The 60,948-nt window shown below is 49.6% G+C and overlaps 1 protein-coding gene across 1 annotated transcript; it reads left to right on the forward strand.

The window, feature by feature from the left end:
• The first annotated feature begins 52,396 nt into the window (after positions 1-52,396).
• Positions 52,397-55,728, forward strand: LOC144948356 (uncharacterized). Its single transcript, XM_078877784.1, has 5 exons — positions 52,397-52,601; positions 53,025-53,188; positions 53,792-53,929; positions 54,195-54,360; positions 55,469-55,728. Exons 1-5 carry the CDS (start codon positions 52,397-52,399, stop codon positions 55,726-55,728), a joined length of 933 nt encoding a protein of 310 aa, XP_078733910.1.
• Positions 55,729-60,948: the final 5,220 nt, after the last annotated feature.

A 60,948-nucleotide genomic window follows, 5' to 3' on the forward strand; every position in this document is an offset into this window, starting at 1 on the left:
CTCAGACTCAACACAAAGACCCGCTTGTCGGAGTGCAGTTTTTCTTAGCCAAGGCCCTAGGGGACTTTCGGGTGGCAGATGCCCCTCTGTATAGGCTGCGTTTGAATGCAAGCTGGCCATGATAGGAGTCATAGGGGGCTGAGCCCTGTTGGAGCCACGCGCCGCCTGTGTGTGTGTATGTTTTTGCAGATTAAAATATGTATTTTACACGAACATTGTCTATGTGTGTTGGACCGGGGGTGTGTGTGCGCGTGTGTGCGCGTGGTCACAACAAGCGGAGCGCCGGGCGGCTAAAACACAGCGAGTTGGCACAGTGGGGGGGGGCACAGGTGGTGCATCGGCCCAGTCGTCTCGGTCATTTGACCCCACGGCACCTGCTGGGTCTGTCCCGTGACCTCCTTCCCAGCGAGCGTTCGACCACTTCACGTGGCCTGAAAGTGCACCTAGCCTGGCACAAGCGCCGTGGTAACGTCACTGTCGCGAATGGCGGTCGTTGTTGTTGTGAGCGTGGGGAGCGGTAGCCCAGTGGTTCAGCGCAACTGCCCTCCGAACCCGGCGTTTGGAGTTAGATTCCCGCCCAGCGCCACCAATACAATTTGTGATTATCTGGGCCTCTCCTCCCCAAGGTCGATGAGTAGTAGTAAACATCGTCACTCGGGAGGCAAGGCGGCCGGGCACGGTGTTGGTCACCCAACCCGCTCGCGTGCCCGTGCCAGCATTCAACAGTTCTGCTGAGGCTATTCGTGTGAAAGACGCCACTGGGGCAAGTTTGGAGGCAGTCGCCCTCCAACAACAGCGGAGGGCATAGTGCAATGGTTGCTTGTGTGTTCTAAACGGCAAGCGGTTGGTGCCGATGAAACCACCGTTCGTGGCCCTCAATAGACGCTCGCAAACTCTCCCGTGATTGATGAGAGAAGGCGCGCCGTGTGGTCGTAACCACGTCGCGGTTTAGAAATTCGCCCACCCGCTCTTCCGGTCACATTTTGTCCCATCAGATTAAAAACAAAAACTGAGAGAGAGAGAGGGCTGCGTGAGTTTCTGATTCGCGGTGCCAAGTTTGACGTGGACGTTGTGCTCGCCCAGAGGTTTCGCGGTTCGATTTCCTGCCGTGTGTCATCACGGTAAAAGTCAGAATAATAATGAGCGTGATGATAAAGGGGTTGCGGGTTGGGGAAACAATATTAACACTTTCTTGCTGTGCAAATGCATTCGTCCTCCGGATTTTATTTTTTCTGATTAAACAAATCAAGTGGCACTTTTGGCCACGTGACAACTTGAATTTTGATCTTTTTTTTAATTCATTTCAGCAGGAAGTGTTCGACTCTATTCTCCAAATCAACACAATTATTGTGATGCTAATTATTATTAGTATTCTAATATAATTGCGGTATAATGTGGATTCATATAGTGTCTGAATACGACCGCAAATGCCATTTATATGGCGACTGATTGTGTTGTTCGTCTATGGGTCTCTTTTTGAGTCGATGGGTCTCTTTATGAGTCGATGGGTATCTATGTGAGCCTATGAGCCTCGGTGTGAGTCTATGGGTATCTATATGAGTCTGACTCTATGGGTCTGCGTGCGAGTCTACGTGTCTTGAGTGTTAGTCCATGGTTCTGACTGCGAATCGATGGGTCTCTGAGTGAGTGCGTAGGCTGTCAACACGTTGCAACCACCACCTCTGGCCACGAGTCCCAGGTGTTCCTTCCCACACATGCGGCTGTGAAACCGCATCTCTCTCTACACACAAAGATCACCCGTATAGCCTTAACTCACTGTAGGAGGCAAGTGCTGTAGCGAGCACCTATGAAGAGCCCGTCTGAACGCCATGTAAATGACCGTGAGCGGGAATCGAACCCGGGTCGCCGAATTCGTAACCGCTGCACTACCGCTCTTTATCTCCACGTGTACACACGTGCAAGACAAAGACAAAGATCCCCCGTATAGCCTTAGCAGACTGTTGGGGAAAGTGCTGTGAGCTATGAAGGCCGACACGGCACACGAGGGGGTGGGTGGCCAACACCATGCCCGACCGCCTTTGTTTCCCCAGTAGCGATGTTTTTACACACCGCATTAGGTACTCATTTTGAGGATGAGTCGACCTAGGAGAGGCCCAGGATCGGTTAAAATAATCATCACTGGTGTTAGCCGTGAGCGGGAATCAAACTCGGGTCGCGCCGGGTTCGTAGCGCGGCGCGCTAACCACTACACTACCGCTCCACACACGTGCGCACACACACACACAATCACATACGTCCACACACGTGCACATCCACACACGTGCACACACACATCCACACACGTGCACACACACGTGCACACACACATCCACACACGTGCACACACACATACACATCCACACACGTGCACACACATCCACACGTGCGCACACACATCCACACGTGCGCACACACATCCACACACGTGCACACACATACACATCCACACACGTGCACACACGTGCACACACACACGTGCACACACACACATCCACACGTGCGCACACACATCCACACACGTGCACACACACACACACATCCACACACGTGCACACACACACACATCCACACACGTGCACACACGTGCACACACACACGTGCACACACACATCCACACGTGCGCACACACATCCACACACGTGCACACACACACACACATCCACACACGTGCACACACACACACACATCCACACACGTGTACACACACATCCACACATGACTGGCTGATGCACCACCTTTGCCCCCTACTGTGCCAACTTGCTGTGCTTTAGCCATCCGGCGCTCCGCTCGTTGTTGTGAGCGTCGCTCCTCCGCCCTCCGTTGTTGTTAGAGGGCGACTGCCTCCAACTGCCCAGTAGCGTCCCTCACGAGCCTCCTCCACTGAGGCCGATCTTGACAGCGCTGATACCAGTCATCGGCAAGTCTACTCAGCTCCACGTCCTCCTGTACCACATCACTCCATCTCTTCTCTAGCCTGTGCCGCGCCCGTTTAGCCCCCTCGATCCGGCCGAACTAAAGCTGTTTGGGCACGCGGTGATTGGGCATGCGGGCAACATGACCCAGCCAACGCAGCCTTGCACCACAAAGACAAATATCCCCCGTATAGCCTTAACAGACTGTTGGGCAAGTGCTGTTAGCGAGCACCACACACACAAATCTACACACATGCACGCACACAGACATACAAATACAAAGATTGCGCCCCCGTATAGCCTTAACGAGCTGTTGGGGCAAGTGCTGTAAGGATGCCTGTCAACCCCTGGTCAGTGCCCTACCTGATTACAGACCAATTCAGACCTCATTGGTCACCCCGTGCCTCTTATAAATCTCAACGTTCATCCTACAAAGTCCCATCACAAGGGAGAAACACAGACAAATAAGACAAAAGCACACGTGTTTTTTCATTGCCCCTACTGAAACGGCTGAACGCCGTATGGGGGCCGTCCATAAATGACGTCATGCGATTTTGGACGATTTTTACCCCCCCCTCGTCACACGGCGTCACAAAAAGTCAGACCCCCCTTCAAATATGACGTCACAAAGCTCTGCCCCCCCCCACAATAAAACATGCTTCAAATCGCTTTAAACGATTGTCATTGTAGTGCGTATTTAATGTGGCGCTGCACTCTGATGTTGTAGGAGGAAACATTTATTAAAAAGTCTATTTCATTAAGCAGAACGTGTTGTCTACATTTATTTAAAGTTGCGCATTTTTACGTGACGCCACATTTCTCAAACAACCCCCCCCCACCTCGTCACACATCGTCACAAATGTCTGACCCCCCCCCCTAGGCGCGTGACGTCATTTATGGACGGCCCCATGGACCTGAAAGCTCAGTGTACCCCGTACAAGAATAACGGTGATAACCCGTACGGACTTGGCAGCGATGCGTGTTGCAAGCAACGTGTTAAGGCCGGCAGAGCAGAACGAAGTGGTGGCGTGACTGGCAGGCAGCCGGGAAGCGTGGCCGGGGGGGTGGGTGGGTTGGGGGGTTTGTGGCCGGCTCTGTGGGGGGGGTGGGGGGGGCACAGATTTACGGTTGTGATTTGATAGAAGCTCGCAGATAAGGGGAGAGTTGCTGCCCGTGATATTGAGGCCGGGATTTGGAGCGAGAGAAATGGCCTCGCTCGCTCGCACGCGGGCACGGCCCTTGCGGGCAACACGCGATCGCTGCCGGGAAACGGTACGCACACGTGGTTCCACACATAACACGCACACACACGTGGTTCCACACATAACACGCACACACACGTGGTTCCACACATAACACGCACACACACGTGGTTCCACACATAACACGCACACACACGTGGTTCCACACATAACACGCACACACGCACGTACGTACGTGTGCGCACACGCGTGTGTGAGTGCGTGGCTCTCGTACAATGACTTCGACGGCGCGTGCATTGTGCGCGCGTTGTGCGCGTGGCTCCAAACACGCGGTGGTGCATGCGCACGGCGTGTTTGGAGCTCTTTCCCACATCGCGGAGCGAACCGTGCTAATCGGAGGATACGGGGAGGACAACAAACTAAACACACTGCTGTACGCACATGTTGCGCGTACAACGCGCATCATTGTACACGTGGGAGTCGCGTGTACCATGCATGCGGTGCACGTGAAGTCACTCACTCGGAGGCAGGGCTCGTAAGGCGCCTTCTTGAATTCTACACGTCGTCAGAGGAACTACAGACGCTCCACGTGGCTACGCGCTAGTGGGCAGGCTGTCTCGCCACGCCGCGTCTCAAGGTGGTCAGCGACGAAAGCGACGAACAGCGACACGGCGAGGGAGGGGGATCCACTTCCAGCAACAGCCCCGAGCTCGCGCCCCGGGCCCCCCCTTTTATCCTCCCGCCCGGGGTGGCCACGCCCTCTTTCTGGAACCTACTAGCAGGTTCCCGGTGCTTCCAGATGGACCCCTTCCCAGAGGTCGCAAACGGGTTTTGATTCCTTACCCGTACCCGTACCCGGCTGCACCAGGGTCGCAAATGGGTACCCGTACCCGTACCCGGCTGGGTACGGGTAGCCGGGTATCGGGTAGGGTACGGGTATCGGGTACCCGGTTGCGACCTCTGCCCCTTCCTGAGCTTCTCCTGAGATCTCCTCGCCCCCGGACGTACTCCCTCTGCTGACGTGTGTACTGCCCCCTGCTGTCAGTACCACTTTCCCGTCAACAGCCACCCCACGTGCACACGTGTGGGGGGTGAAGGGGCAAGTCGTTGCGTCGTGGCCCACGTCTCGAGGTTACGGCGAATCGGGGCGACAGCCCTGGGCCCCGCGCTTTGGGGGGCGGGGGGGGGTGGCGCCGGCGGGGGTTCCACAACAGTGTGGTTCCACCCACCCCCTCCCCCACTATAGTCGGCCCTGGCTACGGGTCGACAATCGGTACCGCTACGACCAGGAAATGAAGACTCGACCAGGTTGTACTTTGTTACTTCGCTGGATGCCGCGGGGATGCGTGCCAGGTGATCGGCCCGACACGCAACCGCAAAGCGACACGGCGCCGATGATAGGGACAGGTCGCGATAAATTGCTGTCCCCTTACTTTTTGTGAACTGCCCAAAAGGCTCCACGACCAGCAGCAGCAGGAGCAGCAGCAGCAGCAGGAGCAGCAGCAGCAGTAGCAGCAGTAGCAGCAGCAGGAGCAGCAGCAGCAGCAGGAGCAGCAGCAGCAGTAGCAGCAGCAGTAGCAGCAGTAGCAGCAGCAGTAGCAGCAGGAGCAGCAGTAGCAGCAGTAGCAGCAGCAGGAGCAGCAGCAGTAGCAGCAGGAGCAGCAGCAGTAGCAGCAGCAGCAGTAGCAGCAGCAGCAGCAGGAGCAGCAGCAGCAGTAGCAGCAGCAGTAGCAGCAGGAGCAGCAGCAGCAGTAGCAGCAGGAGTAACAACAGCAACATCAGCAGCAGGAGCAGCAGCAGCAGGAGCAGCAGCAACAGCAGCAACAGTAGCAACAGCAACAACAGCAACAGCAGGAGCAGCAGCAGCAGCACCGGCAGCCCCCCCCCTGCCCCCCCGGGTGTGGGGGTGGGGTTTCGTTTACGCGGCTCCTCGTTAAAGTCCCATTTGCTCTGTTTGCCAACTCGCGTTCATGGCCCCATTACTTTGGTGGCACGCGTCACGCGATTTGGAAGGAGACACGGGGCCGAGGCGTGACAAGTGGCGTCTGTGTGTGAGATCCACCTTCCCCCCCCTCCACCCTTGTCAGCAGGTGTCACATGACGGTGCGTGCGAGGTAATTAAGCGGTGGCGATGACGGGCCTCCAAATCGGATAGCCACGGGGCGACTCTTGAGGGACACGATTGCTGTTTGGTTGTGTCCAACCTCGTGGCTAATAAAACTGTCGGCGTCTTTGTTGCTGTTCCTGTGATGATGATGGTGGTGGTGGTGGTGATGACGTTGCTTGTTTTATCCAGGGAGGCCTCGCTGAGTCTCGTGGAACTTTTTCAGGAGGAGCCTGCCGAGTTTGGGGAGCTAGGAGATGTTAACTACCTCGCCTGGTATACAGGAGGTCGTAGGTTAGATCCCGACACTGACGCCTGCTGTATATTTGGAGTTTGCGGTGTCTCTCTCTCTCATCATCATCACGGTGGCTAGGAGATGTTAACTACCTCGCCTGGTATACAGGAGGTCGTGGGTTCGATCCCGACCCTGGCGCCTGCTGTATATTTGGAGTTTGCGTGTCTCTCTCTCGCTCCCCGCGGTCTCGTGGATTTTTCTCCGGCTCCTTCGGTTTTCCCTCCACATTTAGAATCGACATCACGCGTTCAGAGCATTTGGCTGCAATACATTTCCACGTGATGCTGATGATGATGATGATAATAAGCCCACTTCGTTGTGAGCTATCATTCGTGATAGCCAGGTCGCTTCTGAAAAAGAGATATTTGTGGCTCAGTCAAGGGGGGGGGGGGGCAGTGGGGGGGCCTCACCTGATTAAAATAAAAATCGATTTCGCGAAGGACGGAGATGATTATACATTTTCCACGACGCGAGTACACTATGACAATACATCCATTGTCATGTATGTGAACACATTAACCGCACCCCCCCCCCACGGGATCTTTAACCGACCACCGTGAGTAGAGCAGACGGGCCTATACATCGGCAGTGTTAATCAGGGCGGCCGCTCGATCCGAACCGCAGATCTCTGCCAACGGGCAGCCTGGCGGACGCGCGCCTCCCGCCAGGTGACGTCACCCGCCACGTGGCCGACGCTCCGAGACGGGGGCCTCGTTCGACAGAAGGCAATCGTGGCGTCCGCTGATCGCAAAACACCACCGGCAGTCGTACGCGCAACCGTGCTCAATCCACTGCTACACGAACGCTGTTCTTCTCGAGGAGCATCAACCATGGCGAGTGAACTCCGCTCGTTCACGCGGCTAGCGGCGGCCTTTTGGCTCGGCCCGGCGAAAGGAGGCGGAGGTCACTGCACGTTCGCATCTCGCGACACTTCTGCGGCCGTCTGGAACGCTCTTCCTTCCGATGTCAGGAAGGCACTGGGAGCTTTGCGCCTTTAAATCATCTCTATTGGCAAGCGCGTTTCTTTCGGACTGCTTGTTGTTGTGCTTTAGTTTGCTGACCTTTGCCCCCGCACCTCCCATTAGCACGCTTGCCTACGTACGGTGGGAAAGAAGTTGAAAGTGCATACGAACATAACAAAGACTAGTTCCTGCACTTGGACTCGTTCCTTTCGGGGGAGGACGTCTCCATCTCGGGCGTGTTCCTCCTTTGACTGCCACTCCGTAGCGAGTCTCGACCACAGGACCATCACCCTACCCATTGACGCGACGCCTCGGTGCTTGGCAATGCTATCGACGTCGATGACCTGCGGGTGTTTGTCGAATCCACGTGGTTCCTCCTCTGTCTTGTCTCTCAGCGTTAATTCCCAGCACGCATGCATCTATCTCCCCGTAGCTACTCTGCACACTATCTGGCTGCAGTAATTCAATTGCCTTTCCCAGTGTCCGTGTCTCTTGATTCCTACCAAATGGCTGGGGTAATGTACACTTGATTTAAACAACCAAAAACCTGCTACTCTAGGCACATGACAATACTTAAAATCACGAAGTTCTGTATTGATGCCGAGGGCAGTTATTCAAGGCAGACGCGCATCGAAGCGATTAAGTAAAGGATGGAGTTCTCATAATTGTCGACCAACACAACACGACTTAGACTGATGGCCTTAATCTAAGTTGTCTTGTGGTTGTTGTTGTTGTTTGACTTGCATCCCACTGGGATTTTTGCACACAGTGTTGGTGTACGGTGCTTTTTCTGCAATATTTTGCTGTCTTTTCTTGGATTTTCTGTTTGCACTTAGTCACTTTAAGATGTTTTCTTGTTTTTGTTTTTTGTTTGTTGCGGTTGCACCCAATTCAAGAGCCGAATGGCTCACAGGGCTGTACCCAATACATGAACTTGAACTTGACTTGGCTCTCCTTGGTAGCCTCTATAATCTGGACGCTGCTTTTACTGACCAAACTCCAAATCAAGACGAGCGGACCCGTTCAGCACTCCGACCCTCTCAGCGTGCACCAGACCCCAGACTCACCGATGAGCCCCGATAATTACGAAGACCGATCCATGCAGGGTGCTTTAAAAATGTTTTCACACTCACGTATCGTTTTTGGTGGTAAAACAACGGACAATACACTGTTAATGCCTTCAAAAAGCCAAATAGTCTCCACATTGTCAACACGCACGTCTGGAATCTTCTGCAGGTGGTCTCCAGAGCCCTGGAGGCAGCACATTGGTCGTGGGTATCGTTGCAAATTCTCAGAAGCGTTCACATTTTTTTTGAAGCACTACTGCACAACACTCCTGGTTTGGCGATGTTTCACTACTGCAAAGATCGCGAACAGTTCTAGATTTGAAGCTTTCGTGACTGCAAGGATTCATACTCTTAGGTTTTTTCGGTAAAGTCACGTAGGTAAAACAATCAATAAAATAAAATTAATGAAAACAACTAAATAAAATCACGACGTTTCGGAGGCAACACAAGCTTCCTTCATCAGGTGTAAAAAAGGCACAGCAAAATAACTGAAAGCTTCAAATCTAAAATTCTAGATTTGAAGCTTTCGTGACTGCAAGGATTCATATTCTTAGGTTTCTTCGGTAAAGTCACGTATGTAAAACAATCAATAAAATAAAATAAATGAAAACAACTAAATTAAATCACGACGTTTCGGAGGCAACACAAGCTTCCTTCATCTGGTGTAAAAAAGGCACAGCAAAATAACTGTGAAAGCTTCAAATCTAAAATTCTAGATTTGACGCTTTCGTGACTGCAAGGATTCATACTCTGAGGTTTTTTCGGTAAAGTCACGTAGGTAAAAAAATAAAATTAAAAGTTAATAAAAGTAATAATGGAAATAAAGCAAAATAATAAATCACGACGTTTCGGAGGCAACACAAGTCTCCGTCATCAGGTGGGACCGTCACAGTTGAAATTACTGCATCAAGTGAGGAAAATTCCAAAAGACCAGCCCTTAAGTACAACGATCGCGAAGAGCCCAAGCAGCCCACCCCTCGCCCCCAGGCGCTGGACTGCTGATGAGCGCCGACTGAATGAAGGCCGACCGGGTGTGTAACGGCTGATTGAGCAAGTGTGGTTTCGGCTGAGAGTGGATGAGGCTTTGCGGTTCAGCTCTTAAAGAGGCTCTGGGTGGGCGGGGCGGGGTTGAATCGTCAGCGATAAACCTCGACACAATTGCGAAAACATCAAGAGCCATTTTGCTATCGCTGCAGCCACCAAAAGTCTCGTTCAGATTTTTGTTGTTGTTGTTGTTTGTGAAGTCGTTTTGGTTGTGCCGTGGAACGGCGCAACTGCCGTCCCGGCTCCTCGTGCTGGGGTTACAAACGGGTTCCACTTCTCAATGTGCACGCATCGGCAGATTTTTGTTTCTCTCTCTTTTTTTTTCCTACAACGGATATGACTTGCGGTGGGAAACACACGAGTGTGAGTGAGTGTGCGTGCGAGCCCGTGGGTTAGTGCGTGTGACGGGGAGCGGTGGGTGTAGTGGTTAGCGCGCTGCGCTGCAAAACCGGTGACCCAAGTTCGATTCTCACCCACTGCCAACCACACCAGTGACGATTATTTGAATCGGTCCTGGGTCCTCCCCTAGGTCGACTCAGCCTGGAATTACTACCCGGTGTGGTGTGTAAACCACACCGCCACTGGGGAGACAAAGGCGGCCGGGCGTGGTGTTGGTCACCCACCCCCTTGTGTGCCGTGCCGGCCTTCATAGGTGCTACTCGCTCACAGCACTTGCCCCAACAGTCTGTTCAGGCTATACGGGGGATCTTTGTTCTTTGTGCGTGTGAGCCGAGAATGCGTGCGTGTGACGGGGAGCGGTGGGTGTAGTGGTTAGCGCGCTGCGCTACAAACCCGGTGACTGAGTTCGATTCCCGCTCACGGCTAACAACACCAGTGACGATTATTTTAATTGGTCTTGGGCCCTCCCGTAGGTTGACTCAGCCTCAAGTGAGTAGCTGGTGCGGTGTAAAAAAAAAAATCGCCACTGGGGAGACAAAGGCGGTCGTGCGTGGTGTTCGCTAACAGCACTTGCCCCAACACTCTGTTCAGGCTACACGGGGGATCTTTGTCTTTGTTGTGTGTACGCGTGGTCTGTGTGGTCTTTGTATTGATGTCTACACAGTGTGTCGTACAACTCTGATGTACGCGTGTTGCGTTGTGGAATATATAAATATATATTCATATATATTTATATATATGAATATATATTTATATATGAATATATATAAATATATATTCATATATATATGTATATTCGTATTTATATAAATATTCTCATAGAAATGTACTATAATCACCCAGGAATGTCGGTCCTTAACGATCGTGACGTCACTCCACATCGACCAGCTCCCCTCATTAATAATCATGAGCAGGTGACGTCCTCCAAATGGACACCCCCCACCCCTCATTCATAATTAGCGGGTGACGTCACTCCACATGGGGGGGGGCGAGGCGCCTCCTCCCCCCTCCAACTTACAGCCCTCACTACAAAGCCAGAACCCTCACGTCACGTGATCTCCGTAACGCTGTTGAGACATCGAAGTAAAAAGGACGTCGTGATGAACAAGGGATTATAACCTTTAAATGAAATAGGTTTGTGTCACCGCGCCCTTATAAATTGCACACGAATTGATGCAGTGAATGTATCACGTCGCGGTCTGATTTTCGCTCGCAAGTTTCAGATTTGGACACCAACAGTACGAAATGTACGGGGTTTGATCTGAAAAGATGACGTCACTGGTGTCACAGACGTGACGTCACGTCCGATCTTTGTGCTCGAAGCGGTGCCACGTGGCGTCGAGCGACGTCACGTTCGTTCGCAAAGCAAGACCCCACGTGGGTAAAAAATAAAATGAAATAAATGAAAACAACTCATTTCGATTTAAAGCTTTCGTGACTGCAGGGATTCATCTTCTTGGTTCTTTCGGTAAAATCACGTAGACCTGTTCTTCACCTGAGGACGGCTGCTTGCGTTGTGTCCGAAACGTCGTGAGAATTATTTTATTATGTTTTATTTGTATTATTTTATTATTTCCCTTCTACGTGACTTTACCGAAAGAACCAAGAAGATGAAAACAACTCAATTTGGACATTGTGACGTCAACTGAAAATAAAAAAAAATACATTACAAAATTATGTCCTAACAGAATCGAAAATCCGATAAAAAAAAATGTATATGTGTGAGATGCATCCATTGTGTACATGCGTATGTGATTTTCGGACATGGACAGCCTTGTGTTTTTGTACGACCACGTACTGTATGCATTGGCCGTAATTACCATGACTTTGGTTAATCCACTGTTGGATGGAGGCCTCACCACGCCGTGTCAGGGCCATGGTGGGTGGTTTGACCCTACTTCACCTTTCTGGTCAGTGCTGGCTGAGGGGTGATTGTGGGTGGAGGTGGGGAGCTGGGTTTGGCCCCAGGACCGCTTCAGATACCAATCACCACTGATGTTATCCGCGAACTCGGGGTCATCGGATCACGGAGAACGGTGCGCTAACCGCTGCGCCACCACTCCTGCCCATATGTACACGCTCGTGTGTTCTGAATTGTGCGTACACATGTTGAATGGTGTGATGTGTGTGTGTGTACGTACAACATGGGGCGATAAAGGCAGCCGAACGTAGTGTCGTGTTTGCCTTCATAGGTGGTTTTCCTCGCAAACAGCACTTGCCCCAAACAGTCTGCTACGCAACTGTGTTGGGAATGCATCTTAATGTTCCACCACGTTGTGAACGATGCAAATTGGAATGATGCTTTGCGACGGTCTCCCAGGTCTTTTTTGAGTTGTACGCCTTTTGGCGTCATCTGGTCCAACACCAATGGAGACTAGGCTCTAAGGAAAGCTGTCTCGGGTGTGGACCAATCAACTTCAAGGACAGTGCATATCATTATCATCATCAGAGTTGTTTCTTTTTGTTTGCATTTTGACTGCTTGTGTTGTGGTTATTGCAAACATGATGCCTTGTATAAAGGTGTCAGTTTTAGTACCAGTTTAAAGGGTAAAAACCTACTACTATGTCTCCCAGGTTGTTCACCTGGGGTGGCACGCACCCCCTGGGCGAGCAAGATGCTCCCTCTGGGGGTGCGAGGCACGGGCAGGTTTTTTGAAGAAAGGCAAATCACAAATTTAAGCTCGGGCACGTAAGTGCAACTTTTACTTTGTTTCATCAAACCCAACGTATTTATTAAGAAATATTTTTAACGATTGATAACCAAAGCCGCGCAAGGCTGCTGCCGAAAGGTTAGCGACCACGGGGGTAGTGAGTTGACCCGTTGGACGTAGTGTAGAGTGGAATGCCGCTGACACACACGTCTAGAAAACGAATACGTACATGCACACAAGCAGCGCAAAGACAAATGCCGCCGTTTAGCGCGTGGCACACGAGGGGGTGGGTCGGCCAGCATCACGCCCGGCCGCCTTTGTCTCCCCGGTGGCGATGTTTACTGCACAGCGCGCCAGGAACTCATTTGAGGCTGAGTCACCCTCGGGGAGGTCCAGAAACCGGTTCAGATAATCGTCGCCGGTGGTGGCCGCGAGCGGGAATCGAACTCGGGGGGGGGGACGCCGCGTTCGTAGCGCGGCGCTAACCGCTGCGCCACCGCTCCCCCCACACACACACAGAGATCCAGAGCAGATCACAAAAAGGTTCATTATAAAAATCCGGAGAATAACCGCGCCTGCAATATGCTGTACGCGTGTGAGCTGCGCGGAGCACTGCGTTAGCACGAATATTTCCTTCCGCGCTGAACGCACGCAAACTCAGAAGGAAGCAAGTGACCGCACTCGCCTTTTAAAAACTGCCTTGGAGCATAAAACAGATGCGATAACCACACGCGCACACGTTATTTTTTGTTTCGTCTTAAACAGGCGCAGAAATGTTAAAACTGGACTCGCATTACGAGCCGTGCAGACTTCGGAGGGCAAGGGAGAGAGAGAGAAGTTCGTGCTGGAAATCACATTTTGTGGAGACAGATGAAGCGAGACGAACCTACGTGGATTAGAGATACGTTGTTTCATTGCTTTTATGGCTTTATTTTGGTGATTTTTTTAAAAAAATTCGGTTTGGCCATGTTTGTTTGTTGTAGTACAGAGTTAGACTGATGGCCTTAATCTAAGTTGTCTTGTGGTTGTTGTTGTTTGACTTACATCCCACTGGGATTTTTGCACACAGTGTTGGTGTACGGTGCTTTTTCTGCAATATTTTGCTGTCTTTTCTTGGATTTTCTGCTTGCACATAGTCACTTTAAGATGTTTTCTTGTTCATGTTTTTTGTTTGTTTGTTGCGGTTGCACCCGATTCAAGAGCCGAATGGCTCACAGGGCTATACCTAATAAATGAAACTTGAAACTTGTTGCAGTGCCCTTTTGTACTCATAATAAAGGTTTTTGGGGTTAGAACGCGTCAGTATAAATGTGTCGTAACCCTCCACCACCCGACACAGCCAGGAAGGGATTTGTCACGGAAACAAAACGCGACAATGAGTTTACTACTTCAGCCCACCGGTGTGTTAGAGAGTCAATCCACAAAGGCGGAAGCCATGGAGTCAACATTGGGGAGGGCCAAATCTTCCAGCGTGTCTAGGGGTCCCAACCCAGAAAAAATATCTACATTTGAAAACTAATTTCCTGCCTAAAATATTAAAACATTCACTAACACGTGGGATGGACTGTTTCTTTATTTTTTACAATAATTGTCTAATAGTGTATTGTACCACATTGTTCTGTTTTAACTTTTTTACCATTTCTTGTTTCATTGTATGTAATGGCAGAGATTAGGGATTATATAAAGTACAACCATAACCACAATCATATAAATAGAAATCTATGCATTGATTATATATGAAGACAAGTCCAGATATTGTGGCCAAGGTTTAGCAAATTGTTGTTTTTATTTACATAGCACAGCAATTATTTTTTATAGCAATATATTGGGGGGGGGGGGGGGGACATTTTGAGCATATTTGGATGTGTCCCCCCCCCCCAATATATATTATAATTACGGCCTTGAAATCCACAACATTTACCATTTGAGTAGCACGACGTTTCGCTGGTAATTACATCCAGCATCATCGGGCGATTTGTGGAGCAATCCACCTGCGTTTATACGTACGCGATCTAACCCAAAAACCTTTTTATTATGAATAATACTGGTCGCTAAAGTCTACGTTTTAAACTCTCTTTGTACTATACTCTTTGGTTTCGTTCGGTAAAGTCACGTAGATAGAAAATTACGTGATCTATTAATACTGGTAGGAACCACCTGGTTCCACCAGGCCCACAGGGGATTATTGTGTCCGTCCGTCGTGCAGGGAGGGGCTGGGTGGGGAGGGAGGGGCCGGGTGGGGTGGGGAGGGTGGGGAGGGGCTGGGTGGGGAGGGTAGGGAGGGGCTGGGTGGGGAGGGTGGGGCTGGGTGGGGAGGGGAGGGGAGGGTGGGGAGGGGCTAGGTGGGGAGGGTGGGGCTGGGTGGGGAGGGGAGGGGAGGGTGGGGAGGGGTGGGGCTGGGTGGGGGGTGGGAGGGGTGGGAGGGGTGGGGCTGGGTGGGGAGGGGCTGGTCACCCCGTGGTGCCCTTAATAAACTCAACGTTTAACCTACTCACGCCGGCTTGTGCCCGCCCTCACAGTCGGCCATATTTGCGGAATACACCACGCCGCCGTTGACCCTGGCTATTGACCGAGCAACCCAACGTTCCTACCAGCTCCCTCCGCAGCAGGGATGTGTTACGTTTCTAACTACGTGACTTTACCGAAAGAACCAAAGAGCATGGATTCCTGCAGTCACGACAGCTTCACATCAAGATTGTCTCTGTCCTGTTCGCCTTTTGGCGTTCTCTGGTGTGACACTGGTGAAACTTGGCCAATCGGTTTCAAAGACAATGCCATACACATGATCTGAGTATGTTTTTTTTTACATGTTCACCGCAATCACCGCGTGTGGTTAATGGAGACTTGATCCCTTGCAAAAAGATATCTATTTGGTCTTCGAACCTCTTAACATATCCTCCTGTTTTATTGACAGAACGGGTAAAACCTATTTTGACTTCGAACTTTCGTCACTGCAGGAATTCATATTCTTGGTTTTTTCGGTAAAGTCAAGTAGATAGAAAATTAAAATAAAATAAAAAAATAAAATAAATTCAAATTAAAAATAAAAGCAAAAAACCACGACGTTTCGATCGCAACACAAGCCACCAAATGATACTGCTTATAAGCTAAATTTCGATTTAAAGTTTTCGTGACTGCAGGGATTCATATTCTTGGTTCTTTCGGTAAAGTCACGTAGAAGGGAAACAATGAAATAATAAAAATAAAAATACAAAAAATATAATTTTCTTATTTTATTATTTCCCTTCTACGTGACTTTACCGAAAGAACCAAGAATAATATGGTTAAACCTATTCCCATTTTTTTCATACGTTGATGCTGCCAAAAAACAAGTCCCTTGAAGTTGCTGCTCACCCCGAGCTAAGCACGCTCTGATCGTGCATTGTATTTGTACTGGTCACTTTTTGGCGTTTTCTGGCTTGGCCCTGACAAGACTAGGACATGAAGAAGGCATGTCTCTGATGTAGGCAAATCAGTTTAAAAGCCGACGCCAACACGATCAGGGTATATTCGCATGTTCACCACCGCGTGTGGTTCAGGCAGACTTGATCCCTTGCTAAAAGTATCCATTTTTATTTATTTTCTTAGGTGTTTTCGGTAAAGTCACGTAAGTAAAACATTTAAATTAATAAAAGTAAAATTAAAATAAAATAAAAATCACGACGTTTCGGAGGCAACACAAGCTTCCGTCTTCAGGTGGAACCGCCACAGCACGATAGCTGTATCAAGTGAGAGAAATTCCAAAAAACAGTATTTGTTTATATATTGGTTGAGGGTGGGAGGAGCCAAGGTAGGCCCTGGATATTATTTTGTGTGAGGTTCGGTGCGGCTGAAGCACGATGTTAGGAATGAGCCGTTGTTGTGTAAACTACTCCGGATGATGTAAAGGTGCGTGTAAAAGGGACTGAGCCTTTTTGTTATGTAGAGATGATGCGGCTGAAATCGCTGCCAGGAAATTAGTCTTTGTTGTGTAGAATGGTTGACTGAGCCTTCAAATCTAAAATCCATTTTTATTGTTCACGGATTAGAGACTCAGCACCCTCCCCCCTCCCACCACCACCCTACCCCAATGTGTGTGCTTGACTGTCAAGAGAAAACTCGCGGTTTTCTTGGGCCGGAACACTGCTCGTGGCTTGTAAAGGAACGATAGCCCATGGCGGTCAGAGACGAAACGACCAGCCGGTCAAAGGAAGGAAAGACGCCTTAGAGAGACAGAGAGAGAGACAGAGAGCAGAGGTCGCAAACGGGTTTTGATTCCTTACCCGTACCCGTACCCGGCCGCACCAGGGTCGCAAATGGGTACCCGTTCCCTACCCGTACCCTACCCGAAATGAGTGACAAACGGTTACTCACCAGTGACTCACGGCCTACCCGTACCCGGCCGCAACAGGGTCGCAAACGGCTACCCGTACACCCGTACCCGGCCGGGTACGGGTAGCCGGGTATCGGGTAGGGTACGGGTATCGGGTACCCGGTTGCGACCTCTGACAGAGAGAGGGGCGAGGGGGCACATCCACTGCGGAGACAAAGCAATGAAATCGACCTCGTACGCGCTGCCAATTGACGGATCCGTTGCGCCGCGGGACACCGTGGGAGAATGGCGACAGCCTCAGAGTCAGAACGTACACTTGTACTGCAGGAGGAATCCGATAAGCTATGAAGCTCTTCCCCCCCCCCGACAGATGTCCAGCAGGGGCAGGTCAGAAGGTTACAACAACAACAACAACACGGCAGGAGTACACAGCAGAGGAAAGGTAAATAAATCACTTAAAATATATATATACAAATAAAACTAAACATGTTTTGTACTTACTCTTAGGTTTTTTCGGTAAAGTCACGTAAGTAAAAATAAATAATAAAAATAATATAAATAAAAATATAAACTAAATATATAAATAAAATAATTGTGAATTATTATTTTATTCCAATTATTTCACAATACTTTTATTTATATTATTATTTCTATTGTTTTTATTATTTATTTTTAACCTACGTGACTTTACCGAAAAAGCTAAGAGTATGAATCCTTGCAGTCACGAAAGCTTCAAATCTAGGATGTTTTGTACTTACCAAGTAAAGCCCACTGAGCGATTTGCGGGAAGGGGGGCGGAGTGAGGGCGGCTTCATCCAGCAGTGGATATATCATGGATGGTGATCGATATATCATGGATGGTGATCGATATATCATGGATGATGATCGATCCACTGCTGACGGGCATTAACGTCCAGCCAGCAGCGAATAGCGCATGGCTGATGACGTTCATGGTGATGATGATGATGAACTTTAAAGTCTACCATCAGCTACCAATCTTCCGGATCAATGTTGACCCACAGCAGTGAAGCCCCGGATTGGTTTTGACCTCTCTGAGCCTCATCAGCAACGGGTGGCCTGTGTGTGTGTTTGTTATGGGCCAACGGGAGCCTTCCACCTTCAGGATGGGGTCCCGGGAATTAGGGCCACTTAACTCGGATCCCAATAGGTGGATGGACTTAACCACATTTATTTGCGTGATGGTGATGATGATGAGAATAATGATGATTTAAACTTCGTAACGCGAAAGGAGGAAACCGCAGGCGAACGGGAAGGCAGCAGCGGCAGCCAACGCGGCGAGCTAGCGACACCGAGAATTGCCCAAGCTTTGCGATCCCCGATCTATCAACGGTGTCTTCAACGCTTACACTTGTAGGGGGAAGGCGGAGCGCACACCCGCAAGAACAACCCACGTGCAGCGAGGGGGAAACGCTCTATCCCACGCAGATAGGAGCGCGTGGGTTCGATCGTGGGTTCGATCACAACCCTGACGCCTGCTGTATATTTGGAGTTTGCGTGTTCCCCCCTTCCCCCCCCCGTGGATTTTCCTCCGGGTCCTCCCGTTGTTCCCCCATCCACATTTAGAACTGGGCGTTTCGAGTATTGGGCCGCTGTGAATCACCACGCGATGATAAGCCACTTCGTGGAGCGATCATTTGTGGCCAGGTCACTTCTACAATAAGAGCCACATTGCTGAAGTGGGGCCTTAACGTGGCAAAATAAAACAAACAAAAAATGACGCACAGTTTAGTTTAACCACAAAAAATAAACAAAGTCGGGCCCACGTGTTGCTGTTACTGCCTCCTAGTGGCGAGCCAGGATCACGGCACCTCAACGACGCACACTCGAAAGGGGAGTTTCATAACACGCGTGCGTGGGGTGGTCCACCAACCCCCACTGCTCGATTGCAGGCCACGCGGCATCGCCACCACCGCACGTTAAGGTTTAAAATCATGAACAAATGACACAACCTGTGATAAAGTCACGGCCTTTGTCCGATATTAGGAAACACTGGTCAACACACTTTTTCTGGTATAAGGTATTCCAACGGTTGTAAGGTAATTTGGGGTGCTGATTCCAAACCTGGCATCAGTTTTTGTCTATCACATCAGGTTTTTGAGATATAAAATATTGCATTTTCAATAAAAACTGCAGAACAAAAATATTAAATAAATGTGGATATCTACATAAAATGATATTATAAACACACTATCCTAAAAATACAGCACCATATTTTAACACTAAAGCAGTCACTGACTCGCAACAACTTGCAATCATAAGTGACAGAGTTAATTTCGGGTAAAATCAATGAAAATGGGGTATGCCGATAGCATAAAAATGAGATGTGATAGAGCAAATCTGAGATCAGTTTTGGAATCAGCACCCTGAAATTAGTCTAAAACAGCTGCAAAAGTCCAGGCCATATGTTTTGTTGTTGACCAGTGTAATCTGCAGTGAAAACTCATTTTTTTAACAGTTTTCGTGCGTGTTTAGTTTCGTTGTTCTTCCGCCGCGGTTAGCTATGTACGGTGCAACAGAAGTTCAACATGAGTACGTACAATCCACTGCTGGATGGAAAGAATATTCACCATACCGGTCACTGCAGTTTGGTGAAACGTGATCCCAGAACCGGTTCAGACATCGTGCGCCAGTGATGCTGTAGGCATGGCCAGGAGTCGAACTCGGGTGAACACGTCCAGAGGGCAATGTGCTGCTAACCACTGCGCCACCGCTCCACGCCACGAACACAGCACTGTACAGTGCTCTAAGGAAGCGGTAACACGAACTTAACTTCATTTCTGAAGTAACAATTTGAATATTCCTGGTTCTTTCGGGAAAGTCACGGAGAAGGGAAATAATAAAATAATAAAAATATTAAACAATACAATTCTCACGACGTTTCGACTGCAACACAAGCAACCATCATCATTAGGTGTGAAATCCACAGCAAGAAAATCCACAGCAAGAACATTTCTTGCTGTGGATTTCACACCTGATGATGGTTGCTTGTGTTGCAGTCGAAACGTCGTGAGCATTTTATTGTTTTATATATTTTTATTTTTTTATTTTCCTTCTACGTGACTTTACCGAAAGAACCAACAATATGAATCCCTGCAGTCACGAAAGCTTTAAATCAGCAATTTAAATGTTTACTGCTGTAAAATACAATCATTGTATAATGATCACATTGACCAGCGTGGTGAAGTATGGTCAAACAACCGCCTGCCCATCCTATGAGCGAAACAGTCCGGGGGGATAGGTCTTTATCCAGCAGCTTACAAAGACAAAGATCCTCCGCGTAGCCTTAACATACTGTAGGGGCAAGTGCTGTTAGCGAGTAGCACCTATGCATACAGGCACGCACATGGGGGTGATGATGACCAGCATCACAGCCGGCCGCCTTTGTCTCCCCAGTGGCGACGTTTACACATCGTATCAGGACACTAATTTGAGGCTGAGTCGACCTAGGGGAGGCCCAGAACCGGTTCAGATCATCGCCACTGGCGTTAGTGGCCATGAGCGGGAATCAAACTCGGGTCGCTGTGTTTGCAGCGCACTGCCACCCACGGCTTTACTTAACACACACACACACGCAAGCACATCTACAGTATTAAACATTTCACAATTTTCACTGGCACTCCACGCGAAATATATATTTATACAAACACATTGGCAAAAATGTCGATTTAAAGCTTTCGTGACTGCAGGGATTCATATTCTTGGTTCTTTCGGTAAAGTCACGTAGAAGGGAAGTAATACAATTATAAAAATAAAACAATAAAATTCTCACGTTTCGACTGCAACACAAGCAATCGTCATCAGGTGTGAAATCCACAGCAAGAAAATTTATTTCTGTCGATTTCAAACCTGATGATGATTGCTTGTGTTGCAGTCGAAACGTCGTGAGCATTTTATTGTTTTATATTTTTATTATTTTATTATTTCCCTTCTACGTGACTTTACCGAAAGAACCAAGAATACATTCGCAAAAAGCTGCAAATATAAACACGCACGCGCCTGTACATGTTGCGTTCGCGCATAATATATGTCGTGAACGAAATGAGCTTTTCAGTATTTTCCTCTTGAATTAGACGTGTGTTGTAAATACGTAAAGCAGCAGCAGCAGCAGCAATAACAAGAAAAAAAAAACTCCGTTCCAGTAATCTGGCGTCCTCATCTGATATCTCAACATCTGTGCAGCGCTCGGCTGTGAAATCAAGGCTGCGCACTTGCGTGCAAACGTCTGTGAAGGGAAAATTAAGCCGCAAAACACCAAGCTCTTTGCCACCACCATCACCATCACCACCACCCACAACCACCGCCACCCACCCACGCACCCACGCACCCACGCGTCATCGGTTCCTTCAAGAAACGCCACCAAAAAAGTCCCAAAAAAATACAAAATCTCGAATTCTCGACTACAAAAAGATGAAAACCTCTCCAGCGGTTCTGTTGACGAAACGTAAAACTGGACGTGGCGTGCCGAGACAAGTTTGGAAATATCAACCAAGTCCCCCGTGGAAATGCGTTGTCGTTGTTGTTTGTGTGTTTGCTTTAAAATCATCAAACAACGTAAGGAACAGAAGCCCTGGCCCAGGTCGCAACCGAAGACGGGAAGGATTTCGACACTCAAACTCCCATCAGCAGCAGCAGCAGCCTTTGCCCAAGTGAATGAACAAATACTCAATAATGGACAACGATCAACTGTCCAGCGGTGGAAATTCCACATTCTCATGTCGTGGATTTGTACTCCCATATATATACACGTATAAAATAAATACAAAACATAGCTGGCTTCCCACAAAGTGCCACTCGGTCCACAACACCACAGCACGCCACAAATACGACGGGCTGAATTAACCGCGCGTAAAACATAATTGGGCAAGGTGGAGTGGCGGTGCAGCGGTCAACGCCCTCGCTCAGGTCTGGCTACCCCTACGGTGAATGTGACTCGCGAGCTCTATCCGAATCCCTGGCTGGTGAAGCTGTCCCATGTTGACACCAAAAAAAATTAACCCGTAAAAACAAAGTTTTTCACTATAAATCCTTTATATGCGCGGCGGCTAGAGTCCTCTCGTCCTCTGGCTTGAGATGGCTGCCACCTATGGGTCAGATGATTGCCTGCCACCATTAAGCAATTGGTAATTAAATAAATAAAACATTTTCCTAAAAAGTGTAAAATTTTGGATTTTTTTTCACGAAAATAAATTGTCACGCACAACGAGTCTGTGTGCAAAATGTCAGCTCGATTGGATCACGGGAAGTGGGTTAAAAAACGACCGAAAGATTTGCACGGTCGTAAGCGCGCAAGCAAGCAAGCAAGTGAACTTAATATTAAGGATTTAAAAACTTCCGAAAGATTTGCACGGTCGTAAGCGCGCAAGCAAGCAAGCAAGTGAACTTAATATAAAGGATTTAAAAAATGGGTGCTTCTATTTGTTGGTTAGTCACGGAAAGCATCTCTGCAACTTTTGTTAGAAAATATGGCGGGGTGTGTGTGTGTGTGTCCTTGTTGTAGCCGGTAAACGTCGCGTTGACGTCGGCTCAACGTTCGCAACATCATCGCCAACGTTGGCTCAACGTTCGGCGCAACGTTGGCGATGTTTACCGCTTTCCTTCATCTCTGGCGTAAATAATGCGTCCCGAATTCACACGCTCTTGCTAAAACATGCAGAAGCAAGCACGCTCTGATAACGGATAAACGCATTGTAACCGTGAATCCGTATATTATCTAAGCCCGATTGTTTGCATGTTTTGCCACGAGCATGTGTGGCTATCCATAATAGAGGGTTTATTTTATTTGGGGGGGGGGAGGTGGTTAGATCGTGTAGATATGAATGTGTCGTTAAAACCCGCCACCAAATGCGTGGTTAATGCAGACTTGAAGCCTTGCAGTAGGTATCTATTTGACGCTGTCTCCCCTACAGACCTGGTCTTCATCTGAGGACGGCTGCATGCGTTGTGGCCGAAACGTCGTGAGAATTATTTTATTATGTTTTATTTTTATTATTTCATTATTTCCCTTCTACGTGACTTTACCGAAAGAACCAAGAAGATGAATCCCTGCAGTCACGAAAGATTTAAATCGAAATTTAAAATCTATTTGGTGTTTGAACATCTTACCACCTCCTGTTTAATCGCTGGGAAGGATCTTGTTTTGTTTCACTATTTTGATAGTGGCATCAAAAAAACATCTCCCGTTAGCAATTGTGTTGACAGCCGTGAGTTTTACGATCAGGGAGATGGACGCAGATGAAATAACAGTTGGCCTGAGGTTGAAACGTGGGCACTGATGTGTTGTATGTTGAACTTCTTTCGCACTGTACCTAGCCAAACCGCACAGTAGCAAACTAAACACAACAAAGAGACAGGGAGCAGCACGGGAGCGGGCGATGCATGCTGGGAAAGACACTGAGAGAGAGAGGAAAACAACAACAACAACCACCAAAGGATGGCTAAGGAATAAAAAAACCGCTTCGAATCATAAAACCACGTGGCAACAAAAGCGAGTTGGCTCGACGTCCACGTAGCCTCGGTCGATGTCCGACGAGCGAGACCGGTGCCAGAATAATGCCCAAAGTGGGAGTGGAGATTGGGGGGGGGGGGTACGCAGCGGGAAGGGACAGCAGGTCGGAGAAATACGACAAACAGCTGCGGAAATGGGAACGGACGAACGCAAGCGGAGCGTCTTAGAGATGCCTCCGTCCACGCAGTGGATAGAACGCAGCTCTGGATGAGCATCAACGATGATGATGATGTATGGGACGCGCTCTGATTCGCACTCACCGCAACTGACGGGTGGGCTGTATTCCGAATCGAACTCGGGTAGGGGGAGACACGGAATCACCCAGTGCGTTGCGGGTGTCTTGCGTTAGCGAATTTGTTTTGACTTCGCGACAAAATTGCGCGTGTTCTGTTACGATTATGATTATTGCTCGAGGTTGATTCACATCCTTGTGATGATGTCGGGCGGATAAGAGCTGGAAACAGCGCGAGTGAGTGTGATGTTCTGGTTAAATTTAGGGTCCTTAATCACTGCCCCAAAGTCCAGACATTTCCTATCGACTCTGGGTTCCATTGGAACTTGGAAAAGGGTGTTGACGAACAGCTGCACGTGGCCGAGATGTCTGTTGTGTTCGTGCATATGTTATAGTGTTTCTCTGTGTGTGTCGGTGTGTCTGTGTGTTAGTGCGTCTGTGGCTGTGTGAGTGTCTCTCTGTGTGTCGGTGTATCTGTGTGTCAGTGTGTCTGTGTGTAAGTGCGTCTGTGTCTGTGTGAGTGTCTCTCTGTCGGTCAGTGTGTCTGTGTGTTAGTGCGTCTGTTATAGTGTTTCTCTGTGTGTGTCGGTGTGTCTGTGTGTCTGTGTGTTAGTGCGTCTGTGTCTGTTAGTGTGTATCTCTGTGTGTGTGTCAATGTGTCTGTGTGTTAGTGTGTCTGTGTGTGTCGGTGTGTCTGTGTATGTTAGAATGGCTCTCTGTGTGAGTGTATCTCTGTGTGTCTGTGTGTCTGTGTGTTAGTGCGTCTGTGTCTGCTAGAGTGTCTGTGTGTGTGTCAGTGTGTCTGTGTGTCAGTGTGTCTGTGTGTCTGCGTGTTAGTGCGTCTGTGTCTGTTAGTGTGTCTGTGTGTCTGTGTGTTAGTGTGTCTGTGTGTTAGTGCGTCTGTGTGTTAGTGCGTCTGTGTGTCTGTGTGTTAGTGTGTCTGTGTGTTAGTGTGTCTGTGTGTTAGTGTGTCTGTGTGTTAGTGTGTCTGTGTATTAGTGCGTCTGTGTCTGTCAGAGTGTCTGTGTGTGTCAGTGTGTCTGTGTGTGTTAGTGTGTATCTCTCTGTGTGTGTCAGTGTGTCTGTGTGAGTGTCTCTCTGTGTGTCAGTGTTTCTGTGTGTTAGTGCGTCTGTGTCTGTGTGAGTGTCTCTCTGTGTGTCGGTGTGTCTGTGTGTTAGTGTGTCTGTGTGTTAGTGTGTCTGTGTGTTAGTGTGTCTGTGTGTTAGTGTGTCTGTGTGTTAGTGTGTCTGTGTGTTAGTGTGTCTGTGTGTTAGTGTGTCTGTGTGTTAGTGCGTCTGTGTCTGTTAGAGTGTATCTCTCTGTGTGTTAGTGTGTCTGTGTGTCTGTGTGAGTGTCTCTCTGTGTGTCGGTGTGTCTGTGTGGTAGTGCGTCTGTGTGTCAGTGTGTCAGTGTGTCTGTGTCTGTTAGAGTGTCTGTGTGAGTGTCTCTCTCTGTGTCTGTGTGTCTGTGTGTTAGTGCGTCTGTGTGTCTGTGTGTTAGTTTGTCTGTGTGTTAGTGTGTCTGTGTTAGTGCGTCTGTGTCTGTTAGAGTATATCTCTCTGTGTGTTAGTGTGTCTGTGTGTCTGTGTGAGTGTCTCTGTGTGTGTGTCAGTGTGTCTGTGTGTCTGTGTGTCAGTGTGTTTGTCTTTTTAAATCCTTTATATTAAGTTCGCTTGCTTGCTTGCTTGCGTGCTTGCATGCTTGCGTGCTTGCTTGCTTACGACCGTGTAAATCTTTCGGTCGTTTTTTAACCCACTTCCCGTGATCCAATCGAGTTGACATTTTCCACACAGACTCGTTGTGCGTGACAATTAATGTTCGTGAAATTTTTTTTCTCCAAAATTTTACACTTTATAGGACAAAAATATTATATTTAATTACCAATTGCTTAATGGTGCAATGCAATCATCTGACCCATAGGTGGCAGCCATCTCAAGCCAGAGGACGAGAGGACTCTAGCCGCCACGCATATAAAGGATGTATAGTGAAAAACTTTGTTTTTACGGGTTTACTTATTAAATCCTTTATATTAAGTTCGCTTGCTTGCTTGCGTGCTTGCTTGCTTAAGACCGTGCAAATTTTTCGGTCGTTTTTTAACCCACTTCCCGTGATCCAATCGAGCTGACATTTTGCACACAGACTCGTTGTGCGAGACAATTAATCTTCTTGAAAAATGTTTTCAAAAATTTTACACTTTTAGGCAAAACATTTTTTTTTTACATTTATTCAAATAAAACTCATTCATGGCTTTGGCTGAACGTCACAGTGTAAGAGCCCAGAGCGTAACCCCTCCACAGGCCGTGGCGGAGTAGCGCAGTTGGTAGCGCCCTCGCTTCCCATGCCTAAGGTCGCGGGATCGATCCCCGCGTCCTCCACAGGCGAATATATTTTAAAATCCTTTATATTAAGTTTGCTTGCTTGCTTAGGACCGTGCAAATCTTTCGCTCGTTTTTTAACCCACTTCCCGTGATCCAATCGAGCTGACATTTTCCACACAGACTCGTTGTGCGTGACAATTTATTTTCGTGAAAAAAAAATTCCAAAATTTTACACTGTTTAGGGAAAATAAATTAAATATTTAATTACCAATTGCTTAATACTGGCAGACAATCATCTGACCCATAGGTGGCAGCCATCTCAAGCCAGAGGACGAGAAGACTCTAGCCGCCACGCATATAAAGGATTTATAGTGAAAAACTTTGTTTTTACGGGTTTACTTGTTTGCGTCTGTGTGGGAGCCGGTAGTGTAGCGGATCGATTCCCGGTCACGATCACCAGCACCAGTGACGATATCTGAACCGGTCCTGGGCCTCCCCTAAGGCAACTCGGCCTCAAATGAGTACCTGGTGCGGTGTGTAAACATCGCCACTGGGGAGACAAAGGCGGTCGGGCGTGGTGTTGGCCAACCACCCGCTCGCGTGCTGTTCCGGCCTTCGTAGGTTCTCGCTAACAGCACTTGCCCCAACGGTCTCTTAAGCCTACACGGGGGATCTTTGCCTTCGCCAGTGGGTGAGGAGTAGTGGCGCAGTGGTTAGCGCACCGCTCCACGAGCCCAAGGGCACATCCCGAGTTGGATTCCTGGCCACGGTCGACATCGGTGAGGGGCGACTGATCCACTGTACCTCGTCCGTGTTACGAGCCCCGATGTTTCAAACATGAAACACGCGGCCCGGCTTCGTGTCGTGTCGATATTTACCGGTGCTACTCGCCAACAACACTTGCCCCAGCAGTGGTCTTGAAAGTCTAGACGGGGGGGGCGGGGGGGCATTCTTTGTCTTCGTAGGAAGGCAGGTGGCGCCGGGTATTATTATCCATTGGTCACAATGGCAATGGATAATAAATTGTGATATTAATAATGAATTTCTGGAGACTCTCCTCCTATTCAATAGAGCACGCCATTTGTACAGCAAATATTAAGAAGCTATTGTTATTAAGTGTCGGGTTCGCGTGTAACATGGCTGAGGGTCCACACAGCTGCCGTAAAGTACAAATAATTAACAAATAATAAATAATGGACAGCGATCAACTTTCCAGCGATGGAAATTCCACGTTCTCGCGTCGCGAGTTTGTACTCCCATATCTACGTATCAAATAAAAACATAGTTGGCTTGCCACAAAGTGGTACCTCGGTTTATACACCACATGCCCTCCGCAAATATGACGGTGCTGATGCATTGCACGTGATCATTATTGCGTAAAGGAGAGTGGTGGTGCAACGGTGAGCGCCATCACCTTCGCGAGCGAACGTGAGCCGTGAGTTGTATCTGAGCCCGGGTCCCTGGGTCTCGCCTCCACCAACTCGCAATGACCGGCGTGGTGAAGTATGGTCAAACACCTCCCGCTCCCTCCCTCCTCCCCCCCCCCCCCTCCTTAACTGATAGGGAGGAGAAGACCCTAATCAGTTGGACAGAAGGCTGCAAATGTTATCATATAGAGTTCATCACGGAGGCTTTCGTGTCAAATATCATCCATAAGAGGTTTTTTTTTTGATTAGATCGCGTAAATATATAAATATGTCGTAAAACCCGGCACCACCCGACACAGCCGACTAGTAAGGGTTGTCACGTAAACAGAACGTGGCCAATTCGTCACTAGTACAGCACTAGTGTGTAGTGTATAGTGTAGTGTATAGTGTAGTATACTAGTACAGCACACCGGTGTGTGTTGGAGAGCCAAGCCACAACATTTACAATCTGAGTACGACGGTTGTCCAGTAATTCCATAGCTCCAGTGGCTTCCTAATATCGGAAGAAAGAGCGTTCCAGACGGCCGCAGAAGCACATTTGAAAGCACGTGATGCAGTGACTGTCTTTGTTCGATGGTAGATATATTGACACACAGAGACACACAGACTCACAAAGATACCCATAGACTCACAAACAGACCCAAAAGACTCACACAGAGACCCATAACCTCACAGAGACCCATAGACTCACACAGAAACCCATAGACTCACACAAAGACCCATCGACTCATGCAGAGAGACGCAGACTCACACAGAGACCCATAAACTCACAAAGACCCATAGAATAACACAGAGAGACATAGACTCACACAGCGACCCATAGACTCGCACAGAGACCCATAGACTCACACAGAGGCCCATAGACTCACACAGAAACCCATAGACTCACACAGAGACCCATAGACTCACACAGAGACACAGAGACTCACACAGTGACCCACAAACTCACAGAGACCCATAGACTCACACAGACCCATAGACTTACACAGAGACCTATAGACTCATGTAGAGAGACGTAGACTCACACAGAGACCTATAACCTCACAGAGACCCATAGACTCACACAGAAACCCACAGACTCACACAGAGACCCATCGACTCATGCAGAGAGATGCAGACTCACACAGCGACCCATAGACTCGCACAGAGACCCATAGACTCACACAGAGACCCATAGACTCACACAGAGACCCATAGACTCACACAGAGACCCACAAACTCACAGAGACCCATAGACTCACACAGAGACCCATAGACTCACACAGAGACCCATAGACTCACACAGAGACCCATAGACTTACACACAGACCTATAGACTCATGCAGAGAGCCGGAAACTGGGTGTATACACACTGGGAATGCCTCTCTGTTCATGGCATCTACACAGCGCGATGTGGAGCTGTAAAATCTGTATGATAACCTCATTTGCAATTGCACCTAACTCGTATATCCTTGTCTGTTTACATATCCGTCCATTGATTACCCCACATCTGTTTAATGTTAAACGTTTCCGTTTAACGTTTCGCGATTCACCCCACGATTCACTCCACGATTCACTCCACGCGTGTGTCTTCCGTCGTGACCACCCAAATGTGACATCGCAGTCTTCGCTCTGTGTCCACATCAGCAGCCCGCACGAGAGGAGGAGAACGACTGTCACCAACGAGACTCTCACTCCGGGCTCTCTCTCCTTCTCTCTCACCCGCATCTCCGGATTACTATTGCTGGCTACGTGCGGTGCGAATGAAGTTTAACATACACGGGCGCCACGGTGGCTAGATGTTGACGACCTCGCCTGGTCTACAGGAGGTCGTGGGTTAGATCCCGACCCTGACGCTTGCTGCTGCACATTGGAATTTGCGGTGTCTCCCTCTCTCTCATCATCATCATCATCACGGTGGCTAAGAAATGTTAACTACCTCGCCTGGTATACAGGAAGTCGTGGGATCGATCCCGACCCTGACGCCTGCTGCTGTATATTTGGAGTTTGCCTGTCTCTCTCTCTCTCTCATCATCATCACGGTTGGTAAGAGATGTTAACTACCTCGCCTGGTATACAGGAGGTCGTGGGTTCGATCCCGACCCTCACGCCTGCTGTATATTGGAATTTGCGTCTCTCTCTCTCCCCGTGGTGGCGTGGATTTTTCTCCGGTTTTTCCCCTCCACATTTAGAATCGACAACTCAGCGTGTTCTGCGTGTTTGCCTCCTGCTATAAGCAACTTCCTTGAGCTATCAGGTGTGGCCAGGTCGCTTCTGACAACAAGAGTTTAACAACTCTTTGGTTATTTCGGTAAAGTCACGTAGAAAAAAAAAATAAAAAAAAATAAAATAAAACACCAAAAAGAGTTAGAGAACTCAGCGGGGCCTTACCTGGTACAATAAATACTCGTTTTGTTTTTACGAACTTGTGTGTGTGTGTCGCTCTGCAGCAACAACATTACAGGGCTACGTCGGGTGGAGGAGAGTGTACGACACAACGTTTGAACCCGGGGCAGCTACTGAACAGACTGTTGGGGCAAGAGCTGTTAGCGAGCAGCACCTATGAAGGCCGGCACGGCGCACGAGGGGGTGGGTGGCCGGCCAGCACCACGCCCGGCCGCCTTTGTCTCCCCAGTGGAGATGTTTTTACGCACCGCACCAGGCACTCATTTGAGGCCGAGTCGACCTGGGGGAGGAGGCCCACGACCGGTTCATTTAATCGACACCGGTGTTGGCCGTGAGCGTGAATCGATCTCACACGTGTAAACATACTGCAGGTCACATACACATATAAACACGTATTAATGTACTGATGTTTGTTCATACGTATGTGTATTTTAAAAAAATGCATCTATCTACCACCGTATTTGTGTGCACAGTCATAACAATGGACCGTCCTCTGCGTTGCGTGTTCCGAAAGCATCAGCGGTAATTACAGACAGCCCGCTATAGCTACACACACACAGACATTCAACAGCCCCAAGGCCCCGAGTGTTGACGGGGACTCACCGCTATGTCGTGCTGATGATGACCAATTCGTTAAGAGAGGGGTCCTGGCGTGCTTCTGACCGCCCACCTCCCACGTGTGCCGTGCCGGGTTTCATTCGGTGCTGCCCGCTAACAACACGTGATGCCACCGCTGCCCGTTGACCAGCATTGAGTTGAAGCAACCAGCATTGATCTTCTTGGTTCTTTCGGTAAAGTCACGTAGAAGGGACGGCTGCTTGCGTTGTGGCCGAAACGTCGTGAGAATTATTTTATTATGTTTTATTTTTATTATTTTATTACTTCCCTTCTACGTGACTTTACCAAAAGATCCAAGAAGATGAATCCCTGCAGTCACGAAAGCTTTAAATCGAAATTTAACCAACATTGAGTTGAAGCCTGACTCCACTGATGAGACACTGCTTGTCGAAACCGACCCAGAGTTGTGCTCGTGTCGAACCAATGCTGCTGTGATTCTGCGTTCCCTGTGAGGTCGGACTGCGCGGTCAGTCGATGGGCAGGTGAAGGGGTCGTTTCCATCGCGACGTGGACGCTGCAAGGGAGTTTGCCGTAGTCGCCGCGCTGTCTGTTACAATAAACTGTAGCCCCAAACAAGAAAGCCTCACCGAGTTTCACGACCTCTCTCTCTCTCACGAGGGTCCGTGGGTCGCGTGCCACGTGGCGATCACGATGTAAATGATTACGGCAATACCCCGGTTTACGTCGGGGGGGAGAGGGGGATGCGTTCCTGGAAGGTGGTGACGACGAATATCGAAACGACGTAACATCGAAGCGATGTACGGTGGTGGTGAAGGCGGTGGTGGTGGTGGCGGTGGTGGTGGCGGTGGTGGTGGTGGTGGTGCCGGTGGTGGTGGTGGCGGTGGCGGTGGTGGTGGTGGCGGTGGTGGTGAAGGCGGTGGTGGTGGTGGTTGTGGCGGTGGTGGTGGCGGTGGTGGTTGTGGCGGTGGTGGTTGTGGCGGTGGTGGTGGCGGTGGTGGTGGTGGTTGTGGTGGCGGTGGTGGTGGTGGTGGTGGTTGCGGCGGTGGTGGCGGTGGTGACAGTGACAGTGGTGGTAGCGGTGGTGGTGGTGGTGGAGGCGGTGGCTGAGAGGCGACGGATAACGAGGAAGGGACGATGCAGATCAGCGTCGTGAGTGTGTGGGGGGGCGGGGGCGGGGGTTGAGGCGACGCAAATCGGGTGGCGGTCATCATGAAGTGACGACGCATGAGCGAAACGACGTACAAAGTGAACGACGCGAATCGGGGCATTGCTGTGGCTTTTGTTGTTTTGGCGGTGTGACAAATAAATAAACAATAAATAATACGTCGGGTTTTTTTAAATTACAAATGTGTCGCCGTGACGCCAGCACACACAGTGGACTGACCTCATGCGCACGACGTCACGGGGTCTTTAACGCGCGCAGGCTGTGGGAGCATAGCACAGTGCAGTACAACACGGTGTTACAGGCTGCTTTGCCAATCCACTGCTGGATGAAGGGCTCCCTTTCGCCCTGTCAGTCACGTGGGGTGGCGGGCGGGTGGGGGGGGGGGTGTTTGACCATACTTCACCACGCTGGTCAGTACGGGTTGGTGTCCGTGATTGTTGTTGATCAGTTGATCGCTATCAATGGTGATTGTTATTAGATGCTACGGTGGCTAGGAGATGTTAACTACCTCGCCTTGTGTACAGGAGGTCGTGGGTTCGATCCTGACCCTGACGCCTGCTGCTGTATTTTAGGAGTTTGCGTGTCTCTCTCTCTCCCCGTGGTCGTGTGGATTTTTCTCCGGGTTTTCCAGTTTTCCATACACATTTAGAAACATGCGTTTAGAGTATTCGCCTGCAATACATTTCCACATCATGCACCACTTTGTTGAGCTATCATGTGTGGCAAACAGAGCTACATAGCTCAATGAGGCTACCGTGGTAAAATAAAAGTTAGTTTAATTGTGTTTTAGTTGTAGACACTGGGACTTAGCCCCCGATCTCCCACACTTAAACCCCCACTGACCAGCGTGGTGAAGTATGGTTAGCCAACAACCCACGGCCCAATAATCCACGTGGCGTGCTCCTTTCATCCAGCAGTGGATTGATACGGGACTGTTTACTATTTTGTTAATTTTATATTTACCGTATATATGTATTCACCGAAGCAGAAGTAATGATACGTACGGTTACTTGCATAAACGATAATTCAAATTGCACTGCTCCCCCCATTGGTTGCGAACCAGCGTTGAGTCTCTGGTGCAGCCCTAATCCCCGATGATCATCCGTTAACTCAAAACCCAACGCGGAGTTGCCACATTGATTTACCATTGCGAAACTGCCCAAATCCACAGAATCAACTGTTCAAGCCTTGTGGTGTTCATTTTGGCGGTGTGGGGGGTGGAGGAGGAAGGACGGGGGGACGGGGTATTTTCTGGAGCCAAGCCCCGAACAGCTCCAATTGCCCTGGGTTTGTGTAACCATGATCCCTCCGTTGGGATTCCACAGGTCTTTGTTGTTGTTGTTGTTTAATTCTCTCACTGAATCTGCGGAAGATCACGGCTCAAATAACTGCACTCTAAACGTCGTGGTGAATGATGTAGCGGCCTCAAGTGCCTGCTAGCATTGTGCTCGTTAATGTACGCTAAGTAGTACATGCAAAGTCTGTATACTAAAACTCAACTCTTTTTTTGGGGGTATTTTACCAGCTCAGAAGCGAGCTTGACCATCGCAAATGATTTTAAGCTCAACGACGGCGGCTTAATCGGGTGTGCGGAATGAGGAAGTGAAAGTCCAACGCGGTTGTAAATGTCGTTAGCGTGTGGAGGAGCGGTGGCGGCGCGGTTTGACGCACTGCGCGACTGACACGGCCACCCCCAACGCAAGTTCGATTCCCGCTCACGGTCACCGAACACCAACTCAATCTGAAGCAGTCCTGCCTGGGGCCTCCCCCGTGGTGTTCGCCCACCCACCCCCCTCATTGTGTCGTCCCGTCCTTCATGGGTGCTACTCGCCAACAGCACTTGCCCCACGACAATCTGTTGAGGCTGGATTGCTTCAATTGTGTGTGAACGTATCCGGCTGTGAACAGTGACTGAAAACGCTCCCAGCAAGTAGTGCGAAACGTCGGACATTCGTGCCAAACCGCACGCAGGCACCACCCGGGAAATCGCTGCAAACTCGTTCCTTTGACGTTGCTTTGTGTGCGCTAGTCCTGCCTCCCGCACTTCCGATTAATACGGATGGCGATGTACGGTGCGAAAGAAGTTCAACATACAGTACAGTAACATCGCGTATCATGCCAGCAGCAGAATAACTGCGAGATCCTGTACCAAGCAGTGCCGGATTATATCCTAGTAGCACAAGTAGCTACACATGTAGTAGCTACATATGGTAGGAACCTCCTGTAACCAGGAGGATCCTACCAGTAACATTTCCACGTACACAATGTGTGCAGTTATCACCTGCCGAGCTCTGACCACGTTTGTACCTTTTACTCAAAGCCTCGATCTCATGTCCTTATCACAGGCCACCCCCGTTCTCCTTTGTATGATTTGCTCAAATCAACAAAAGACAAACTTCCCCCGGATAGCCTTTCACGGACTGTTGGGGCAAGTGCTGTGAGCGAGTAGCACCTGTGAAGGCCGACAAGGCACACGATGGGGTTTACACACCGCACCAGGTACTCATTTGAGGCTGAGTCGACCTAGGGGAGGCCCAGGATCGGTTCAAATAATCGTCACTGTGGTGTTCGCCCCCCGTGAGCGGGAATCGAGGTCGGCTCGCCCGGCTTTCGTAGCGCAACGCGCTAACCGCCACAAAGACAAAGATCCCCCGTATAGCCATAACATACTGTAGGGGCAAGTGCTGTTAGCGAGCACCTATGAAGGCCAGCACGGCACACGAGGGGGTGGGTGGCCAACACCGCGCCCGGCCGCCTTTGTCTCCCCAGTGGCGATGTTTACACAATCGCACTAAGTACTCATTTGAGGCTGAGTCGACCTAGGCGAGGCCCAGCACCGGTTCAGATAATCGTCACTGATGTTGGCCGTGAGCGGGAATCGAACCCGGGTCGCCAGGTTTGTAGTGCTGCGTGCTAACCGCTACACCACCGCTCCCCACCTACACACACACATCCACCCACACCAGCTACACTTTTCCACTTAAGAGGCATTTCCCCAACCCTCCCACCCTCCCAAATTCACCGACAGACCCTCGAAGGCAAGCTGCGAGCGTGGCATCGACGCAACTTTGTGTACGGTGTAGGAAAAGTTGGACTGCATAGGTAAGGGGGCAAGTGACGGAAATGAGACAAAAATTGAAAATCGGCCCCAGGCGTTTGTTGTGAACACGAGCGCCCACCCCCCACCCCGAAAACAACAACAACACATGGGGGATCGGCAAGGTAGAATCTTTTGGGGCTGCCGAATATTTGTGAGACCTAATGCTGACCGAGAGGGTATCGCGAGCAAGGCAGCTGCGTATGCATTTGGTTGGTGGCGATGATCAAATATGTGAATGCGTTTTCACACTGCCCATGAATGTCCCCCAGGCACAAACATGCCCCACGGGCACGCCGGAATGGACAGGCGCCCGTGGGGGAATGATTTTGAGATTTAACAAAAAAAACCTAATTCGAATGTTCGGATTTTTAATCGTCGGGGATTGTTAAACTCCAGACCTCGCGGCCCACCACCATCATCATCACAGCCCGTTACGTTACTTCTCCCGAATTCAAATGAACTCGTTCCACGCTTCACGCGACCGATGATTGTTAAACGCGTCCCACGTGACGCGCTAAGCGATTGTCACGTCACGTGACACGTGACGCACACGTGTACATACACACAGAACACGTGTACACACACGTGGACGCACACGTGTACACACACACAGAACACGTGTACACACACATGGACGCACACGTGTACACACACACAGAACACGTGTACACGTACGTGTACACACACACAGAACACGTGTACACACACGTGGGACGCACACGTGTACACACACACAGAACACGTGTACACACACATGGACGCACACGTGTACACACACAGAACACATGTACACGTACGTGTACACACACACAGAACACGTGTACACACACGTGGGACGCGTGTCCGCACACACGCGGAGCTCGTGTGCGGACACGCACACGAGGCAACACGTGTACATGCACGCTGAGATGTCAGTCTTAATGTGAATCGGTTCCATGAACGCAGTTTAACACGTAGGGCTTTGGCGACCAATATTATTCATAATCAACGTTTTTGGGGTTAGATGGCGTTACTTATAAATGTGTCGTAACCCTCCACCACCTGACACGGCCAATCAGCAAAAAAGTGTCACGTTGACAAAAGACAAATAGTTCATTACTTTAGCCCATCGGTGTGTTGAAGCGTGAAACCACAACGTTTACAATTTTTGAGTAGTACGACGTTTCGCTGGTAATTGCATCCAGCATCATCGGGCAAAACTCAAACATTGTAAATGTTGTGGTTTCACGCTTCAACACACCGGTGGGCTAAAGCAGTGAACTATTTGTCTTTTGTCAACGTGACACTTTTTTGCTGATTGGCCGTGTCGGGTGGTGGAGGGTCCATGAACGCAGACGGCGTTAATTGATGAGCGCGGCACTCGGGACGTGTTTAGCAACTATCGGGTGCGTGCAGCGTGGAACGATTGAATGGGGGAGGAGTAAAAGTGGGGGTCGCGAGCACTTCGGTGGCTAGGAGATGTTGAGTACTTCGCCTGGTGTACAGGAGGTCGTGGGTTCGATCCCGACCCTGGCCCCTGCTGTATGTTTGGAGTTTGTGTGTCTCTCACTCTCTCATCATCATCACGGTGGCTAGGAGATGTTAACTACGTCGCCTGGTATGAAGGAGGTCGTGGGTTCGATCCCGACCCTGACGCCTGCTGCTGTATATTTGGAGTTTGTGTCTCTCTCTCATCATCATCACGGTGGCTAGGAGATGTTGACTACCTCGCCTGGTGTACAGGAGGTCGTGGGTTCGATCCCGACCCTGACGCCTGCTGCTGTATAATTGGAGTTAGCGTGTCTCTCTCTCCGTGGTCGCGTGGATTTGTCTTCGGGTCCTCTGTTTTTTCCCCACTCCACATTTAGAATCAACATGAGGCGTTTTGAGGGTATTTGGCTGCTATAAATGTCCACGTGATGATACGCCACTTCATTGAGCTGTCATTTGTAATAGCAAGGCCGCTTCTGATAAACAGCTACATAGCTCAGTGAGCTTTACCTGCTAAAATAAAAAAAATTGTTTCGTTTTAGTTTGGAAAACCCTGGCCCAAGTTATTCATCGCAATGCCGTGCTTACAAAGGTGACGTCATTCTATGACGTGGAAAAAAAATCACAAAGTGTCGTCATCTCCTGTGACGTCTAATTTTCGGAGCATCGCAAACCCGTTTAGGTTATATATATATTTGTTAAAATTCCCCAAATCGGGAGCACAAATGATTTTCCTCACTACGCAAATGCGTGTGTGGTATAATCACAAGAGATGAATTCGCATAGTTTGTAAAGCAAACGAGCAATCAAAGGACAATATTCCAAATCGCTCACAACGCGGCCCCGATCCATCGGAAGCTGAGCAACGATTGTTGAACCCCCCGGGATAAAGCGGCGAACACCGTGCATTCACAGGTGCTATAGGCTACGCGGGATAACGTGGTGGGCAGGGATAGGGACAGTGCCCAAGTCCCCACGTCAACCCTCCCCCCCTCTCGACCACGTCTCCTCCATCCCGCATTGACAGAACGCGGTGAAGTATGGTCCAGTAATTGGACCCCTCATCCAGCAGTGGAGTGAACGCGTTTGGCGTGCTGTGTACGCGCAACGTGGAATTTCCGTCACCCCCAGCTACGGTCGAAATCGTTCCCTCGATTGGAAGCGTTCACATTTTCCAGATTTAAATAAACGTTTTGAGCGTGATTCATTAATTAACTTCTGCAACGGTTTTGGAGCGGTGGCGCCGCGCTTAGCGCGTCGTACCTCGCAAACCCGGTGCCACCCGAGTTCGCTACCACGACCGCGGCCGTTGACCAACGCGCACTGACCATTGTGGGGAAGTATGGTCAAATAAACCCCGGTAAGCGACGCGGCGTGGAGGTGGTGGGGGGGGGGGTGACGAGGCATTCATCCAGCAGTGGATCAGTCACATACCTGTCAACCCCTTATCGGCATCCTAGCTTATTACAGATCGATTCTGACCGTATTGGTCACCCCCGTGCCCCCCTTACAAATCTCAACGTTCATCCTACAAAGTCCCATCACAAGGGAGAGAACACACAAACAAAATAGACACAAGCAATGTGATTTTTATGACTCAATTTCCCTGTACAAGATAAGGGCTAAACCGTATGATTTGACGGGTTTGCAATCATTGCTACTGCTGCTGCTGATGATGATGATAATACCGATTACACTTTTTAAAGTGTGAAACCGTACATTCGCGATTAAAATTCGCCAAACCACGCGGCCATCGCTTTCATGCACGCACGTCACCCCAACCTCACGATGTCCTCACGGCACCCGCTCTCCCCACCACTACTCCCACCACTCCCTTCCCCTTCATCCCCCCACCCCCACCATCGCTCCCTCCCTCCCACCCATTACCCCTCCCCTCCTCCCACTCTCTCACGCGCAGGGCGTGAAAGAAACGGCGAGAAGTGGACATTATCTGACACACATCATCAACGAATCGCTATAACCGGAGCGGCCCTGCAGCTTTCTAGAAGCACGAGGTCTGTGGCAGCGGCGAGCGAGGGGCAGCAAAGGGGAGGAGGGTGGTAGGGTGAAGAGAGCAGTAGGGAGGAGAGGGCAATAGGGGGAAGGGGCAGCAGTGAGAAGGGGGCAGCAGATAGGAGAGGGCAGTAGAGAGAGAGAGAGGGGAGAGAGAGAGGGGAAGACGGGTCGTGGGGGTCAGAGATGCCGAGGTCATTTCTGGTGAAGATGCGGAGGAGACGCGCGCAAGGAAGCGGACACCACTACCGATACAGAGAGTCCTGCGTCACCAGAGGGGACCTTCCATCGCCCGACAGTGAGTGGTGGTGGTGGTGGCGGTGGTGGTGGTGGTGGTGGTGGCGGTGGTGGTGGTGGCGGTGGTGGTAGTAGTGGTGGTGGCGGTGGTGGTGGTGGTGTTGGTGGTGGCGGTGGTGGTGGTGGCGGTGGTGGCGGTGGTGGCGGTGGTGGTAGTGGTGGTGGTAGTGGTGGTGGTGGTGGCGGTGGTGGTGGCGGTGGTGGTGGTGGTAGTGGTGGTGGTGGCGGTGGTGGTGGTGGCGGTGGTGGTAGTGGTGGTGGTGGTGGCGGTGGTGGTAGTGGTGGTGGTGGTGGCGGTGGTGGTGGTGGTGGTAGTGGTGGTGGTGGTGGCGGTGGTGGTGGTGGCGGTGGTGGTGGCGGTGGTGGTGGTGGTGGTTTATGGAGGGGTTCGTAGCACGCTGCGCCGAACGACCCCGTTGACCCCCCCCCCCTCTCCCTCCGGTCGAGATTATCTTTCAAACCCGGGTCCCTGGGGCCTCCTCTAGGTCGACTCGGCCTCAAATGAGTACCCGGTGCGGTGTGTAAAACATCGCCACTGGGGGAGACAAAGGCGTTTGGGGTGGTGCTGGCCACCCACCCCCTCGTGTGCCGTGCCGGTCTTCACAGGTGCTACTCGCTCAAAGCACTTGTCCCAACAGTCTGTGACAGGCTATATGGGGGATCTTTGTCTCTGTGGTGGTGGTGGCGCGCGTGCACGCGTGGGGGAGCGGTGGCGCCGTCGTTGGCGCACCGCGACTGCGGAACGGCCGAGTCTTTTTTGCTTTTCCCGCTCACGGCTAGCATCGGTGGCGACTGTCTGAACCGCTCACGCGCCTCCCCTAGGTCGACTCAGCCTTTAGGCACGCGTGTGCCGGGCACCGGTGTGCAGACTTCGCCCAGATGAGTACTTGGTGCGGTGTGTAAACGTCGCCTTGAGAGAGACAAAAGCGGCCGGGCGTTTAGAACGCCATATAAATGCCGGACTTAATAGGTGCTCGCTAACAGCACTTGCCCCGATAATGTGTGTGTAGGCTACACGGCAGATATTTGTTTTTGCGCGAATACAGCACATCACGTGGATTACACTGGTCAACAAAAAAAAATGACATTTTTTTCTGGCCTGGACTTTTGCAGCTGTTTTAGACGAATTTCAGGGTGCTGATTTCAAATCTGATCTCAGATTTGCTCTATCACATCTCACTTTTATGCTATCGGCATACCACATTTTCATTGATTTTACCCGAAATTAACTCTGTCACTTATGTTTGCAAGTTGTTGCGAGTCAGTGACTGCTTTAGTGTTAAAATATGGTGCTGTATTTTTAGGATAGTGTGTTTATAATATAATTTTATGTAGATATCCACATTTATTTAATATTTTTCTTCCGCAGTTTTTATTGAAAATGCAATATTTGAAATCTCAAAAACCTGATAGACAAAAACTGATGCCATATTTGGAATCAGCACCCCAAAATGACCTTAAAACCGTTGGAATACCTTATGCCAGAAAAAGTGTGTTGACCAGTGTTATCGAACATAAACGGGTTACAAAAGAAACACACACACACGCGCACATTAAGTTACTTAACATCCTTCAGAAAAGTTAACTGGCTTGGACCAGGCCACGTCGTAATCTATCCACCCCAAGCCGTCTATGTATGATGAACTTCTTTTGCACCCTACGTAGCCAACCGCGCTCATCGGAGGGGGCAATCACGCACCAAAACGGCGCGTGCTGACCCAGGCTGGCAAAGTGGCGATGCTATGTGACCCTTGACCCCGCGTTTTGTTCTCTAATCCACGTGTTCCTCTTCCTGTCTCGGCTGCATGTCGCGTCGACGTCGCGTTCGCAAAAGTGCACGCGTTCGTTAAACATACACAGGCGCACGTACACACACATATATACACATAGAACTATACATACCATACCTAATACACGTGCAAAGCCCCCCCCCCCATTCTTCTAGCCTCAACAGACTGTTGGGGCGAGGGCTGTTGGCGAGCGCCTCTGAAATCCGGCACCGTGGCATGGGTGGTGTGGTCCGAAAACCACGCCCGGCCGCCTTTGTCTCCCCAGTGCCGATGTTGTACACACCGCATCAAGTAGCTACGGTCATTTAAGGCTGAGCCGACTCAGTGCCGTTTTTGAAATATTCGCCGATGATTCTATTGCTCACGATTTGCTGGTTTATCCAGGATGTTTCTGATGCGCGTCGTCGCGTTACGATGTTCTCTGTTCACATTTTGTTTGTTGCGGTTGCACCCGACTCAAGAGCCGCATGGCTCACAAGGCTGCACACCTGATACATGGAACTTGAAACTCCGTCTCGCCGGGGTTCGTGGCGCGGTGGCACTCACCACTGCACTACCGCTCCCCTCCACACACACACACAGCACACACCACACACACACCACACGCATGTACACCCAGGCGTACGTGCGTACACAAACAACGGGGGAGCGGTGGGGTAAGCGGTTAGCGCGCTGCGCTACGAACCGCGTGAGCCGAGTTCGATTCACGGCCAACACCAGCGGCGATTATCTGAACCGGTCCTGGTCCTCCCCTAGGTCGACTCAGCCTCAAGTGAGTACCTGATACGGTGTGTAAAAGCATCTCCGCCAGGGAGACAAAGGCGGCCGGGCGTGGTTGCTGGCCACCCACCTCCTCGTGTGCCGTGCCGGCCTTCATAGGTGCTCGCTAACAGCACTTGCCCCAACAGTCTGTTAAAGTCTGTTGAGACATACAGACGGACACGCATGTACATGTACATGCCTACGCACACGTGTAGGCATGATACACACACTCAAATCGCGTGGCCATAAATAGGCGAGGGGATTTTTTTAGTGTCGTTTGTTTTGCGTCCTCCGAACGGATTTTTGTCGATGCCGACAGATTATAGAAGAACGGCCGCGTGGAAGTGAATCCTGGAAAAACGATGGAATAAGTTCAATAAAAGCGGGCCACAGAGTTGACCTTCGAGATAAATAAACGGCGGCGTAAAACCGCGACTCTTATTGGTCGACGGGGACCCACCGACGTTGTGTCGGAGCGAAAGCGGAACACGAGGACAAGAGAACATACGCATGATAATGCATGTGAGTGGGGTTTGGGGCACAGGGCACGTCGCTCGCTACGAGGGGTGGTGACCAACAGTCGAGATCCATCCGACACTCCTTGAATTTTGCCCCCCCCCACACACGTTTCAATGTAGGAATGTTTGATTGTGTTGTTGTTGTGTTTACATTGTATGGGGAGCGGTGGGGCAGCGGTTGGCGCACTGCGCTATGAACCCGGTCGACGCGAATTCGATTCCCGCTCACGGCCAACACCGGTGACGATTATCTGAACCGGTCCTGCGCCTCCCCTAGGTCGACTCGGCCTCAAATGAGTACTTGGTGCGGTGTGTTGACATCGCCACTGGGGAGACAAAGGCGGCCGGGCGTGGTGCTGGCCACCCACCTTCTCGTGCGCCGTGTCGGCCTTCATAGGTGCTACTCGCTAACAGCACTTGCCCCAACAAGTCTGTTCAGGCTATATGGGGGATCTTTGTCCAAAAATATTGCACCCGTGGTGTTAATGGTTCATCACACTTAACTTGTAGAATCGGTCTCCAGGCGTGGCAGTTTAAAATAATGTTTCGGAGCACAGTGCGCTAATCACTGCGCCACCGCTGTTTAGTTTGTTGTTCGATTAGCACGGTTGGCTACGTACGGTGCGAAAGAAGTTCAACATACATATTTACATAGACTCACGCAGACACATTGTTGTCCTGTACAAAGGCTATACGGGGGACCTTTGTCTTTGTTGCATTGCCTTCCGAAACGAAGCAAGAGGCGCTCACAGAGGATGGAGAAACAACAAAATAACTCCGATTTGCAGGAGGCGTTACCTGAAACCCATGTGAACCGAGTAATTCGCCCGCAGTGGAGTGTGACGCTGATGCCAGCAGAAAGCGGTCAAAGTTATCGGTTTATCAGGAAAACCAGCGTTGACGTGAATGACAAACCAATTACGTATAACACTCTGGGAACACGTGCACACATACAATATACGTGCGGCACGCACAAACGTATGTTGAACGTACACATGGGGCGGGGAGCGGTGGCGCATTGGTTGGCACACTGTGCCTCCAAAACTGGGCCACGAAAACTGAGCCATCAAAACTGGTGTCCTGAGTTTGGTACCGGTGCACGGATAACATCAGTGGCGAGCGATGCCTGCACTGATGTCGGACCACCCTTATGGTTCACACAACGCCATAGGAGGTGTTGTTTTTTTGGAGTAGATCGCTTGAATATATAAATGTGTCGTTAGACAAGTCACCACCCGACACGGCAAATTCGTAAGGCTCGTCACGTAAATAAAACGTGCCAATTAGTGACGACTTCAGCACACCGCTTGTGTGTTGCAAACGTTGCGGGTTTACTCTCCAACACACAACCGGTTAGTGCTGAACCGGTTAGTGCTGAAGCAGTAACGAAATTGGCACGTTTTGTTTCCGTGACAAACCTGAACAATTGGTTGTGTCGGGTGATGGCGGGATACAACGACGCAATCATATTCACCCAAAACAAATAAAACAAAACCCCAACCCTTTATTTTTACACGCCGGCTTTCGAGACCAATATCATCCATGATATAGATTTTTTTGGTTTAGATCGCGTAAATATATAAATGTTGTGTCGTTAAACCCGCCACCACCCGACACAGCCAACTAGTAAGGGTCGTCACGTAAACAGAACGTGGCCAATTCGTCACTAGTACAGCACTAGTGTATAGTGTAGTGTATAGTGTAGTGTATAGTGTAGTGTATAGTGTAGTGTATAGTGTAGTATACTAGTACAGCACTAGTGTGTAGTGTATAGTGTAGTGTATAGTGTAGTATACTAATACAGCACTAGTGTATAGTGTAGTATACTAGTACAGCACTAGTGTATAGTGTAGTGTGTAGTATAGTGTATAGTGTAGTACACTAGTACAGCACACCGGTGTGTTGGAGAGCCAAGCCACACCATTTACAATCTGAGTACGACGTTTCGCCAGTTACTACAACTGGCTTCATCAGGCGACAGCCAGATTTGTAGAGAAGTCCACCTGTTTCAACCATTTCATTATGGATAACTTTGGCCGCCAAAGCCTACCACGTGTTAAACTCACTTGATTCATTCTAGATTTGAAGCTTTCGTGACTGCAAGGATTCATACTCTCAGTTCTTTCGGTAAAGTCACGTAGGTAAAAAATGAAATCAAAATTAATAAAAAATAAAAACCAAAAACAATCATTGTTTTTGTTTTTTATTTGTATTAATTTTTATTTCATTTTTTACAATAATTGTTTTTGTTTTTTATTTTTTATTAATTTTGATTTCATTTTTTACAATAATTGTTTTTGTTTTTTATTTTTTATTAATTTTGATTTCATTTTTTACAATAATTGTTTTTGTTTTTTTATTTTTATTAATTTTGATTTCATTTTTTACAATAATTGTATTTGTTTTTTTATTTTTTATTAATTTTGATTTCATTTTTTACCTACGTCACTTGATTCAACCTGTGCATTGAATCCGTCTGTGTGGAGCTCTGAGTGTTGTCCGCCTCGCACGCGTGGTGGTCTTTAAAATAATGTTCTTCCACGTGGAGCCAAGCACTCGTTCATGGAATGGAACAAACGTCTGAGGAGTATAACCTCCCGAGGAATTTCGCATCTCAAATTGCGAGGCATGCGTTCAATTGCTAGGCATGTCCCGGCTTACTCGCGTTAGCATGTGCACAGTGCACATTCATTCATTCATACATAGACAAATATCACCTAATATCGCATTAAAACAGACTGTTGAAGGCAGGTATGGTGCACAAGGGGGTGGGTGGCCAGCACCACGTCTCCCCAGTGACGATGTTTACGCACCGCTCCAGGTCACCCATTTTGAGGCCGAGTCGACCTAGGGGGAGGCCCAGGACCGGCTCAGATAATCGCCGCGAGCGGGAATCGAACTCGGGTGGGGCCGTGTTCATAGCGCTGCGCTACCGCTCCCAACAATTCGCCCGTGCACACAAACCCGTGTGTTGCAGCTATTCACCGTGTAGCCCTTGGGTAGGCTGCTAGGGGAAGTATTCTTAGGTTTTTTCGGTAAAGTCACGTAGGTTAAAAATTAAAATTAATAAAAGTATAATAAAATAAAATCTTTTTACTTTTATTAATTTAAATTTTTTACCTACGTGACTTTACCGAAAAAACCTAAGAATATGAATCCTTGCAGTCACGAAAGCTTCAAATCTAGAATTGCTAGGGGAAGCTTCCATGAGCGAGCACCTATTAAGGCCGGTACGGCCAGCGCGACTGGGTGGTGGGGCCAACACCACAAACGACCGCCTTTGTCTCCCCAATGCTGACACTTAAAGCCGCATTGCAGGTTGAGGCCACCTCATTGGAGGCCCAGGACGAGTCCGCGTGCAGCGTTAACCGCCGATGATGTTGGCCGTGGCCTGGAATCGAACTTGCGGCAGTTTGCTGGTCTGTAGTGGCGGAGGCGGCGGCGTTGCCAACCGCTGCGCCACCGCTCCCCGAAGATCCACGCGCAACACGCACGCGCGCTTTGTGTGAGCGCGCATGCTGAGATCACACCTAAGCAGGCAGGCGCACAGACAACGAAATATTGTCGCTGCTGTAGATTCTAACGATGTTCTAGAGAGGGGCCGTCCATAAATGACGTCACGCACCTGGGGGGGGGGCGGGGTCAGACATTTGTGACGATGTGTGACGAGGGGAGGGGGGGTTTGAGAAATGTGACGTCACATCAAAATGCGCAACTTTAAATTATTATAGACAACACGTTCTGCTTAATTAAATAGACTCAGCAATCAAAAATCATTTACGACTATAATGAGCCAAGAATGTCTGTGTGTCCCGCGCGTGACGTCACTCCACGTCGGCCAGCCCCCCTCATTAATAATCATGAGCGGGTGACGTCACTCCACATGTAGCACCTTTCCCTCATTAATAATCATGAGCGGGTGACGTCACTCCACATGCAGCACCTTTCCCTCATTAATAATCATGAGCGGGTGACGTCACTCCACATGCAGCACCTTTCCCTCATTAATAATCATGAGCGGGTGACGTCACTCCACATGCAGCACCTTTCCCTCATTAATAATCATGAGCGGGTGACGTCACTCCACATGCAGCACCTTTCCCTCATTAATAATCATGAGCGGGTGACGTCACTCCACATCGGCCAGCCCCCCTCATTAATAATCATGAGCAGGTGACGTCACTCCACATGCAGCACCCCCCCCCCCTCATTAATAATCATGAACAGGTGACGTCCTCCAAATGGACACCCAACCTTCATTAATAATTATTAGCGGGTGACGTCACTCCACATGGGGGGGGGGCGAGGCCCCTCCTCCCTCCTCCTCGGCGTCAACTCACAGCCCTCACTACAAAGGCAGAACCCTCACGTCACGTGATCCACGTAACGCTGTTGAGACATCGAAGTAAAACGGACGTCGTGATGAACAAGGCATTATAACCTCTACATGAAATAGGTATGTGTCACCGCGCCCTTATAAATTGCACACGAATTGATGCAGTGAATATATCACGTCGCGGTCTGATTTTCGCTCGCAAGTTTCAGACTTACTGCCATATACACCCGTCCTTGGACGGGCAAAAAGTCGAGTAGAAAAGAATATCGCTTGCTGCTGTGCTGGTGAAAATCAGCACACTTGGCGATGAAGTCATCCAGCTTCTTACGTGCACGTGAATACTTGTACAGGGTAGTGGAAACACTCGGCATATTCGACGATAACATCCTGGCCTTAAAAGGAAAAAAATCATATAGAATGGATGACGTTTCGGGCAAGAGCCCATAAATAGAGAGGGCAGAGAGACAGAGTTTGTTGTCCTCCGATTAGCACGGTTGGCTACGTACGGTGTGAAATAAGTTCAACATACAGTACAGAGTCGATGAGTGGATGGTCAAGGGATGAAACGCATCCCAGACAGAGAGAGAGGTCACCCACAGAGGAGATGGAGCTTTGAAATCACTCGATGTGCAGGTGCCGTGTGAATCGTGAAATCGCTGGGTCGTGAGATGGGGGTGGTGACGGTGGCTTGGGGAGGTAGCCATCCAGCTTTGGATTGACCATGGGCGATAATTAATCAATTAAATTCATACGGCAGCTTTCTACTCATTGCTCAAGGACGTGGGTTCGACTCCAACCCTGACGTCTGCTGTATATTTTGATTACGTGTTTCAAAATTTGCTAAGTTAGAATTTTAAGTGTGAAAATTCCAAAGAGAGGACACAGGCAGAGAGAACAAATAGCCAGAAAGAAAAAGGATAAGCTTAAAACTTCCCCGTAGAAGTGGTTCAATCTTAATTTAGGAGCTTTCGTGACTGCAGGAATTATTCTTTGGTTCTTTTCGGTTAAGTCACGTCTAAAAATAAAATAATAAATTAACCAACTCTCTGTGTTGTATTACATCACATTTCGATATTTTGCTAGGTTATTTAATTTTCGTGTGCCTGTCTCCTAATTTTCAATTTTGCGTGCCCGTTTTCAATTTTGCGTGCTCGTTCAACATTGTCATCTTACTTGCAACACAGTACGTTGCCGTACACTCATTAATATGCTAATTCTCTCTGCCCCCTCCCTCTCTCCGTCCCCGCCCCCCCCCCCTCTCTATATTTAAGGGACCGTCACAGAAACGACCCCTCTCTTTGTGCCGATTTGTGTCCTCTCTCTGTGTGCCGTTGTGATGTCTGTCTGCTTGTATGTCTGTCTATAGTTTTCTAGTTAGATTTTTGTTGCTATTTCTTTTATACCTGATGATGATTGCTTGTGTTGCAATCGAAACGTCGTAATATGTTATTTTAATTTATTATTTTATTTTTAGACGTGACTTAACCGAAAAGAACCAAAGAATAATTCCTGCAGTCACGAAAGCTCCTAAATTAAGATTGTATATTTTGAGTTTGCTCGTCTTTCTCGACATGGTCGCATGGATTTTTCTCCGGGTCCTCCCAATTTTCCTCCACATTTCTATTTTTTTTTTATCAACATCACGCCTTTAGAGTATTTGGCTGCTATACAACATTTCCACATCACAAGGCAACTTCGTTGAGTTAGCTATCAGTTGTGGCCAAAGTTGCTTCTGGAAATGAGCTACATAGTTCAATTTAGTTTATACTATCACTGGCCTGGCTATGGGAGGAAGGACACAACAGACGGAACGAGAGAGAGAAAAGCCAAGTCACCAGGAGAAGTGAAAGCAAGAGAGAGAACGAACTCGTTAAATTTCGATTTAAAGCTTTCGTGACTGCAGGGATTCATCTTCTTGGTTCTTTCGGTAAAGTCACGTAGAAGGGAAATAATAAAATAATAATAATAAAATAATTGTCACGACGTTTCGGCCACATTATGTTTAATTTTTATTATTTTATTATTTCCCTTCTACGTGACTTTACCGAAAGAACCAAGAAGACGAACGAACTCGTGTTGAGACGGCGGGGAGGTTCAATCCACTCCACCGCTGTCTTCGAATCACGGACAAAGCCGGGCACGGAGTTTGACCCACGTCTGGGCAACTGGGTGGGAAGGTCACGCAACCGTCCGGAGTAGCCGTGTCGGGCCATCGGATGACGAAGCCTTTTGGGATGACCGCACACGCACACGGGGTGTGGTGTGGTGGGGGGGTTGGTAAATGTGCACGATGAAGTTGGTTTGTTGAGCGCCTTGTAGGTCAGAAGGAGGACCTTCAAACGGGCACTGTGAACTCTCTAGACCAGTGGTTCTTAACCCTTTACTGCAGCCTTGCACCCGTTGATTCTCAGTCGTAGGGGAAAAAAAATTACAATGTTCATAAATACATCGGGGTTTCAACAAAGCAAGCTGTACTTACGTGCGCGTGTCTAATTTGTGTATGTAAAGAAAAATCTGGCCATGTCTCGCACGCCGAGAAAGGGGCATCACGCAGCCCAAGGCGGTGAAGCGTACACCCCAGGGTAAGGAGAACCATTGCTTTAGGAAGTCGGTGAAGAGAGAGAGTGGCCAGGGACGGGCTAAGCGGTAAACGCCGCGTGACCAGAGACATCTCTCCGTCCCCGAAGGTTGGTGTTTGGCTCGGCGTAATTTGGCACGCGGGTAAAACACCGATTGGGCAAATTCTTTGACGAGGACCTGGCTTACGCCACCGAAAACATGGTTACAGCAGCAGCGAGAACAACAACAATAACAACAAACAAATTTCGATTTAAAGCTTTCGTGACTGCAGGGATTCATCTTCTTGGTATGTGACTTTACCGAAAGAACCAAGAAGAACAACAAACAAATTACGAACAAACATCAATCCAACAAACAACCGTTGCGATGTTAAGTTTCGTGAATGGCACGGTCGTGGATCATCGACCCCGGTTACAACTGGCACAGAAAATACAACGTGGGCATGGGGAACGACCAGGGGAAGCGAATAGCAGGCTGGGGCACATGCAAATTTGCATGGGACTTGTGTGTGCGTGTACGTTTCACGAAGGTGGTTGCGTCTGTTTGTATGTAGCGGTTAGCGCACTGCGCTACGAACCCGGCGACCCGAGTTCGATTCGTGCTCACGGCCAACACCGGTGACGATTATATGAACCGATCCTGGGCCTCCCCTAGGTCGACTCAGCCTCAAATGAGTGCCTGGTGCGGTGCGTAAACATCGCCATTGGGGAGACAAAGGCGGCCGGGCGTGGTTGCTGGCCACCCACCCCCCTCGTGTGCCGTGCGGTCCTTCATGGGTGCTCGCTAACAGCACTTGCCTCAGCAGTCTGTTAAGGCTACACGGGGGATCTTTGTCTGTGTTATCACACACTGCACGTACCCTTGGCTAGCGAGTCCAGACGAAGGCAGTTGGAAGACATGACTCACATTTTTTTTGCGCAATGATTGGGAACGAGTTTCACAAGAGGCCAATCTTTGGCTCTCCAAAGTTGAATCAACTCAGAGATTCGCCTGGCCGGCCCTTGCACAATTACCGGACAAAAACAACAGAGACCCAAGGCCCTTTGTTTTACACACACACATATACAGCGAGATAGAAAATTCAAATAGCCATGACGTTTCACGGTTTAAGAACCACACAAATGTCACTTTTTCTTAGCGTTTCACAACACACCGACTTAAAGACAAAAAGCAACCCAAGGGAAGGACGTTAATAATTCTAATGTTTTAATTCTCGCAAAAGTTAAATTATGTCGGTGATGCTGCTGCTACCGCTGGCAGTGCTGCAAAACACAATTAACAACTGAAAACACTCGTCATTAACACTGTGGCCTTACAATAAACACGACAATCTATATAAGCGACGTTTCAGGCAATGGCCCTTTTTCATAGCACACGGAAACTGCACTTGTCCACACAGTGGAATCATGGGGAGAGTTACATTACAAAATATATTACTGATGACCAGTTTTTGTTGTTGTTGATGTTGTTCACTGAGGCATATGAGTAGTTACACGAATATTAGTTACTGAGTACCAGGCAAATCCTTCAATAATCAAAAGTATACTATGAGACCTCCTTTACCCGTATCAAAATATAGTAATACGTTTTTACCCTTTTATCTGGTACAAAAACTGACACCTTTATACAAGGGATCATGTTTGCAATAACCACAACACAAGCAGTCAAAATGCAAACAAAAAGAAACAACTCTGATGATGATAATGATATGCACTGTCCTTGGAGTTGATTGGTCCTCACCCGAGACAGCTTTTCTTAGAGCCTAGTCTCCATTGGTCCAACACCAATGGACCAGATAAAAGGGTAAAAACCTATTACTAAATCAAAAGTATAACTGAACTCATCGCACTCTCTGAGAAAGGGGGGAACAGATCATTGCTGGTCGGTTTCATGGCTGTCTGACTGGCCCCTGGCCCATGGGCAAATGCGCGATGGTGATGTTACGCCAGCAAAAAAAGGGGGGGGGGAGTTGGGGTTATGGGAGGGAAGCGAGGGAAGGGGGGATGGACCGACACGTCCAAAGCGCGTGCGGACTACTGGTTGATGTTAACATTTCTCAACGGCATCAATCTCAACGGTCCATTATTAATCTCAACGGCCCATCATTAACCTTAATCGTCCATCATAAAACTAAATGGTCCATCATCCATCTCAGTGGTCAATCATAAATAGAAATGGTCCATCAACCATCTCAATCGGTCCGTCATCAATCTCAACGGTTCATCATCCATCTCAATGGTTCCTCAACAATCTCAATGGTTCATCATCCATCTCAATGGTTCATCATTAATCTCAACGGTTCATCATCAATCTCAACGGTTCATCATCAATCTCAATGGTTCGTCATCCATCTCAACGGTTCATCATCCATCTCAACGGTTCATCATCAATTTCAACGGTTCATCATCAATCTCAACGGTTCATCATCAATCTCAATGGTTCGTCATCCATCTCAATGGTTCATCATCCATCTCAACGGTTCATCATCAAATTCAACAGTTCATTATCAATCTCAATGGTTCATCATCAATCTCAACGGTTCATCATCCATCTCAACGGTTCATCATCAATCTCAACGGTTCATCATCAATCTCAACGGCTCATCATCCATCTCAACGGTTCATCATCAATCTCAACGGCGCATCATCAATCTCAACGGCTCATCATCCATCTCAACGGTTCATCATCAATCTCAACGGTTCATCATCAATCTCAACGGCTCATCATCCATCTCAACGGTTCATCATCAATCTCAACGGTTCATCATCAATCTCAACGGCTCATCATACATCTCAACGGTTCATCATCAATCTCAACGGCTCATCATAAATCTCAACAGTTCATCATCAATCTCAACGGTTCGTCATCAATCTCAACGGCTCATCATCCATCTCAACGGTTCATCATCAATCTCAACGGTTCATCATCAATCTCAACGGCTCATCATCAATCTCAACGGCTCATCATAAATCTCAACGGTTCATCATCAATCTCAACGGCTCATCATAAATCTCAACGGTTTATCATCAATCTCAACGGTTCATCATAAATCTCAACGGTTCATCATCAATCTCAACGGTTCATCATCAATCTCAACGGTTCATCATCAATCTCAACGGTTCATCATCCATCTCAACGGTTCATCATCAATCTCAACGGTTCATCATCAATCCCAACGGCGCATCATCAATCTCAATGGTTCATCATCAATCTCAATGGCTCATCATCAATCTCAATGGTTCATCAACAATCTCAACGGTTCATCATCATTCTCAACGGTTCGTCATCAATCTCAACAGTTCATCATCCATCTCAATGGTTCATCATCAATCTCAATGGTTCATCATCAATCTCAATGGTTCATCATCAATCTCAACGGTTCATCATCCATCTCAACGGTTCATCATCAATCTCAACGGTTCATCATCAATCTCAACGGCTCATAATCAATCTCAACGGTTCATCATCAATCTCAACAGTTCATCAACAATCTCAACGGTTCATCATCAATCTCAATGGTTCATCATCAATCTCAACAGTTCATCATCAATCTCAATGGTTCATCATCAATCTCAACGGCTCATCATCAATCTCAACGATTCATCAACAATCTCAACGGCTCATCATCAATCTCAACGGTTCATCATCAATCTCAACGGTTCATCAACAATCTCAACGGTTCATCATCAATCTCAATGGTTCATCATCAATCTCAACGGTTCATCATCCATCTCAGCGGTTCATCATCAATCTCAACGGCTCATCATCAATCTCAACGGTTCATCAACAATCTCAACGGCTCATCATCAATCTCAATGGTTCATCATCAATCTCAATGGTTCATCATCCATCTCAACGGTTCATCATCCATCTCAGTGAAACATAATTAATCGCACTGGGTCCTACCTTGACTCATTGACATTGACCCTGCTCGCTATTGACGTTTACGATGTCAGCGTGTGCAGCCAGCAAGGGGAACCAAGAGGGATCGCCGGAGGAAAGCAAACGGGACCCCTTCCTGGACCCCGGGGTCCCTCCATCTCCGGAGACTCCGTTCCCCTCCAAATCTCCAAAACGGGACCTCGAATCGGGGGTCCCGGACCCCACTGTGCACCGCCCGGGAGAGACATGGGCGATCCTGGGCCGGGATCATGGTCATGGAGACACCACGTGGAAAGGGCCAGGCCCGGGTATGGAAATGCGCATCGTCGCCTTCGTTGTTGTCGTCGTGATCATCGTTATAGTCGATCAAAGTTCGTCAAGCTGGACGACGATCGGTCATCGCCTATGCTATGCCGAGGCGGCGTACAACAGGGGTCTGTCCTCGGGCCAGATGTGGTGCACACATCCTAACACAATCTCCATCCGTCTCTCCATCCATCTCATCTCCATCCACCTCTCCATGCATCTCTCCATCCTTCTCCTCCTCTTCTGGCTATGTTCAACAGAAGACGCAAGGCTCACCATGCCGTGCGAAGACCCTCTCCGCTACACCGGTCTCACTCTACCCCTGGTGCCAGTCGGGGTACCCTGGTCGCCCAGGGGGGCTCACGTGGGACCCCCGCACGGGGTCCCAGACTTTCTCGTCCGCCCCTCCCCGGGGCTGAACGTTGTCCAGGGCCCCTTTGGGGGCGGCCTCCACGCTGCCGCCGTGGCTGCCACCGCGGCGTCGGTGCAGAACTTGCTCCAGGCTCGCGCCCATCCGGAGAACTGCGTCTACAAGTGCCTCAAGTGCCATAAGGTGGGTGCCAACGGATAGCCGCTGACGTGCAGTGAACAAGTCAGGGCGTGCGTAGGCGAAGGCAAGACCTGCCAGCACCTACGATTTGCACGGTTGGCTACGTGCGGCGCGAAAGAAGTTGAACGACATACGTCATCGGCAGTCCCTTGACGGTTCGAGGATGACGTCCATCAGGTTTAGTGGTAGCTCAGGATTCCAATTCTGGATCTGCAGATCTTTGGCCATTGGGCGCGCACTACCAGGTAGCGCCGCACGCAACCGATGCCTCGTTAAAAAACCTTGCCGCTGACCCCCCGCTCGGGCCCAGGGCCGAGCACAGGTTGCCTCGCGATGGCATTCAAAGTTAAGTGGCTCACATTTCTGGGAGGTTCAACGAACCCACGACCTCCTGCATACCAGACGAGGTGGTCAACATCTCGCCACTGCTGCGCGTGCGTGAGCGAATGATAGCCATCGCAACCGGGGCACCCTCGAGAACAACGTCCCCCGCAAGGGTGACGCCGCCGTCAAGTGAGCGTGGAGACTCCGTCTCTGCGGGGATGACGAAGGTATGCCTTCACCCCTGGTGGTGTTCCTCTGCACCCCCACCCCCCCACCCCCCAGGTGTTCTCCACCCCACACGGCCTCGAGGTGCACGTGCGGCGGCTACACAGCGGCTCGCGGCCGTTCGCCTGCGAGGTCTGCGCCAAAAGCTTCGGCCACGCGGTCAGCCTGGAGCAACACCGCGCGGTGCACTACCAGGTAACGGTGCATTGCCAGGTAGCGGTGCACTACCATGTAGCGGTGCACTACCAGGTAGCGGTGTACTACCATGTAGCGGTGCACTACCAGGTAGCGGTGCACTACCAGGTAGCGGTGCACTACCATGTAACGGTGCACTACCATGTAGCGGCCGGACGTGGAGTTGGCCACCCGCCCCATTGCTTCATCAGCACTTGCCCCAACAGTCTGCTAAGGCAACACGGTCGGGGGGGAATCTTTGTCTTTGCCTCCTCCACGGCTGCAGGAGCGGAGCTTCGATTGTGGCATCTGCGGGAAGACGTTCAAGCGCTCGTCCACGCTGTCCACCCACCTGCTCATCCACTCGGACACGAGGCCCTACCCCTGCGCCTACTGCGGCAAGCGCTTCCACCAGAAGTCCGACATGAAGAAGCACACGTTCATACACACAGGTGAGACACACGCACACACACACACACACACCTACACACACACACCTACACACACACGTTCATACACACAGGTGAGACACACACACACACCTACACACACACACCTACACACACACACACACTCATACACACTCATACACACGTTCATTCACACAGGTGAGACACACACCTACACACACACATGTTCATACACACATACATACACGCCTACACACACACCTACACACACATACCTACACACACACACACACGTTCATACACACGAGTGAGACACACACACACACCTACACACACACCTACACACACCTACACACACACACCTACACACACACACACAGGTGAGACACACACACAAACCTACACACACACCTGCACACACACCTACACACACACCTGCACACACACCTACACACACACGTTCATACACACAGGTGAGACACACACACCTACACACGGGTGAGACACACACACACACCTACACACACGTGTGAGAGATATCCACACACACCTACCCACACGTTCATATACAGACAGGTGACACAAACACTTACACACAGCTGAGATATACAAAAGACAAATGTCCCCCCCGCATAGCCTTAACAGACTGTCGGGGCAAGTGCTGCTAGCGAGCACCTATGAAAGCCGACACAACACACAAGGGGGTGGGTGGGCGAGCAGCACCATGCCCGACCCCACACACACACACAGGTAAGCCCGTACCCGATGAAGCCCATACCGGTGTGTGTGTGCGCGCGGAATGTGAACAGGTGAGACACATGCACGCGCACAGGTAAGTCCGTACTCAATCGAGCCCGTACCCCCGTGCGTGTGTGTGTGTGTGTGCGTGCGCGTACACCAGTGAAGATTATCTGAACCGGTCCTGGCCCTCCGCGAGGTCGACTCAGCCTCAAATGAGTACCCGGTGCGGTGTGTAAAAACATTGCCACCGGGGAGACAAAGGCGTGGTATTGACCGCCCACCCCCTAATCGTGTACCACAGTGCCGGCCTTCACATAGGTGCTACTCGGTAAACAGCACTCGCCCCAACGGTCTGCCGAGACTACCCGGGGGACCTTTGCCTCTGTGCTTGCGCGTGGCGCGTGCGCAGGCGAGAAGCCCCACAAGTGCTCGGTGTGCGCCAAGGCGTTCAGCCAGAGCTCCAACCTCATCACGCACTCGCGCAAGCACACGGGCTTCAAGCCCTTCACTTGCGACCTCTGCGGCCGCGGCTTCCAGCGCAAGGTGGACCTGCGCCACCATCGCGACACGCAGCACCGCGCCGCGCCACCACCGCCACCACCGCTCGACAACTGCAAGCGGCTGCCCGAAGTCCCCGGCGAGAGAGAAGGGAAGGCTCACACCCTGTGAGGCTGGGGGAGTGGTGAGTGGGGGGTGGGGGTGAGTGGAGGTGAGATAGTCGAGGGGGGAAGGGAGGTTAGGCTTGGCTCACCCGGCGAGAGAGAAGGGAAGGCTCACACCTCACACCTGTGAGGCTGGGGGAGTGGTGAGTGGGGGGTAGAGGTGAGTGGAGGTGAGTTAGTCGAGGGGGAAGGGAGGTTAGGCTTGGCTCACCCGACGAGAGAGAATGGAAGGTGGGCCTCGGCAAGGTAAGGTCATTTACCCTTTTTACCGGGTAAAAGGGTCAAGGGTAAAGGTGTCGACATGCCAAGTGGTAAGGTAAAGGGTAGGGTAATGGTAGCGTGGAAGTATTACCCTGTAAATGCCTTGCTTACCGCTCGCTAAAAGCTCCGTTGGCGCAGTCCGTGGCCTCCATTTAAAATTTGAATCATCGAGAGTATTCTATAGATGAGTAAAGCGCTCTGCCTAGCATTGACCTGTTACAAACCTTGTTCATGTGTAGTAGTACCCCAGTAATTACCCTGTAATCGGGTAATTTGTATGGAGGGTAAAAGTAGAATCGTTGCTTTTGACATTTTACCTTTTACCTTACCTTACCGAGGCCTAGTGGAAGGCTCACACCTCACCCCTGTGAGGCTGGGTGAGTGGTGAGTGGGGGGTAGAGGTGAGTGGAGGTGAGTTAGTCGAGGGGGGAAGGGAGGTTAGGCTTGTCTCACACGGCGTGTGATAGAATGGGTGGGGATGGGTGAGGGGAGATGAGAATGTGACGAGGAAAGTGGTGGAGTGGGCACGGGTCAGGCGAGGAACTGAGGCTCCCAGAGTCTCCTAATTTTTACGAGAGAAGAAACAAAAGCTCACCCCTCGCCCGCGTGAGGACGATGATGGAATTGATGAGAGATGGGTGAGATGCTGGGAGGTGAGGTGAGGCCAGTGAGTTGAGGGTCGGGTTGAGAGTGGCCCAAAATGAGACAACAGGTGAGGTGAGGAGATAGGTAAATATGTAGGGCGGTGAGGAGAGGTGGGGGCAGTTGAGTGTGAGAGGTGGTGAGGAAGGCCTGGTGAGGCGATGCAGTAGAGGAGAGGCAGGTGAGAAGTGAGGAGAGGTGAGGGGGGGGGGGGTGAGAAACGAAACGTCGCCAATCAATGTCCGGCTAAGCTCGTCCCTCTCCTTGACAATTGAGGGAACGTGGAATCGGGTCACTTATCTATCGTGCAGGTCAAGACGAAGACAAAGATCCCCCGTGTAGCCTTGACAGACTGTTGGGGCAAGTGCTGCTAGCTGCGCCTACGAAGGCCGGCACCGCACACGAGGGGCGGGGGGGGGGGGGTACGGTGGCCAGCACCACGCCGGGCCGCCTTTGTCTCCCCAGCGGTGATGTTTACACGCCGCACCAGGTACTCATTTGAGGTCGAGTCGACCTAGAGGTGGGGGGGGGGGGGGGCAGGACCTATTTACACAAATGCACGATATTATATCATTCGGCACGCGATGGAGTGTGCACGTGGTAGCAACGATGTCGTCAAGTGGCGTTGTCCAAGTCTTGTTGAAATGGTGGCCTTCGCAAACATTTGCATTTCAAACGTAGTCATGTTAATCGACGCCCGATCTGTTACAATTACTATCACCAGGAATGTCCTGCCCCGCATTTGTAACGTCATGTAATTGTCAAAGGCTCAGGGATACAGGCTGTGTGAATGTTAATGCGTTATTGTGTAATGATGACGATAATTATTATTGTGTTATATTTATGTACAAAACAGAGGATTCCCACGTGTAGCCTTAACAGAGACTGTTGGGGCAAGCGCTGTTGGCGAGCACCTGTGAAGGCCGGCACGGCACACGAGGGGCAGAGTTGCGGCCAGCACCTCTCCCCAGTATTTAAATTGTGAGCACGAAAATAGTCTTGACAATGTTCACAAGTTCATGTACAAGTGCTGCCGCACACACGGATTTAAAGTACGTGTGTCTACACGCAAAGGGGCAGTCAAAATATTAACGGAAATATGTTTAAGGGATAGGTACGGGTGAGCGATTATTTGATGTATTTAAATATGTATATACGGCTGTTTATTACTCAAACGACAATAGCACTTGGGGCGCCACGGTGGCTAGGAGATGTTAACTACCTCGCCTGGTATGCAGGAGGTCGTGGGGTTCGATCCCGACCGTTATGCCTGCTGTATATTTGGAGTCTGCATGTCTCTCTTTCTCTCCCCGTGGTCGCGTAGATTTTTCTCCGGGTTTTTCTCTCCACGTTTAGAATCGACATCACGCGTTTAGAGCGTTTGGCCGCTATAAATGTCCAACAACAATGACGATAAGCCACAACGCTGAGCTATTTTTTATTCGTGATGGCCGGGTAGCTTCTGAAAGAGTTACATGGCTCAGTGGGGCATACCTGGTAAAATCAAATAATAGGTTTTGTTTGTATAGTTTTAGTAGTTTATCCAGGAAAGCCTCGTTTTCAAGAGGGCCCAGCTTCACTGGGGACTCAAAAAGGTCACCCAAACCCACATGGCTAATCTGTCCTGCCCTGGTCACCGCCACCACCCCCACGTCGCAAGCCAGCCCAGCGGAATTTTTTGGGGGGAGGGAGGACGGCAGAAATTCCTCGATTATCGCCGCTAGACGAGTCCCTGAAAAGTGCCGCCGGGTGTTAAGCGAGGAACTGCTGCTGTTTCTCAATCACGTTGTTCACGACAGCATGTGAACTGCGGTCATCCCATGGAGGCGACAGAGATACCGAGATGAGGGTACGCTCGCGCCAGCGTTGAACTGCCGTTCACTCCGCGTGCTTTATCGCCGTACCGCTCAACCGCACAGAAAGCTGTTCGAACGGCGCGCGTTCCACGCTATAATGGCACGTGTTTCACGTGATAACAGTCACTTGTTCCACGCTGTAACTGCACTAATCCGCAATGCCAACGGTGCGACGGTGGTGGACATTCTACATTCCCATGGCAGTGGTCAGTCCATCCATGGGGATGACCACCCTTGGCCGTGGCTTTCCCACAAGGTGGTACCTCTTCTTGGTTCTTTCGGTAAAGTCACGTAGAAGGGAAATAATAAAATGATAGAAATAAAACATAATAAAATAATTCTCACGACGTTTCGGCGACAACGCAAGCAGCCGTCCTCGGGTGAAGAACAGGTCTGTCGGAAAGACAGCGTCTCATTCTGTCGGAAAGACAGCGTCTCATTCAGACGCTGTCTTTCCGACAGACCTGTTCTGCACCCGAGAACGGCTGCTTGCGTTGTGGCCGAAACGTCGTGAGAATTATTTTATTATGTTTTATTTCCATTATTTATTATTTCCCTTCTACGTGACTTTACCGAAAGAACCAAGAAGATGAATCCCTGCAGTCACGAAAGCTTTAAATCGAAATTTAAGGTGGTACCTGTTTTATTGACCTCGAAGAGATGATGGCAGTCTTGGTGTCGTCACCGCCGCAACACACATCACGTGAACGCTTCTCACCATCCGCATGTCCTTATCCGTACACGGATAACCATGCCAACCAAATATAGAGTTGTACAATATATTCGTTATATTCAGCCCTAAGTGATTAGCATTAAGGCCATGGCTCATCACGCGTTTGCAGCCCTCCCTCAGTCGGTGGTGGAAATTCCACATTCCTATGGCGGCGGGTGGGACAAGTCTCTCTAGCAGACAACCAGTTGATCCCCCACCACCATCATCATCCACAGAGTGGTGTTCATTTTACCGACCTCCGGGGTGAGGGATTATGGGTTGAGTCAAACCCCCTAACCAAGACTCGAACTTGCAACCTTGCGATTGTGGAGGGTTACACAGAGTCAGAAGGAAAGCGTTAACTATGCACAGGACAATAAACTATGCAACTGAATATATATGCACATATATACTTTCGGTCGGTCGGTCGGTCGGTTGGGCATTTTGTGAATAAAAATGAAAGTTGGGCGAATGAATTTGTCAATGTGGGTTTGTGTTGGGATTTCGAATTTCTCTGTGACCATGGCAACGTTGGGCCAATGTTGCGCCAAGGTTCGGGTAACGTTGGCCGAACGCTGCCGCGACGTTTGCGCCAACGTTGGCATTTAGGAAGCCTCTTGTTCAGGGGGGTCCTGCCGCTACCTTTGGCTTTTTACTTCAAGCCCGTGTTTCAAGTTTCAAGTTTCATTCAAGTTTCATTTATTAGGTTTTGCCCTGTGAGCCATTCGGCTCTTGAATCGGGTGCAACCGCAACAAACAAAAAAACAAAAACATGAACAAGAAAACATCTTAAAGTGACTAAGTGCAAACAGAAAATCCAAGAAAAGACAGCAAAATATTGCAGAAAAAGCACCGTACACCAACACTGTGTGCAAAAAATCCCAGTGGGATGCAAGTCAAACAACAACAACAACCACAAGACAACTTAGATTAAGGCCATCAGTCTAACTCTGTACTACAACAAACAAACATGGCCAAACCAAAAAACTTTTCAAAAATCACCAAAATAAAGCCATAAAAGCAATGAAAGAGTGATCATAGGAACTGTGACCGAATTTTCACTTCACAGCAAGGCTGGCGGGTCACTGGCGGCCCCCTGGTGGCCTTTAATGCGGCCCCTGGCATGCGGGCCACCGACCGACAACACGCAAAGAGTGACAACACCAGCCCCATCATCATCGCCGTGCTGCTGTCAAACCCACAATGGTTTCAAACGCGTGGCGGCCCTCACACGCCGACCGATGATGTCTTATCGGCGAAAGTGTTCGGCCGATGAATGATGACTTTATTGTTGTTGTTGTTATTTACGTGGGAAGATAAAACCGAGGCACACGGAGAAATCCCCACGCCTTGCGCGAGGGGGACAACGATCTATCCCGTACCGACGGAAACAGACGGCGATCAGTCCACTTTTGGCTGCTGGCCATCGCACAGAGACGGTGTCTCACCGCATCGCGCGGCGCTTTCAGATGCGCTTCTGCGGCCGTCTGGACCGCTCTTCCTTCCGATATTAGGAAGCCACTGGAGCTACGCACTTGTTAAATCATCGTCTATATTGAAAACTCATTTATTTAGAACTGCTTGTTGTGTTTAGTTTGTTGTCCTTCCCCCGCACCTGCAATTAGCGCGGTTGGTTACGTGCGGTGCGGAAGAAGGTCAACATCACGCTGTGATGTAGATGGCATGAACAGAGAAGCATTCCCAGTGTGTATACATCGAGTCTACGTTTCTGTTCGAGTCTATGGGTCTCTGTGTG

Source organism: Lampetra fluviatilis, chromosome 49 (genome assembly GCF_964198595.1).
Source record: "Lampetra fluviatilis chromosome 49, kcLamFluv1.1, whole genome shotgun sequence".
Taxonomy (NCBI): Eukaryota; Metazoa; Chordata; class Hyperoartia; order Petromyzontiformes; family Petromyzontidae; genus Lampetra; species Lampetra fluviatilis.

What these genes read in the sequence shown, in the direction of transcription:
- LOC144948356 (XM_078877784.1), top strand. Translation starts at nt 52,397, where the DNA reads ATGTCAGCGTGTGCAGCCAGCAAGGGGAACCAAGAGGGATCGCCGGAG. An exon ending in ACCGCGCGGTGCACTACCAG is followed by an intron (nt 53,930 to 54,194) that starts GTAACGGTGCAT and finishes CCACGGCTGCAG; the next exon opens with GAGCGGAGCTTCGATTGTGG. An exon ending in GCACACGTTCATACACACAG is followed by an intron (nt 54,361 to 55,468) that starts GTGAGACACACG and finishes GCGCGTGCGCAG; the next exon opens with GCGAGAAGCCCCACAAGTGC.